At 39.8% G+C, this 72,089-nt stretch overlaps 1 long non-coding RNA gene across 1 annotated transcript; it reads right to left on the bottom strand.

Annotated features, from left to right (window-relative positions):
- Positions 1 to 11,469: 11,469 nt before the first annotated feature.
- Positions 11,470 to 15,051, bottom strand: LOC107813228 (uncharacterized). Its single transcript, XR_001654275.2, has 2 exons — positions 14,064 to 15,051; positions 11,470 to 12,722 (listed from the first exon to the last, which is right to left on the bottom strand). It is a non-coding gene; the product is annotated as an uncharacterized LOC107813228 (long non-coding RNA).
- Between the last annotated feature and the right edge of the window lie 57,038 nt (positions 15,052 to 72,089).

The raw sequence follows: 72,089 nt of genomic DNA on the forward strand, positions 1-72,089 counted from the left end.
TGCATGTCTCTACATGTATTTCTTCTATCATTCTAGTTGCTTAAGCGACATCTACATATCTTAACATATCCAAGTCTGGGTTCCTCCTATACAAGACTTCCCCGTTAAGGAAAAAGTGATTTGCTAGCCTTTTGAGTGCTCACTTCTGAACCTTGGTGACAGTCTCTGGATACCTTCTTATTTCAAGAAACCTTTTAATGTCGTGGTACCTCGGCTTACCGTCTAGCTCTCCATCTACATGGAAACCGTACGCATGTTGATCCCTGGTCTCAATTTCAATAGGGTCGATGTAATTCTTATCTGGATGCTGGATCATGGATGATAAGGTTGCGAGAGCATCGGCAAACTCGTTATGGATCCTGGGAATGTGCTTGAAATTGATTGTTGTGAACTTCTTGCACAACTCCTTTATGCAATGCAGGTATGGAAGGATCTTGATGTTCTTGGAAGTCCATTCTCCTTGAACTTGATGTATCAACATATAAGAATCTCCTATGACCAGATACTTCTTGATGCTTATGTCGACCGCACTCCTAATCCCGAGGAGGCATACTTTGTACTCGGCCATATTATTTGTTTAGGGGAACCTTATATTTTCTTACGCCGGATAATGCTATCCCAACACTGAAATTAAGACTGCCCCAATTCCTACTCCTTTTAAATTTGCTGCTCTATCGAAGAACATTCTCTATCCTGGGTATGACTCTGTAATGTTTTCTCCGGCGAATAACACTTCGTTTTCCGGAAAGTATGTAGTGAGCGGCTCAAAATCCTTGTGCACTTGATTCTCTGCAAGGTGGTCGGCTGAGGCTTGTCCTTTGATGGCTTTATGCATTAAGTACAGAATGTCAATTTCTCTTAAAAGAATCTGCCATTTGGCCAGTTTTCCCGTAGGCATCAGCTTCTAGGAGATATACTTAAGAAGGTCGAGCCGGTATATTAGATGTGTGGTGTATGTTAACATGTAGTGCCTCAACTTCAGGACTATCCAAGTCAAAGCACAACAAGCGTGCTCTATGAAAGTGTATTCGGCTTCGCATGGTGTACACTTCTTGCTTAAGTAGTAGATAGCTTGCTCTTTTCTTCCGGTCTCATCGTCGTTTTCCAACACTTATCCAAATGCATTGTTCAAAACTGACAGGTATAACAACAATGGCTTCCCGGGTTCAAGAGGAACCAACACTGGTGGATTTGACATGTACGCCTTTTACAGCAGGTTGAAGATAGGCTCACAAATTAACGGAGACTAGGCTATGAATCGGTTGATGTAATTTAGCCTACCAAGAAAACTCATCACATCCTTCTTGCTTTTAGGCGGAGGTAAGTCTTGAATGGCTTTGATCTTTGAAGGATCCAACTCTATCCCTTTCTTGCTTACAATGAAACCTAGCAATTTTCCAGCATGGACTCCAAATACACATTTTGCATGGTTCAACTTCAAACTATACCTCCGCAAGCGCTCGAAAAACTTCTTCAAGTCGTCCAAATGTTCTGAACTCTTTCAAGACTTGATTATGACCTCATCCACATATACCTCGATCTATTTGTAAATCATATCGTAAAAGAGGGTTGTCATGGCCCTCATGTAAGTAGAACCAGAATTCTTGAGGCCGAATGGCATTACTCTGTAGTAGTAAACACCCCAAGGCATACTGAACGCTATCTTCTCTACATCTTCTTCATGCATCAGGATCTAATGGCACCCGGCGAAACAATCCACGAATGACTGCAGCTCGTGCTTCGCACAATTGTCGATGAGGATATGAATGTTTGGTAAATGGAAATCGTCTTTCGGATTTGCCTTGTTAAGATCTCGATAATCCACACATATCCTGATCTTCCTATATTTCTTTGGTACCGATACGATATTTGCCAACCATGTGGGATAATTGGTGACTCTTACCATGTTTACCTCTATCTGCATGGTTACTTCTTCTTTTAACCTCAAAATCAAGTCCGGATTGAACTTTCTAGGCTTTTATTTGGCTGGCGGTCTGGCAGGATCGGTAGGCAATCGATATGAAATTATGTCGGTGCTCAATCCAGGCATGTCATCATACAACCATGTGAATACGTCGTTGTATTGTTGAAAGAGCTCAACAAATTCTTCTTTCAGCTCTGCTTCTAAATGGATGCTGATTCAAGTTTCTTTGACGTCTTCTTCGCTTCCCAAGTTGAATACTTCTGTCTCCTCAAGGTTAGACGTTTTATGGCTTTCCAGTTGCTCAAGCTCTTGCGGGAGATTATCTGGCATCATGCTTTCATCGTATTCCTCATAATCTTGATCGCTTTGCTCGAGGGTTTTATTACATGTCATAATCGTGGAATACGGGTTTTTTTCATTTTGATTACAAGACTCCCGGCGAAACAAAGATGGGATGGCAGTCTAATTCTCCATGTCCTCTCCTGGTTTGACATTCTGAATGGTCGGTGTCTTGGTATCAACTTTGTCACAGCATTCTTCGATCATGGTCACGCACAACATACCCATTCCATCGACGATGTCGTCCTCTGGTTTTGAGCTCTGAACCGGACCCGAAACACGCTCTGGCATAAAAGCTTTCTTCACAAAGACACATATATAAGGCTTTCCAGTTGGAGGCTGATACCCTATGTCGCCTCTACCTTTCTGCCTACTTGGCTCAATTGGCTCTGTTATGCCATCTGATCGGGCTCCCAGGCCGGTCCCTAGTCTATATTTTTACTTCATCATTTCTCTCATAGCCATCTTTAATCTGAATGGTGACTGCATACCCATGTTTTGCTTAGTATCTTCTATCTCCGTCATCTATATGATTTCGACCACATGAAAAGCGGCCCCATCTAATCCTTCTATGAATGGAACTGCATGTTCTAGATAAGCTGACTGGCTCCATTCGCCATGAACTACAATATCTTGACAACACCACTCAAACTTCATGCACTAATGGACGGTAGACGGGACTGTCCATGCCATATGTATCCAGGGTCTTCCTAGCAACAACTTATATGAGGATGAAATGTCCATCACTTGTAGAGCCAACTTATATTAACCCCTGATATTCCATCAACAAATACTCAGGACACCATCTTATCTCTATATTTGACGGTGATGTGTAAAGTTATGTTGTGACCCATGCCTTCTATGGGAAGTTTGTCTCATCGAAAGTTAATCATGTTCGTCTCGACCATCTCCCCGATAGTTGCTGCTAGTGCCTCGCTGGTAGAGTTGCTTGGCATGCTCACTCCACTTAACACTTTTATCGGGACATCTTTGTGACTATCAGAGCTCACCAGTAGATCCATGATTGATATTTGCGCAGGGGTTTTCTTTAATTATTCTTCCACAGAGTATTCTTTAGTTGACATCTTCTTCCAGAATTCTGCAACCTCCGGTTCTATTATATTCCTTCTCTGAATTTATTCCCTTCCTGGATTCCCTCGGTTTACTTCCACTGGAGCATAACACCTCCTATGACCTGGTCATTGCATGAGCCGCTGCGAAATCTGTCATCTTGTCTTTCCCTTTCTTCTTATATGTCCATTGGACTATCTTGTATTCCTGATCCTCTTCATCCTTGATAGTGGCGGTGGACTATTGCTAATATGTCTGGACAATCACTGTATGTTTTAACTGTACAATGATCATTAGAGTCCTTCGAGGTGGAACCCTCATAACCTCAGTATTCCCGATTGTACAATGGTTCCTTTTAAGTCATACTCTTCATCCAGGGTGGTCATATTATCTCCTTGATTCCGATGGTTTGGAAATTGGTTACGGTTCACATTGGGCAGAGCTGGGTATACTTAATGGCTTCATGTTTGATCAATGACTCAATTTGATTTTTAAGTTTGAAGCAATCCTTGGTATCATGACCCAGTATGTTTGAATGGTAGAAGAACCATTTGGTTGCATCAAAGTATTTTGAAGGATTCTCAAGAATCCTCCCTTTTATCGGATGTATCATGCCAGCTCTCCTCAGTCTTTCAAACAATTGAGCCAAAGGTTCAGCAATCAGGGTGTAGTTTCTGGGACCTATTTCTTCAAAATTTGGGTGATGTCTGGGTGCATATATGGGTCAATTTTGATGAGTGGTAGTTTGAATTTTAGCATATGGTCATGGCAGATTTGGATTTATATGGGTGCGAGGTAGGTTATATTGAGGTTGGAGATTGTAGTATGGTTGTGTGTTGTATACTGGAGCATAAGTAGGTTGGTGTGGAGAATGGGTATTTGGAGAGTAAGAGTTGTTTCCATTGTGTGGATTGGACTGGTAATAGGGAATGATTGTTGATCCTTCTTCCTTTCTCTTCTTTCTGCTGCCTATTGAGCTGGATTGGATTGCTTTACTAGCTACTTGCAATGCGGCCATAGATTGTACCTTACCGGATGTTACGCCTTCCTATAGAAAGTCTCCCATTTAAACAAGTTCATGGATCTTCTGCCCCATCATGCCCATCATTTTCTCAAAGTAGATTCCTTCCCAAGCCCTGATGAAGTACTTAGTCAACTCAATGTCATCTTACGGGGATTGTTCTCTTGCGGCCTCCGACCTCCACCGACGTGCATACTCTTGAAATAATTTTTATGGCTTCTTCTGCAAGTTTACTAGGGCGAACCTATTAGGGGTAATTTCGGTATTGAATAGAAAATGGTTCATGAAATCTTCTGCCATATCCTTCTGTTCCTTCCAGTGTTTGGGATATTAGCGAGTGTACCAAGTAAGCGCCTCCCCTGTCAGACTCCTTATGAATAGCTTCATTCTCAACTTCTCATTTCTTCCTACTCCAACTAGCTTATCATAGTAGGCTCTCAAGTGTCCATGGGGATCACCTGTTCCATCAAAGATATCAAACTTCGGAGCCTTGTACCTTATCGGCATGTCCACATCAGGGTGTATACACAGATCCTCTTAATCAAGACTTTGTCTACCTTAAGCGACCTGAAGGTTCTTTATTTATTTCCTCAATGCCCATAACTGTTTGGATACCGACTCTTCCTCCTTATACTTAGCTTCCCTTTTCATTTCGGCATATAGGTCAAAATCATAAGGCAGCCTGACCGTGATGGGTGTTGTGAAGGTGGGTTCTGACACATCATATACAGGAGGAACATATCGCTCGTGTGCAGCGGTATGTGTCGCATGTATGTGCTTAGCTTTGTTAGTGGTGAAGGTGATGCCATCACGAGTAGGGCTATGAACTGCATTGGTAGCAACTAGTGGATTTTGAGGCATTTGAACATAATTTGGTACTTAAGGGGTGTTTATAGGACGGTTTGGTGGGTTCACAAGGGTTACAAGGGGTATAATCTAGGTTGTAGGGACTAAAGTCGGGGTATCATGTGCTTGGCTAGTAGTTAAAGGAAAGTGGTCGGGGATTGAATCTAGAGAAGGAAAACGGGGTAATTGTGGGAGCGTTGCCACGACCAAATGTGCCAATTCCCGAATATGTTGTACTGCCTCCCTTAACCATTCCATCTCTTGAGCCATCCTAGCAACATGTTCTTCATTTCGAGTATCATCCTTCTCTACAGTTCGCCCCGGGCTATCAGCTATTATTAGAGCGTGTTCGGTCAGGTAACCTATCGCGGACATCTTCCCTTTCAATCTCAAGTTGTATGATGGTTCCACCAGTTTTAGGTCAACACAAACCAACTTCCTTTTTTGTTGAATAATAATAATAAGTAATACAAGAAAAGGAAAGAAAAGAAATAGAAAAAGAATAGAAGTCAGTTTTAATGTTCGCATAAATATATGCACATAGAGCAGTTACTTCATATTTTCATGCAAGCGCGTTTCCTAGAGTTTGAAAGACCTCTCTTATAATGACCCGGCCGGTCGATTTGAGTGTTGTAGCCCCGTTCCCCTATTTACTGCTTATTTTATGCTCAATTGTTGTTATGTGACATGCTGAGGTAGTTGGGTTGGTTCCGGGGATGTTTCGGAATGAGTTAAGACACTTAGTCTCAAAGATGGAAGCTTAAGTTGAAAAGGTTGACCTGATATTGACTTATGTGTAAATGGCTCCAAAAGGGAGGTTTGATGGTTTCGATAGTTCCGCTGGGTGATTTTGGACATAGGAGTGTGTCTGAATAGTGATTTGGAGGTCCGTAGTTGATTTTGGCTTGAAACAGCGAAGGTTGAAAATTAGAAGTTTGGAAAGTTGAGGAGTTTGACCGAGGGTTGAATTTGTGGTTACCGGGCTCGGATTTTGGTTCTGAAAGTTGGAAAAGGACCGTTGTGTCATCTATGACTTGTGTGCAAAATTTGAGTTTAATCGCACTTGATTTTATAGGTTTCAGCATCGATTGTAGAAGTTGGAATTTCTTAGTTTTTATTAGGCTTGAATAGGGGTGCGATTCATGTTTTTGATGTTATTTGATGTGATTTGAGGCCTGGTTTAAGTTCGTATCATGTTTTCGGACTTGTTGGTATATTTGGTTGAGGTCCTGGGGGCCTCGGGTGGATTCTGGATGGTTAATGGACCAAAAGTTGAAGTTGAAGTTGAAGTTGAAGCAATTCTAGATTTTTGCCTTCTAGTGTGATCGTACCTGAGAGGGATTTAGCCACAGATGCAATGCCGTAGGTGCGACTGATGTAGTATAGAAGTGGAGCTGGGCTGGTATGGGGTTTGTCGTAGGTATGAGGGGTCTTCCGCATCTGTGAGCCCGCAGATGCGAGCAGGGCTCCGCAGATGCGGAGAATAGGAGAATGGGTTTTCTTCGCAGAAGCGGATGGGTCGTCGCAGAAGCGCATCCGTAGGTGCGAAACATGGAGCACAGTGCGGACCTTGTGGACTTAAGTTACTTCCATAGAAGTAGTATTTTTATCGCAAAAGTAATTCTACAGGTGCGGAAATACCTGGGCAGTGTTTAAATTCGAGGGTTCCGAGATTTTTATTATTTTGGACTTTGCAAGCTCGGATTAAGGCAATTTTTGTGAGGGGTTTTGCGTGATCTCTTGAGATAAGTGACTTTTGACCATTTTTATGCAATAACATTGATTACCCATTGAATTTTCCACCTAGTTTATGTGTTTTTGACGTGGATTTTTGGGAGTTTTGGGCTAGGGATTGGAGAGTTAAAATTGGGGATTTGAGTGATGATTTGGTGTCGAAATTCGGTAAATTTTGTATGGTTGGACTTGTGGTCGAATGGATGTTCGGATTTTGTGACTTTTGTTGGGTTCCGAGACGTGGGCTTGGGGTTTACTTTTGAGCTGGCTTTTCTACTTTTTATTATGAACTTAGCATTTTCATATGGAATTAATTTCTATAGCTCGTGTTTATTCTGTCAAATTGTTTGTAGCTAGATTCGAGACGTTCGGAGGCTGATTCACAAGGCAGGGGCTTATTGGAGTATAGATTTGCTTGGTTTGAGGTATGTTACACTTCTAAACTTGGTTCTGAGGGTACGAATCCCTGCATTATATGTTATGTGATTGGTGTTGAGGTGACGCACATGCTGGGTGATGGGCGTGTGGGCGTTCACCGTAGAAATTATGATTCGGTTGATTTTGTGGTACTGTGTAGTCATCAGACCTTTTAGCCATTCATGTGATATCTGTGTGTTAAAGTAATTGAGCTACCGATTCGTGTTAGAAATCATATTAAGGTATATGTTTATCCTATTAAGACCCACTGTGGTCATTTCTGTTGTTGAATTATTTGCTTAGATAGCAATTTTGTACTCAGTCATATCCATTATTTGCATATCATATCTGAGTCTCTATTACTATTATTGTTGTGTCATATATCATCTTTTGGGCTAATTTGCATGAGATTTGTGAGCCAGAAAGACTGAAGAGATTGATGACTGAGTTGGGGCCTGAGTGCCGTGCAGTGAGTGATATATATGTGGATCGGGTTGCACGCCGCAACAAGCCTTATGGATATATATGTGGATCGGGTTGCATGCTGCAACAAGCCTTATGGCTATATACGTGGATCAGGTTACACGCAACAAGCCTTATGGCTATATATGTGGATCGGGTTGCACGTTGCAACAAGCCTTATGGCTATATGTGGATAGGGTTGCGCGCAACAATAGGCCTTAGGGCTATATGTGGATTGGGTTGCACGCCACAACAGGTTCCGTACAGTGCTGAGTGACTGAGTGTGACGAGCGAGAATTGAGACAGTCAGATTAAGTGGTCAAAGAGTGTGAGTACTTGGGATTCTACTGTGTTGCATCACATACGGTATTTATATTGGTGTATAGATATAGAGATGTCATATTCCTCATATCAATCACACTTGGCATATTTTATCTGTGTTGAACTTAACTGTTAAACCTGGAAGCATGTCTACATTTTTTGTATTCTTAAACTACGTACTTTTTCTATACTGTTTGAGCTCGTCACTACTTTCAGACCAAAGTTTAGACTTTTTACTCACTGAGTTGGTTATACTCACGCTACAGCCTGCACTTCGTGTGCAGATCCAGGTGTTTCTTGGCACGGTGGTTGCTGATCTTGCAGTTTCAGCCTTTCGGAGATTATCGAGGTAGCTGCCTTGGCGTCTGTAGACCTTGACAAACTCTAGTTTTCATTAATAATATTTGGATTGTAACATGCGAGAGCAAATGTTACATTAATGTTTTCAACATTCATAAGTTTACATAGGCTCAACAAACTTGCCCGTCAGGAAATGGATAGGTTCGAGATATAAGATATAAGATGGGACAAGGAGTAAAATCAACCAGCTTCTAACAACCATCCTCAGAATCATTCCCATCTCTTCTTCTTCTTCCTATTCTTCTTCCGGGTCTTCTTCAAATTCTTCTTCATCATCATTGAATTCAGGCTCTTCCTTTAGGTCTTCTTCTAATTGTGTCTCAGATCAATTTGTATACACTCAACCATTCGGTCATTATCTTCGGGAGGTGGCAGCATATGATCAATTAACCCTGGGACCACTTGGCGGTGCATGGAGGTAGTCATGAGGTAGTGCGGAAAAATCTCATGATAGATTTGCAAGGCTGCCACTGCATCTTCCAGCCAGGATTTTCCTTCCCTGCTTGGTCGGGCTAGTTCATCTTCGTCATTGATCGAGACATAATACTCTGGAGTGCACCACGAATTCTGACCCATTGACATTGTGATTAGATCGATCCACTCCTCCTTAAGCCTCCTTATCCTTGGCATAGGGATCCATCCATTGTACTCGTCTTCATACAGTACCGTCCTCATCAAGAGATGTACATATTGAATCAACCCAGAGTGCTTGAGAACTTGTAGGGGTGCATATGGATTGATGCCCTCGAGTCCTATCAGCTCAATGAAATACTTTTAGGAGTCCTATCAGCCCAATGTTTCATTCCCTCACTATGACTACGAATCATGTTGCTAACACCTACGAAGTAATCAACTGTGGCCTCTTGTTAAAAGAAGTGCTTTATGGCCCATATTTGAACCAACAAGTTGTAGCCCTTGAAAGAATCATACCCCCGGGAACATGTAGACAATGCTCTGAGAATTTCTGCTAACACCGTAGGTATCAAGGTGGCTTGGAGGTTGCCCTTGAATGTTTCCAAGACCACAAAAAGCAAGTTGATATTAATCCATCCTCTTCTTTATTTGAAAACCAGCAGTCCTAACAGTGCCAAAGAGAAGGGTATGGGTCAGAGACTTTCTCGGATTGCATGATCACACTGAAATTCTCCCAAGTACCATTCATAGCTCTCACGATGTCCAAACCTATCAATCAATTGGTCCAGGCTAACCCATCCATCTTCGATGTTCCTTAAGCTCCGACCACCCACCAAACCTAAAGCATCGAGAAACGTATAGCCAGGCATGGTGACCGGTAGTATCGGCTTCCTCCCTATAAATGGTAGCTTTGAGAATCTGGTAACGTCTTCCAATGCTGGCACCAACTTACAATTAGCGAACTTGAAAACCACCTTGGTCGAATCCCAGAACTCTATCAGCAAGCAGGTGAGTACCCTATCGGCCTGAATGTTCAGTAAGGTAGTTAATGCTCCCAGGTGCGTCCTTATTTCGTCTCCATGCTCTCGGCGGATGTTTTTCCACCATTTCTTGAGCTTGTGCAGTGCCCCCATTACCATATTGATTTCGGGGATGTTCTGGTTGTTTTCCATTTCCGAAGAGGGTAGAGAAAAGGGGTTGATAAGGGTTTGCTTCGGATCATTAGTATCTCATCATGATTAGTTCATCTTTCCATAAAAGTCATGTCGTTGGGTTCATGACCCATTGGAATTAGAGTGGCTTTCCTAATTGTGTGTTGATGCTAAGGAACGACTCACTTAAGGTTTATGCAATATGACCTATGTTTGCTAGAGTAGAGTGTTCGCTAATTTTGAGTTGGACTGAATACTGCGAGAAGTTATGTCACTTGTCCTGAAAAAGCCATTCTCTGGAACTAAAGAATTTTAAAAGAAGGTTAGGAGGGTTGTAAAAGAAAACCCTCGCGTGCCATTATGTATGATAGTGTACGGCCAAGACTCGATAGAAAAGAGTGTGAAGAAAGTATATATAAAGCGGTAACAGATAGAGGGATGTTAATAATAACATTTAAAGTAAGCAGATAAGTACATAATGAGCAAGTAAGACAGGTAAGAACATAGTTGCAAATTAAACATAGTTAAAGTAGTATATAAATAGTCTTATATTCCAAGTATAGTCTAAGTCTGATAAGGTCAAAACCTATGTGTAGTTGCTAGCAGAGTCGCCATGTTGTTGCACACTATTTTGCGCGAGTCAAAATAACATTCAACTAGTGGTTTCCCTGTTGACGATAAAAGAGAGTTACCACCTAATATTTAAAGGTATACTAGGGTACCTATTTAATTATTAAGATCATTATCCTATTAATCTACTAACCGATGAGAATTGGGTAAGGGTTCTTGTTCTTTTAAGGGGAAGGTATTAGGCACCCCCTAATATCTACCTGAGGTAGCTCCATATGACTTAGACTAGGTTTAAGGAATTAGATCTCTATATTTTTCTTAGTTAAAGCTTAAAGTGTATGTCTTACCTATGTCATGTTTAAATACTTATCATTTTGAAAGGAAATAATATATGTACTGTATAAAGAGGAGATAGGTTTAATTTGTAAAAGCCTTTTAAAATATTTACATCTAAATGATTTTGCAAAGGTGTAAGATGTGGCTATGTTTGAACACTTTACAACATGGTTACTTGTAAAAAGGTCTAGTAGAATAAAGACTGTTAGAAATGGGCCTTAAATATACCTTTGGAAATTTGTTTCAATTTGACGCAACATGTTTCAAGAAAAAACATTGAAAGGTTTAATAGGTTTGATTCCAATCGAGTTGATTTTTATTTATAGAAAGAGCTGACTTTGAAATCTTCTTTTTCAATTCCGGCTTTAGAAGAAGAATTACATTTCTTTTCAAAATCTGTTTTGAACTTCAAAGAACTTCATTAAAATGGTTAGTATAATGAAAAGTGAAATCTTATGTAATGAAGAATAATGACCAAAGCGCCAAAATATTATAACTAATCGTAATGTAATAGTGATTTCTTTTATTACCTATAGATCTTGGCTTGTCTAGGTTCCTTGAAGGTTTGAGGAAAAATAAAACATTCAATCAATTTTGTTTGTATTATACTCATGTAAAGAAAAGATAACAGATTTAATTCTTCTAATGAGGAAGGAAAGGGAATTGGACTCAATAATTTGGGTCTGAAGAAGGTTAGGCCCAGCAAACAACATACAAGCAGCAACGGCTCCCATGACATCAAACTCAAAGGCTGGAACTTGGGCCTGAATTTTTGAAACCTCAGCAGGCCCAGTTCAGTTATATGTTCAAGAGAAAAAGGAAGAAATTAGTGACAAAAACCCAACAAAATGTTGAAAGGAAGATAAGATCAAACATAAGGTCCAAATGAGACTATAACAAATATTTGTTGTTAAAAATGTAAATAAGCTTGTGTATGATCGGGCAGAGTAAGGAAAGTTATAGTGAAGCCTTTTTCTTCATTAAACACTAACCCTAAAGAGATTAGTAACTGTCAATGATTAAGGGCTTAAGATGAGATTACATTTATATCCAAGACACTCTTTGAGCCCCTGACACTTCAAATTTCACAAGGGTCTCAATGACCCCGAGCAGTGCATGTGTCAAGGAGAGTATCTCAACTACAAACTAAATCTCACTCGTAAATACACCTATCCACTCACACTTACTCTTCCCTATAGGTTTAAAAGCCAATGAGGCATTCAATGCAAATTTTAGTACAACTGTAACAATCATACACATGCTTAGGCATCTGTACTTCCAAGAGAAACTATGTTGAATGTTATTTTGAAGATGTAATAACAGACAATACTAAAGAAATCACAACTTAAACACCAGTGTGTAGTTCATTGTTAAGAACCACCTATATACAGAAGAACATCCAAAGAAAATGATAACACGTATAATTAAGGGAAACGATTAGTGGCAGATCATTTCGAAAGGTCAGACTATTGAGTCAAACAACTTATGAAATAGAATAGGTACATAGTTCAAATTTACAGAGGGTCCTCATGCTTAACAGTTCCAGGCTTAAGTTGATCAGGGGTTTAAACACATGGAAGTCTTGGATTCTAATAGGTGTATGAATTAACAATTTTATATAGGATCTTTAGAGAGCATCAACATGATTATGTAAATTAGCAAATTGATTTCAACTCTAATAGGCGATCACTTTCTCCATAAATCATTCATGATATCACATTCTCGCCGGGTTCAGTAAGAGTCAAGGCATAACATCCTACTCAAGAAAAACAAATATGATCAGAAGATTATCTCAAATCCATAAATGAATTATAGTTGACTTATACAATCTTCATTATGTGATAGGGCAATGAAGTACATAGGCATGAGTATGAAAGATAAGCAGAGAGTGTTTGATAACAGAATTAGCATAGCAGTCCAAGTGCAGACAATCAAGCTCATACAAATATATCCCTAAGGAGTGTAAAACTACAACATGATGGAGCATAGGGTCAAGCCAACAAATTCAGTATAAGAGTTTAGAACAATGGAGATTTCACATGAAGTAAGCAAGGTACTAATAGTAAGATTACTAGTCCAGTTACACAGGTGAATGCATCAACCCAAACATGATAAAGTTTAACTTGGTATGGTCAGTTTAGGGAGTGATACACATGTAGGCAAGAAGGTCAATCTTAGTATGATACAAACATAGTAGTAGGATCACTAGTTCCTTAAATTCTTAATCAAAACATCCAGAATCATAACTAACCCTATACGAATAGAGGTAATCAATTAACATAGAATAATATTCATTTTAACTGGGGAAACATACATTAAGAATTTGTTAGAGCCTATGAGTTCAAACAGTAGCTTCTCTCCTCAAATTCTTCATTTTGTTAAGCTGTCAAAACTCGTAAGGTTCAACTTACTCTTCTATGAATAAATAAAAGTATAGTGGCTTAGACATTAATCCTTCAGATAAGAATGCTCATAAGTATAGCTAGGCATATACATAAATGCAAGACCTAACAAAAGAAACGCAAGCTCATTGTGCAGTGATGTTTTTCAAGACTCACAAGATGACATGACATAGTTGAAAAGCAGATAGCCTGACAACTAAACTAGTGAGTTCAGACTACAATAATAAACTCACATTGGATCCTTAAGTGTACATAATAAATATGGTTCAAGGTATACAGGTTAAGCATGGCATGGATCAATAATAGTATAACATAATTAAACCCTACAACTAGTGCAATACAGAATTAGCAAACATAAGTTCCTAGCAAAACATTATATGGGTCTGAGATCACGGTTTAGTCAAGTTAGCATGGTGGCAAGGTTAAAAGAACATCAGAAGTCTTTTAAAGTAGTAACAAAAGTTCAACAAAAAATTTTACAATTTCATTATAGCAGGTGTTATCCAATTAAGTCACATGTTAACTAGAAATACATGATTACCATGAGGATAACCATTTATGTTAATAAGAACGACAGAGAATATAATAGGCAATCCAAAAATTACCAAACATGTATTATGACCCAAGAGAATACATCAAAATCACTAAATAAAGAAACATAATTTAAGTGAAAGGGAGGGTCAGTGTACACCGACCTTTTGCAGAGCAGCAAATCAAGCAAAGCCTTTTATTTAGCCGTTAGGAAACAAAAACTCAAGTCCAGACAGTGTATGAACTCAGAACCGGAGAAAGAAAAGAAAATCAGTGAGAAGTTTAGGGCTTTTTAATTCTATTTTATTTTCTATGCTGTATTAGGTGGTAGGTCGTGTTAGGTGAGAGAATTGAAGGCTCTATTTATAGTGTCCATTGAAGCCTTAGAGTTCAAAAAAAAATTCAAATCGATAGTGGAGAGCGACAAAAAGATTGATGATGCGAGCAAAGTCAGTGAAAATCCAAAGATTAGAAGGGAAAATCATAGGAGTTTTACTTGAGTGGAAGACAACCATTGCAGGCAAGAAAGACCATCGGACAAAGTCCGGAAATCTAGAGGTAATTGCATTTGACCTCTGATTTCGAATAAACATAATGAGATGCCCATGCATTCTCTGATTTTGTTGGAGCACTAGAAGATCTTGAAGACTTGAAGTTTTATCTTTAAGTGTAAGTCAGAAAACTTGAGATTTCAAATTCATATGATAAAATAGGAAGATATTAGCAAGATTCTCAGAGTGACAGGGCACAAGGGATGATTTGGGGTCATTATTTACAACCTTTCATGATTTGGTGCAAGGTTTATGGGGTTGACGGGTCAGGGATTAGAGAGAATAGAGAGAGGAAAAGGAAAGGTGGCGGCTGGGTCAGCAAGGGAAATGAATTAGGGTTTGGTGTTGGAGTTAGTCATCTCTAGGGATTAAAACAAGAGATGGAACGGGAGCCATTGGATTATTTGATCAACGACTCTGATATTTTGAGAGTTAGGAGTTTTAAAATAATTTATGGGAAAAAATCGATGGCCGTTAGATTCTTGTGATCCAATGGCAGAGATAAAATGAGACGAGCTTTTAAAAATAAATGGAATAACACGATAATTCATGGTCTGTTGACGATATGAATCAACGAGCTAGATGGGCTGTGTTTGTTTTGTGAGTAAATTGGGACGGGTGACGTTGTGGAGTTTGATTGGCTTAGGGAGGGTGGCCTGGATTGCCAAGGTGTAGTAGACGGGGTTGTGTGGACTTGATCAGGTCCGTTTGGGCTAAAACAATTTAATAACAATTTTAAAAAAAATAGCCATTTGTGTTTAATTAGGTATTTGGAACTGTATTTTTGGTTTTTTAACCCTTTTATAATTAATTTAAATAAACTTAAATTATTTTAATAAAATGTAATAGAAATTATAATCAACAAGTACACTACTAATTATTTAATTATTTATAAAAATATTTTACTTTCCAAATTATGATATTAATTTTGAATTATTGAAATAGTAGGCTAATTAACTAAATATTAAGGAATCACTTATTAAATTTATTATAAAACCTATGTAATGTATATAAAGATTATTTTCATAGTCTCAAAATAGTAAGTATGATATATCTTATAATTATGTAATACCAAATTATTAATTTCAACATTATTAATTACTAATTATTTTTTACAAAAACAGGTATTATTGATTAGAAAATACTTTCAACACATTTATTGTAACCATTAAGTATAAATAAATTAATTTTAAAAGGAATGGTCAAAATTGATCGTCAACAAGTATCTTGCCTAAGCTTGGTTTGAGGGTAATTTCCTCATTATCTATGATATTTGTTATATGTTGGAGTGACGTATATATGAGGTAACGAGCGCATATGTGCGCACCATTGTTATTCATGATCCGGGTAGATATTAGGCTATTATATGCCTTGTTTTGCTACCATGTTTCTTTGATATCATGTTTTCTCCATTTGCATGACTACGTGAGTTATTATTTAAGCTAGGTATCATGTATAGGATATTTGCTTATGTGTTTGAGACATGATAGGGCTATTTTTGCTACGTTGAGCTATTTGCCTAGCCATTGTCATACTGTTCAGTCATGATATTATATACGCAAGTTATATCTCTATCTCTGTGGAATTTTTATATATTATCTCACATGTTGTTGATGTCCTAGTGCATGGCATGAGTTTGAGCTGAATTGTAGTATATTGGTTTATTCCGTGTGGTATATTGAATTATGTTTCTATGAGATGTTGGCATATGGAGACTTGAGCAGATTGATGATTGATGTGGGGCCATAGAGCCGATATGATAGTGATTTTTATGGTGACGTGTACGCCAGGCTCCAGATTGGGCTAAGCGGTATGGATAGTGAGGTGACGCATGTGTCATGCCCCATATTAGGTTAGATGATATTGATCGTTGATTTTGATCCGATTAGCGCTTTGACAAGGACCCGTCCTTCCATAGTCAGGTATTAAACTATGGGCGCAGCACAGGGACACATATATATGCTTGGTGAGAGACTTGTGTAAGGCACCCGTATAGTACGGATAGTGTATGTGTGTATATGTGTGTGAGAGAGGGTCAATGGGATTTGAACCAGACACCATGAGTATGCTTATAGTATGATTCTAGGGCATTGTGCCATGCATGAGGAATCTACTGAGATTATTCACACTTGATATATAAATTGTGATTCTTTGTTGATTTGACATGTATAACTGGCATAAAGCAATATTATCCCTCAAGCTAATTGGTAATTGATGACTCTACTTGATGTTTAGAGAATGATATTACAGTTTTATCTTGTTAAATACCTGTCTAAGTAGACTCCGTGGAAGTTGATGCCTTGACCGTTAGATATCTATTTCTCTTTCTGTTGTGTTAAGTTGAGCGTGTTATAATTTGAGTTGTTTTCCTTCATATTCTATTACTATACTATTATTGCTATTGTTGTCTATGGAAAATTAGCAGTGGACCTTGCCAAACTCATCACTGCTTTCAGTCTGAGGTTAAGTTTGCTACTTAATGACTACATGTGGTCGGTTGTACTCACACCACACTCTGTAATTCGTGTGCAGATCCAGGTTTGTTGATCATGGTAGTTGCCCGTGTGCTGGATCCAGATTAGCTGGGAGATTTTGACGTTGCGTTGTTGTGCATTCGCAGGCCTTGAAGTCCATTTTCTCTTAGTTTATGTTGTTGATGTTCTATCTCTCAGACAATATCATATTTCTAAATTAGACTCTATATTTTAATTATGTAACGATAATATACTTAGTTGTATTGTATCTATTAACTTTAGGTAATTAACCTTATTCCATTGTTAAGACTATTTAATACTGCTATTTACATTTATTTATGCTTATTGATTGATGGCTTGCTTAGCAAGCAGTGTTAGGAGCCGTCACGGCTACTGTGGGTGTTTGGGTAGTGAAAGTGGGTTAAAGCTTCAACTTATAATGCAGACACGAAGAGGGTGGTGGCAAACTTTGTTATTAATAATATCGTCTGTCGATTCAGGATTCCAGAGTCAATCGTAACAGACAACGCGACCAATCTTAATAGTGATCTTATGAGAGAGACTTGTGAAAAATTCAAAATCGTCTAACGAAACTCCACAACTTACAGACTACAGTTATATGGAGAAGTTTACGCAGCCAAAAAGAACATCAAAAGGATTTTGCGAAAGACAGTAAAAAGTTATAGAAATGGCATGAGAAGTTGTCGTACGCTTTATTTGAATATTGATATTCGACTTAAAGTATGTGTATATATATGCATGTCACCTTGTATTTTACTCGTATTTTGTGGAATTTGGATGTGTAATGTAATGATTTTTTCTAATTCGTGTCAATTTTATATATAAGAGTCAACCGGAGGAAATGTGGGACAAAAGTGCACAATTCTAAGCAAAAAGATAACAAAACGAACAAATGGGCCAGTGTAGCGTGCTGGGTAGCGTGGGGCGCTACCCGTGGCATAGTTTACAGATGCAAAAGATTTCACGCTACCCTGAGCGTTGGGTGACTGGAAGTCTCCTATTTCGCGGGATGAGGTAATTTTCGCCCTACATACCCTGTCACGACTCAAAATCCATTAAAGGCTGTGATGGCGCCGGACACCGCTGTCAGGCAAGCCAAAAATAAATACTTAATTTGGTTCTCATTTTAATATTTTTGAAATCATATTTTCTTCAATTAAATAGTAAAAGATGAAATTGACAGAGTAAATAATAATATTTTTAACAATTTCCATACAGGACTACCCATAATCACCCCAAAACCCGGTGTCACAAGTGCATGAGCATCAACTAGGAATGTCAAATAAAATACAGCATCTGTCCGGAATAGAAATTTGGACAGGAGAAACATAAATCCTCCGAAGGAGACTCTGCCGACTGCGGGTCGTAATATGGAATGCAGCTCACGTAAGTCTTCACAGGCATACACACCTATTCTCTCACAAGGCCACTAGTCATATGTGTACCTGCACAAAAAAATGTGCAGCAAGTGTAGTATGAGTACGTAATTAACGTGTACCCAACAAGTATCTAGTCTAACCCCGGAGAAGTAGTGATGAGGGGTCGACATCGACACTCACTAGGGGTACAATAACATCAGGTACAGTAAAGAGGTAAGTAAGTATGAGGCAGAGTAAATAAATGAGGTAAACAAGTATAAATCATGTGGTACAAATCCCCCGCTTTACGAGGAACTCAAGCTCTCTATTAGAAATTCCCTCCTTATTCGGAGCATATGTATAGATATAGTGGATCTCATCAGATAGATTGTCATAACTCAAATCGGGAAAACTCACAGATACACTGGCTTATTGCCAAATATTACGCACGATTCCATGAGGAATATGATATAGGAAATGCAGAGGCGTACGGCCCGATTCAATATAAATATTTAAACTGTGCACTGCCGAGGTTCGAACGGCATGAATCATAGATACATCTTTCAAACTATCGAGGCGAATGGCCCGCTCCCATGAGAGTGTGGTACATAAATCCTACCGAGGCGAATGGCCCGATCCCATTAGAAGAAGAGGCTTTGACATGTCCTTGACCCCACTCACGAAAGAACGTGTGAGTTGCAATTTCTTTAACAAAAACCTTTCAATGAAATATATATATATATATATATCGGAAACATGCCATAAGAGGAGTAAAGTTATTCGGTGACAAATCGTAAAATCATGATGTCTCTATAATAGCAAGTCTAGTCTCAAGTAGAAGTGAAAAATAAAGAATTAAACGAGCAAGGATAATTCCTATAGTACAAGTATAGCAGGGTGTGAACCTAAGTCTACCCGGGTAATTTCCCCCTCACAGAGTTAGACAGGAGACTTACCTCACTCTGACATTCCAAAACCGGCTCCAACTCTGCCCTAACACCTCATCCCGGTGACCGTCGATCCAAAACTAGTCAAATAAGATGCAATCCAATCAAGATATACTCTAATACTCATAATTAATTAATTTATAACCATTTCCAACTCCGCTCGAAAAATCGATAAAGCAACCCTCGGGGCCACGTGCCCGGATTCCGAAAACTTTCGAAGACAAATACTATTCATAGCACTACAAACTCAAATATATAATTTATTCTCAATTTCATGCCCAAATTCGTGATCAAAATCCAAGAATACCAATTTCTAGGTTTTTCTTCAACATCCCAATTTTTTACAAATTTTCATGCTTGAATCCATGTATAAATCTTGTATTTAACTCACAATATGCGGGAATCACTTACCTTGACATAGATGACGAAAATCCCTCCTTGAAGCTCTCCAACATCGCCCCAACCAAGTGAAAAATGAGAGAAGAAGAGCCAAATCTCGCTCTTTAAACGATTCTGCCCAGCGATTTTTTTCACACCTGCGGTGCCTTGGCCGCATCTGCGGTCCCGCACTTGCATCACAATCCTCGCAGGTGTGTATTTCCCTTACCTGGCCAAACTCCGCATCTGCGGACAAAAAGGACCGCTTCTGTGAGCCCATCCGCTCCTGCGACCACTACTCTCGCAGCTGCGGTCACGCAAGTGCACCAAAACATCCGCACCTGCAGTGGCTGGGCGGCCCTCACTTTTTCACTTCTGCAGCTCGTAGCTCGCACCTGCGGCTGGCCAAGCGCAAGTACGATTATGACATCAACTGGGAGCTTTAGTTGTTGCTCCCAATTTCCAACTTGGTCCGAGCGTCGTCCGATTTCCACTTTGTTCCTTCGGGGCCCCGCCCGAACATACCAATAAGTTTGGAATCATAAAACGGACTCGCTCGAACCCTCGGAATGCCCGAAACAACAATAAAACTAAGAATCGCACCCCAATTCAAGCTTAATGAACTTCAGAACTTCAAACTTCTACATTCGATTCCAAAACCTTTCAAATCACATTTGACTGACCTCAAATTGCGCACACAAGTCACATTCAACATTATGGACCTACTCCAACATCCAGAATCCGAATCCGACCCCAATATCACAAAGTTCACTCCCGATCAAACTTCTCAGAAACCTTCGAATTTCTAACTTTCGCCAATTGACCCCGAAATGACCTACGGACCTCCAAATCCACTCCCGGGCGCGCTCCCAATACCAGAATCATCGTACAGAGCTATTCTCAGACTCGGAATGCCAAACGGACATCGATAACATTGAAATACACCTTAATCCAATTTTTATAAACTTCTTCCAAAATGCCAACTTCCACAATAGGTGCCGAAACGCTCCCGGGCCATCCAAAATCCGATCCGGACATACGCTGAAGTCCAAAATTATCATACGAACCTGTTGGAACCTTCAAATCCTGATTTCGAGGTCGTTTAATCAAACATCACACCATAGTAAATTCTTCCAACTTAAAGCTTTCGAAATGAGAATTTTCTTTCTAAATTAACTCCGGATTTCCCGAAATTCAAGTCTGATCACACGTACAAGTCATAATACCTGAAGTGAAGCTACACAAGGCCTCAAACTACTGAACAGTGTGCTAGGGCTCATGACTATTGTTATTCGAATATTGATTTTAATTTATTGATTTATCGTATTGGTTTATTTATTTAATCCTACGCTTAATTGTTTGATTGTTTGATCACCAATTAAATACTATCTACGAATCAAGTGTTGAACTCGAAAGTGGGAATTCTAGATTGCACATTGATTGAGTAGACCATGTTCTTGAACTCGGGCATCAGGGAATGGATTCGCGGTTAGGATAGATATATGCTAATTGCCTTGCTTGGTTATTTTACGGGAATTATGAATGCGTTCTTGTTGATTTTAACTCTATACACATATAGGTGTTGGGTTAGCTTGAATAGCCAAGTAAGAGATCGACAGATTCTTATGAGCAATATTAACCCTATCAACCAATAAACAAGATAAATTAATTAGTTAATTTAATTGAAGAATATAATAGGATTGTTTAATAGCCCGTGATCCTAAATCATTTTTATCACATTGATAACATAAAAATATACTCTTCTTTGTTCAAAGTTCACTATTTATTACTTTCTTAGTTTAATTAGTTTAGCATCACCACTTTTGAGTTTAATCCTTGTTTAGATAATTAGGATAGTCTAATTTTGTTGATAGTTGATAACAAGTCCTCATGGGTTCAACATCCGACTTTTAGTCACTTTATTACTTGACGACCTCATATACGTGCGTGTGCATTTGGCCGCAATAAGTTTTTGTATTAGAATTAGATATTTTTTGTATTAGATTTTTACTTTTTATTTATTCAAGTTATTTTTATTTTTTTGTAGTAATTTGTTACATGTCTTATCATGGCATGTTGTAATGAAAATTGGTCGAATAACGATTATTATTATTTTGATGATCCTTGTCCATATTGTGGATGACCTCACTGGTGGAAAAATTATCAAAATGTTCCCGAGAGTGAGTTGTGCGCACAATATCAATTCTTTGAGTAGAATATTTGTAATATGTGTGGTGGTCACGATAGTCATTGGGATGGTTCCTGATTCTTTTTATCCTACTCTGAGCCCTTATTATGATCTTTCTAACAGTATTTGTGAGTTTGATAGGAGCAATGAAGTGTAGGATATGGAATGTGATGCATATATTAGGGATATTTTGAGGCAAGTAGTAGAACAACGGGCTGAACTCAAAAATGATATGAAAAGGATGAGGGCAGCAATCACAAGAATGAAGGCCAATCTAAAAGAATTGAATGAATTGAATGAAGAGAACGAGTTCCAGCAAAAAACATTTTTTTGAAGAAGTGGAGATTTTGAGCCAAACATGGCTAGTGGAACAAGCTGAAAAATTAGAAATATATGAGGCTCAATGTGAGAAAATTACAGATATGATGAGATACTTAATAGAAGGAAGAGCCGAATTTGGAAAAAGAGATCGACAAATTTGGCACACCTATTCACGAATTGGAGGCTAAATTGAGTGTAAAGCTTGTTGCATCTAACGCCCAAATGAGTTATGTGAAGCTGAAAAAGAGCTTATATGCCAAATTGAGGAGCTAAAAGTGGAGAGTCAATCATTCGACCATATTTTTGTTGATGATGCCATGTTTATAAAGATACACTAGAGTCATGTGAGGAAGTAGATAATGTTGCACTTGAAGACTCTAGTGTGTGTGCATATAAGAATGTAAATAGCGACGCAATTCTAGAGCTTGGGCGTAATGGTCCTCATTCCATACATTTTTCAACATTGTGTTTGGATGATAACATGAAAATTGAGTCATCTTAGCCTTTGGAGAAGTCAAAGGGTGAGGGTGAGAGTGCCTATATTCTTGAATGTGTTGTGCCAAAAAACAAGAATTACATTCCTTATCTAGAGGCTGAAAAGTGCAAAGTGAAAAATTTATTATTTGGAATGGTTATCTTTGTAGCCCCACAACATGAGCATAGCCGCAGACTGGATGCGCTGTTAGGGATATAATTCATAAGTTCAGGGTGGAGGAAAAAGTCATTCACGCCGTGCTACGACGTTAAATTAGGTACTTGTTGGGAGGCAACCCAACTTTACTGCTTTCTTTTATTTTTGTTTATTTTTGGTTTATTTTAGTTTTTTATTTCATTCTAGTAGTATTTATTTTTTGTTTTGTAGGATTATGAGTATACAAAGAAAAGTCACTGGAAGTGTGCAAAAGTGAGCCAGATGGTTGGAACTAGCGTGAGGTACCCGCACAAAGGGCCATCCTTGGGAGAAGTCTGAGTACCCCGTGAGCTGCTATTACTTTGGCCTTTGGTCTTTCAGGGAATTTCTTGTCTATTAAGTATGGGGTGAAAGAATCTCTGTGGTGTTGTATTATAATATATTAGTATATTTTTAGTTTCTTATCTTTTTATTGTTAGATAGCTTCTTATTTTAATTGCATATGTAGTATAGTAGTAATAGTTTTAGTAAATTAATTTTAGAAAAAAATAAAAAAAAATGAAAATTGAAAAAATATTTAGAAAACATTGGACTTTTCCCGACGATGGAACTTCTAGGCAGTTTTCTTGAGGGATTAAAGTCTAACCAAAAATACAAAAACATGTCCTTTTATTTTTTAGGTAGGAATAATCCCCTAAGGATACCTAGGCACCTTTGACTTGTTTGATAATAGCATATTTAGGCTTTGACATATGTAGTATCTTTCCTATGTTTTGAAATTATTCATGATTCCGTATTTGATTGGATTGCATGTTTTTTGATGCCTATGTCTCATTTTATTGACTTATATTCACTTTGTGTTTTATGCTTAATAACTTATGGCTCCGTGAATACTTGCATTAGCTGAGAGTCGGAATGGGACAGTACTTAGTGAGTCATGTGCCATGTGTGGTGAGATTTTTTGTGTACTCCATATATTGTACTTGTGTCTAGAACTTGCCCAGTATGTGAGTTGAAGCAAAATTTTAGGTGATGCTCAGTTTGAAAAATGATTTTAGGCCTTCTTTGATCTATTTGAGCTTATTTTACCATAAATAAAATTTACCTCTAGTTAACCCTTTTGAGCCTATAGACTTTTATTGGGCACCCACATTACAATCCTATACCCTTTTCGTTCTTAATAGATATTTTTAATTCTTTTACCTCTTAAATCACTTTAATTGTGAAATGAGCACTAAAAGAAGTAAGAAGGAACTATGTGTGGGGTGGCTTTTGAGTGAAACCAATGAAAGGAAGAAAGATGCATTTCTTTTGTAAAAGAATACGCCACTAGTGGAAATTGTAAAAGAAAACAAATAGTTGAAAAAAAAGAAAAGAGAAAAACAAAAAGAAAAAAAATGCAGATGAATAAATATCTCGTTTTTGCTAGTGGAGTGTAAGTGATGATAGTGTTTAAATAAAAAGAAAATATTTTTTTTGGGTGATATTGTTTGTGAAGTTGAAGTTGGATTGAGGAAAAATGCGTTTAAAGATGATTATGTGATGTGTTAAAGTTCTTAGGAGGGTGAATCACTATTCCTAAATATATCCTACCCGTCCCTTAGCCCACGTTACATCCATCAAAAGTCTTAATTGATTTAGATGGAGCGAGCTTACATAGATTATGTTATTACTATGATATTGGGTGCTCAAGCCATGAGTACATTATGACATTGAGTCAGTTTTTGAGGCTAGGGTTGTTGTGAGCATGTTGTCTTTGTTTGAATATTTTTGAAGAATGGCACAAGCAAAGGGAAGTGTATGTGATTGCATTTGCTAGGGTTTAATTGTTGTTATCAACCACGGTCACTAGTGTAGAGTGCTCAAATATAGAGTAATTTGTTGGTTGACTCGAGGACGAGCAAAGTTTAAGTGTTGGGTGTTGATATTCGGCTTAAAGTGTGTATATTTATATGCATGTCGCATTGCATTTTACTCGTATTTTGTAGAATTTGGATGTATAATATAATGATTTATTCTAATTCGTGACATTTTAATGTGTAGGAGTCACCCAGAGGCAATGTGGGACGAAAGTGCATGATGTGAAGAAAAACGGGAACAAAACGAAAAAAATGGGCTAACTGCGGCACAGTTTACATATGCAAAAATTTTCCAGTGCCAGGGCTAGCGTCCCACGCTACCATGGGCGCTAGGTGACGGGAAGTCTACTATTTCGCGCAGGACAAGGTTATTTCGGCCCTACAACCCCAACTCGTATAAAAGGGGTCTTAAACCTATTTTGGACGTTTTTAGAGTAATTTTTTACCAAGAAAGAGAATAGAGCTATCGCGAAGGACGGAATTCATAATTCTTCTACCAAAACTTTGTAATTTTTATGTTTCTTTGCATGATTTATTGTTTAACTACCATGTCTATGTGGAGCTAAACTTCACGTTCTAGGGTTGTGGTTCTTTCGTGACTAATGTTATTTGAATATTGATTTTGATTTCTTGATTTGTCGTATTAGTATATTTATTCAATCCTGCGCTTAATTATTTGACTGTTTGATCACCAATTAAATACTATATACGAATCCAATGTTCACCTCGAAAGTGGGAATTCTAGATAGCAAATAGGATTGAGTAGAGCATGTTCTTGAACCCAGGCATCGGGAAATAGATTCGTGGTTAGAATAGACATATGCTAATTACCTTTCTTGGTTATTATACGGGAATTACGAATGCGTTCTTGTTAATTTTAACTCTATAGACATATAGTGTTGGGTTAGCTTGAATAGGCGAGTAAGAGATCGACATATTTTTATGAGTAATATTGACCCTATCAACCAATAAACCAGATAAATTAATTAGTTAATTTAATTGAAGAATACAATAGGATTGTTAGATAGCACATGACCCTAGATCATTTTCATCACATTGATAACATAAAAATATACTCTTCTTTTGTTCAAAGTTCACAATTTATTTACTTCTAAGTTTAATTAGTTTAGCATCACCACTTTTGAGTTTAATCCTTATTTAGATAATTTGGATAGTCTAATTTAATTAATAGTTTATAACAAGTCCTTGTGGGTTCGACATCCAACTTTTAGTCACTTTATTACTTGACGACCGCGTATACTTGCATGTGAATTCAGCCGCAACAACTATTGCACCACGGTAAGGACATCCAGTGGGGCAACACCGTATATGATGGTTTATTCTAGAGAATTTATGATACAAATAGAAGCCAAAATACCTTCCTTAAGGATTATTCAAAAGGTCGATCTGGATGACGCAAAATGGATACGTAGCGGATAGGAACAATTGATATTTATTGAAGAGAAAAGGATGAACGAAATTTGTCACACTCAACTGTGTTAGAACAAAATTATCAAGGCATTCAACAAGAAAGTGAGGCCTAGGCAATTCATCCTGGAGCAGTTGTTGTTGAATAGATTATTGTCTAATCAGGACGAAGCTAAAGGAAAATTCACACCACACTGGCAAGGTCCATATGTGGTCCACTAGGTACTTTCAGGAGGAGCATTGATTCTAATAGAGATGCATGGAAAAGTAAGTATAAAGCCCATCAATTCAGACACGATCAAGAAGTACTGCATCTGAAGACAATCAAGCTATGTCCCTTTTTTATCATACCTTTTTTTGGTAATAGAACGACGCTCTACCTGACTTTCCTTGGTGGGATATGTAGGCAACCAACGTAGGGTTTGGTATCATTTGTAATAGAAAAACCAAAATATCAATTCCATGTAACTGGAACTACGCAATGGCGTGATTTCCCTCAGTGGGATATATAGACAATCCATATCGTATTTCCCTTATTATACTTGAACTACGTTTTGACCTGATTGTACGATCGATACGTAGGAAGTCTAAGTCAGACTCGGTCATATTGGTTTATCTTTTTATTATACCTCCTCCTATTGTAATTGAACTACGTTTTGACCTGATTCCATTTGGATACATACGTAGCCTGAGTCATGCTCGGTCAATTCAGAATTTCTTCATTTTTCTTGCCCTCGAACTATGTTCAGACCTAATTCTTTTTGGGATACACAAAAAACCTGAAATGGTTCGGTCATATCCTAGTAAAACCGTTTCGTTTGTGATATTATTTTAGGTTCATGGAGTGATCTCGTTAGCAAAATGCCTTTATTTTGGGCAGATTTGAAGAAGGCATCGTCAGCAAGGCAAACAGAGCAAAGATCATTGATTGAGCACAGTCGTTGGAATGGAGGAGTTCAATGGGTTTCTAGAATATTCCAAAATCCAAAATTGTCACGACCCGAAATCCCCTCTGCGGAATCGTGATGACTCCTAACGTCCACTTGCTAGGCAAGAGAACATTAGTACACAATTAATCATTTTGAAACAAATTTGAAAGCAATTAATAAGAAATAAAGTTTTAGAAAATCAAAATAGATGTAACAACTCCAAACGCTGACTAATCAAATCCCGGAATCTGGTGTCACAAGTACACAAGCATACTAGAAGTGCTACAACAAAATGTCTGAATTAACAAACAACGGATTGAAACAAAATAGACAGTAGAACTAGATAAAGAAGGTGACTTCACAGCAGCGATCGCCGTGAAGCTATACCTCAAGTCTCCGTGATAGAAAACTAATCCGAGCGAACCTCCACTAGCTCCTGCTGGGACCAACATAAGAATCTGCACAAGAAGTGCAGAAGTGTAGCATGAGTACAACCGAACCCAACTAGTCTGTAAGTGCCTCACCTCACCTCGATTAAGTAGTGACGAGGCTATAACAAGTCACTCACTAAAAACTTGAATGGATGTAAAAGCAATAATAGCAATAATAGATAACGATAATTTAACATAAAATTGGAAATGAAAAAACATAACAAGGGCCCCTGAATAACACTTATGCTCAACTTATCAAAACAATATGAATACAGAAACAACAGCAAAAATACAATAAAATAAGTCTTCTACGTTATGGGGCGCAACCCGATCCACAAATATATACAAGTAACAATTCTTCTCGATTGCGGCGTGCAACCCGATCCATAAGTATATAAATAAATATTGGTGCGGTGTCCAATCCGATCCCAAACAGAAATACCAATAATTGTTGCGGTGTACACCTCGATCCCACACAATAATTCCAATCACCGCTGCGGTGCGCAACCTTATTCCATACAATATAAAATACATGTATAAGCTACAATAAACTACAACGTATCAAAAAATAAAATACAATAAGTGAATTTATGCAATTAAAGTCATAAAGTGTATAAAGGTAGCTATCTAACAACACACTAATTCACAAAGCAAGTAAAGTCAGTCAATAGATAAAGACACAGGTACATGGTAACATTTGGCAATTAAGGCATGTAACAGATAAAGGCAATAATTTAATAGGTAAAGGCAAGTAGAAATTAAAGCAGTTAACAAGTAATAACAAGGATTTAATGAAGGCATGAGATAATTGAAAATAATAAATAAATATCCCAGCCTGCATGCTTAACCCGTGACTACACATATACACTCGTCACCTTGTATATACGTCGTCCCCACACATAAATCAAGTAGCAAATAAATCAATCAAGTCATAATACCCTCAAGTCAAGATTAACAACGATACTTACCTCTTTCCGCAATCAAATCAACTCCCAACCACGATCTTTCTGTTAGAATTAGCCTCCAAACCAATCAAATCTAGCCAAATATAGTTCAAATAATGCAAAATAAGCTTTAGAAACTATCCGGGAGTGATAAAAATTCAATCTTTAATGAATTTGGAAAAAGCCAACAAAAGTCAACCCCGAACTCGCTTGATCAAAACCCGAGATTCGGGCGAAGACCCGATTACGCATTCACCCCAGAGCCCGGTTATATGATTTATTTTAAAATCCGACCTCAATTTGTGGTCTAAATCACAATTTTACAAAATCTCTAATTTCTATCCAAAACCCCTAATGTCTACCATGATATTCATTGATTAAAGGTTAAAAAAATGGGTGATTATGGAAATACATTAAAAGTAGTTAAAAATCACTAACCAATGAAGTCGGGATGAAAATCTCTTAAAATTCCTCTCAAGGCCGAGATCTATCATTCAAAAATGTTGAAAAGTGACAAAATCCCGACTTTCAGCCTTTAAAAAAGCTGGGCGTCAGGTGTTCTTCACATTCACGAAGTAAATGATGCGTTCGCGAAGGGTACTTGCCCAAAGGCCTACGTGTATGCGAGGTCCCTCTCGCGTTCGCGAAGGCATCCACAACTAGGCCTCCTCATTCGCGACCCATTGGATGTGTTCACGATGAAGGACCACCTGCCACTTCCCCCTGATCCTACATGACATCGCATTTGCAAAGGGTGAGTCGCGTTCGCGAAGAGTAATCCCCCCAGGGCTACACGTTCGCGACCATCCTATTGCGTTCGCGAAGAGTACCAGCCCCCAGCTCAAATCCTTCCCCTTCTCTATCGCGGGAGAAGATTCGCGATCACGAAGCACAAGACACTAGAAACAAAAATCAACATTTCCTACAAGTCCAAAAATGGTCCAAAGCAGATCTAAAACTTACCTGAGCCCCTCGGGCTCCAAACTAAACATGCATACAAGTGTAATAATATTATATAAACTTGCTCGCTACCTCAAATCATCAAACTAACATCAAATAACAATAATTGATCATCAAAACTCAAGATTTCAAATTGAAAATTTATTTTATAACAATTATTTACAAAATGCACTGAACTCGCTCGGTCACCCCGAACCCCAGCTAAACGTGCGTACAAGTCCAAAAATATCATACGAACCTAGCAGAATCGTTAAAATACTGATCCGAGTTCATTTACCAATAATATTGACCGTGGTCAACTCAAGTTTATTTTAAAGCCAAAAATCAAAAAGTTTTCGGAAAACAACACGGACCACGCACTCAAACCAAGTAATATCAAATGGAGCTAATTGAGGTCTCGGAACCAAAAAATAAGGGCTAGTACTCGAAACGACCTATTGGGTCATCACAAAAATAATAAAGTTTACCGTATAAATACAAAGTATATAGTTTTAAAACCATGCTTTCCAAAATATTTTTGCCACGAACCAAAACCACTAACCGGTCGTAATGACGACTGACTCACGTGCTAGGAAAGCCAAATATAATAAAAGCGGAACATAAATAAAGAATTAATGAAAATAGTGCAAGTCTAAACCTAATAACATAAGTAACTGCGTTGATACATAAAAATCTCCCAAAATAGGTAATATAAAGTCATGAGATCTACAATAGAAGTAAAAGTCTGAAAATACAAAATGAATACTGTCTGAAAGTAATAACAACAACAATTAAGATGGAAAGAGATGCCAAAGTCTGCAGTCGAAATGCAGCTCTACCTCGTCTCTCGGTAAACTCACAGTAAGAATCATTACAACGCATAACTTGGTCCAACACCTAGATCTACACAATTAAGTGCAGAGTGTAGTATAAGTACAACCAACCTCATGTACTTAGCAAGTATCATAACTAACCTCGGTGAGGTAATATAGGCAAGAATTATCAATGATATTCGCTAATAACCTACTCAGTGCATAAATTTCCATGAGTATACTGCAATAATATCATCAAATCATGAAAACATAGATAAAGTCACCTTGATACACAAGATATAATGTGCTAAACTTTGTATCAGTTAACAATCCAGCATATAGAGAAGATATGCGCAATAAACTAGTGTAAAACAAAGAAAAACTGCAAGTAGAAAAGAAATGCAATAACCAAATCAAACATTGATCAGTTGGTTTTTCTTGCCTGCATATCTCGCAATTGTGAGGTTCCTTCTCGCAAATGCGAGCATTGATTTTGCGAGTGATGGCTCGCAAGTGCAAAAAGGGGCTGGGACTAGGCACATCGTATTTGCGAAGTTTAGGTTGCTTTTGCACTAATGGGGATCATTGTATTTGCGACACGTGGTATTATAGAGCAGCTTCGCAAGGCTTGCATTTGCGATGGAGAGGACCATCAAAAATGCGAAGGTAATGTCGCATTTGTGATAACTGCATGGCTGAGACACTGATCGTATTTGCGATAAGTAGTTCACTTTTGTGATGTCGCAATTGCAAACAAGAGTTCGCAATTGCGACATATGCAGCTGGGTAAAAGTTTGAAAATTTGGGACTTAGCTAATTTTACACCATATTTGAACCCTAAACTTCATAGATGCAATTTTTGGAGAGAATTTTCTTCTCAGATTCATTGGTAAGCAACTTTAAATTATTTTCAATCAATCTCAATTACGTTTTCATGAATTTTATCATCAAATCTAGGAATTTCAAGGTAGAAATTAGGTGATTTTGGTATAATTTAGGAGTTTTGTAAAATTAATATTTAGACCTAGAATTGAGATCGAATTTCAAACAAATTACAAATCAGGGCTTAGGGGTGAATGGGTAATCAGAATTTGATCTTATTTTAGATTTTGAGCATTTATGGGTAGTTTCTAAAGCTTGTTATGAAATGTTCAATCGATATTTAGCTTGATTCGGTTTGTTTGGAGGTTTGTTCTAAAGAAAAAGTCGTGGTCGATTATTGATTTGTTCCGGAAGGAGGTAAATGTCTTGGTTAGCCTTGATTTTAGGGAAATAAGGTAGAATCGAGTCAATTTTCTATGTAAATTATGTGTTGGATATGGCGTATGTGCAAGGTGATAAGTGTATATGCATTGGCCATGGGACAAGTATGCGGGTGGAATTTGCCTTACTTGTACCATGTTATTTCATGTATTATGCCTTCCATGCCTTATATAGATTGTTAACTCATTGATTACTCTCTTTCAAGCTACTTCCTATTTTGAGATTATTGCGTTATTGGGTGTTGAAAATATCGAAATTGTTGATTGGTTACTGACACTAATCGTTGAAAGATTCTCATATGATGAGTTGTGAGCAAATACAACTATCGAAGTTGATTTGCTTCCCATCATGCTTGATACTGTGTTGCTGTGATTGCTTGGTATGGAAGAGTGAAAAGCAGGAAGGGTGTTGCCGAGCCTTATTTGCATATTGATATCATTGCTTGAGTGAGCGTGAGGATAAAGCAAGAAAGGTGATGCGGTGCATATGCTTTATTGTTATTATTATTATGTGAGGATGAGAGTAAAAGCACGAAGGATGATGTGGCACACTTTCTTTATATTATTTTGCATGTGAGGATAAGAGTAAAAGCACGAAGGATGATGTTGTGCACTTGCTTTTATATTATATGGTGAGTATGTGAATAAAAGCACGAAGGGTGATGTCGTGCATATTTGTTAATTTCATAGATTTTACTTATGTGAATTTAACTTGGTGGTTTCGTTGCTTACTTTGGAAAGAGATTTACTTGATGATTCTTTACTTATTGTTTTTGATTGTTGCCTTTATCATATGTCTCTATCTCGATGTTACTATTGATATATAGCTGCACATGTTTATAGTTGGTATTTTGTCATAGCCTCGTCATTACCTCGTCATGGTTAGGCTCAACACTTACAAAGTACATTGGGTCGGATATACTCATACTACACTTCTGCACGTCTTGTGTAGATCCTTGCATTGGTACCAACGGAGTCTCGTGAGGTACTTAGCAGATACCAGGCAATGATTCAAGGTAGAGCTGCATTCCATTCCCATGACTTAGAGTCACTTTCCTATTTTATTATACTGTTTCTATTTTATTTCGGACATTATTGTATGTCTTTCAGAAAATTGTATTTCTTTCAGAACATTGTATTTAATTTGGTGTAGAAGCTCATGTACTTGTGACTCCACATATTGGGATATTCGCATTAGATGTTGGTTTTTGACTTATTCTGATTATATAAGAAATTGCCTTTCCGTTATATTATTATTTTATTGTTAGACTTTTTGTGATGACCCGATAAGTCATTTTGAGTTCTAGCCCTTATTTTTGTGTTCCGAGACCTCGATTATCTCCGTTTAGTATTTTTCGATTTGCATGTACAGTCTGTGTCTTTTTTTCGGGAGTTTTTATGTGAATAATAGAAGAAAACCTGAATTTTAGCTTTAAAATTGATTTGAGTTGGCTATGGTCAACATTTTATGTAAACGATCCCAGATCGGTATTTGACGATCCCGGTGGATCCGTATCGTGATTTTGGACTTAGGCGATACCTGAAATTGAATTCGGAAGTCCCTAACTTGATTTGACGTGATTTGTTGAAAACTAGTAATTTGAAAGTTTAAAGATTTCTGAAGTTTGACCGTATGTTGACTTTATTGATACCTGGTTTGAATTTCGTTTCCAAGATGTGATATAGGTTCAATTTACTATTTAAAACTTGTCTAGAAAATTTGATGCGAAACAAAGTTGATTTGATAGGATTCGGATACTCGGTGTGAAATTTGATGTTCTTGAGTTTCTTTAAACATTTCATATATTTTAATTGTCTGATTCGTAGTTCTAGGTGTTATTTTTCTGTTTTGATCACTCGATTAAGTTCGTATTACCTTATCAACTTGTTTGCATGTTTGGCTTTTTGGATAGGCCACAAATCATTTTTGGACGTAGGATATAGCTCGTTTCAGCTGTATCTGGTGTCTGAGGCTTTGTGCTTTGCGATCGCGAAGGTACTCTCACGATCGCGAAGGGGAAACTAGGATAGGGGCGGAGTTCTTCTACGCGAACGCGGAGAATCGATCGCGAATGCGATTGGTTATGGGGGATTCTAGGGGAGGCAGGTGTTACTCTACGCGAACGCGAGCCTGGGCTCGCGAACGCGAAGGTCGGGTGGGTGAGGCCATCGCGAATGCGAATGGTTTCCTGCGAATGCGAAGGCCATTTAGGCTGCAATGCTTTGCTATTTCTTCAGGTGTCTCGCGAACGCGTTGAACACCTGACGTCCAATCTTTTAAACTTCTAAAAATCGGGATTTATCCCATTTCTCACCATTTTCAAGTTTGAGCTCGGCCTAGAGGCGATTTTGAAGAGATTTTTCATCCCAACTTCATAGGTTAGTAGATTTTTACTTGTCTGCTTACATTTCCACAAACACCCATTGATTTTAACCATTAATCTATGCTTTTTCATGTAGAATTTAGAGATTTAGGTAGAAATTGGGGATTTTGATAAATTGAGATTTAGACCTCAAATTGAGGTCGGATTTCAAAACTAATCACATAACCGGGCTCGGGGGTGAACAAGTAATTGGTTTTTGGTCCGAATCTCGGGTTTTTACCAAGCGAGCCTGGGGTTGACTCTTGTTGACTTTTTCCAAAAACATTAAAGATTGAATCTTTTTCATTCGTGGGTAGTTTCTAAAGTGTATTTTGAATTATTTGAACTATATTTGGTTAGATTTGACTGGTTTGGAGGGTAATTCTAGAGGAAAAGCCGCAGTCGAGCATTGATTTGATTCGAAGTGAGGTAATTATCGTGGTTAACTTTGACATAAGGGATTGGGACTTGTTGGTCTATTTGCTACATGTTTTATGGGTAGGTACAGTGTATAATTGAGGTGACGAGTACCTATGCATTTTCATTGGGCTAAAGCATGCGGGTGGAACTTGTTTCTTTGTATTATATTATTTCGTTAATTATGTTATACATGCTTAGGTTCGATTATTAGTTCTTTTAATTATTTTTTTTGTAATTATTGTTTATTTTAAAGATGTTGAATACTATGGAAGCTGAAGATTGATATAACGGCACCATATTTGAAGTGAAATTATTTCCCGCCTTGATTTTATTATTCGGATTTATATTGTTGCTTGGTGAGGAAGAGAGAAAAGCACGAAGGGTGTTGCCATGCCTAATTTGCATTCATTATCATATATTGTGAGGTTTGAGAGTAAAAGCATGAAGTGATGCCTTGCTATTACATTCATGATACTACATGGGTAGGACAAGAGTAAAAGTACGACGAGTGATGTCGTGCCATTATATTCATGTTATTACACGGTGAGGACGAGAGTAGAAGCTCGAAGGGTGATGCCGTGCCATTTTCATATCATTGTTTTATTGGATTTCCGATTTGGTAATTTACTTGGTTATATTGTTGCTTAATTTGGAAGATGTTATTTCGTGATTTTGTACTTGCCGCTTTTAAGATATTTTTCCCTTTCGCATGCCCCTCTCCCAGTTAGTATTTTATCATTCTTCTTGTTATTTTGCTGCTTTACATGTATACTGGTACATGTTTATTTACATATGTGTCTTATTATAGCCTCGTCACTACCTCATCGAGGTTAGGCTCGATACTTACGAAGTACATTGGGTTGGTTATACTCATACTATGCTTCTGCACATCTTGTGCAGATACTGGAATTAGTCCCAGCGGGGCTTGAGGTGTGTCAGCTCAGATGATTTCCATACGGAGACTTGAGGTAGATTTGCTGGCATTCGTAGACCTTGAAGTCCCCTTCCATTTCCTACTTTTACTATTTATCTCTTATGAACAGTGTATTTATTTCAGACTACGGTTGTAGACTTCTAGTTGCTCGTGTACTAGTGATATCGAATTTCTGGAAGTAGTTAGTATTAAGTGGGTTTTATTCGCACTCTATTAGATCTGACATTTATTTCTCATTGAATATTATTATTTTGTTTTCAACTTTTAAAATTGGTTAATTATCGGTTTCACGTCGGCTCGCCTAGCAAGTGGATTTTAAGTGCCATCACGGCCCCAAGGTTTGGATTTCGGGTCATGACAAGTTGGAATAAGAGCACTAGGTTGCTTAGGTCTCATGAGTCATGGGTAAGATTAGTAGAGTTTGGAGGATCAGTACGGAGACGTTTGTACTTATCTTCTAGAGGCTATGGAGATTTAGGAAAAACTGTACTTTTTTCTTTCCCTATCATGTGATTTTATTCTATCATTGATATTTGAATCATTCCAATCTTGTTCTATCGCAGATGATTAGAACATACACAACATCTACAGCCAGACAGGAGCCGGAGCCCCCTGTTGCAGCTGTTACCAGGGGTAGAGGCTGAGGCAGAGCTCAGCCTAGAGCTCGAGCAGAAACATTCATAGCGGTACCTCAGATTGATCAGGAGGAGGAGATCCGAGCTTAGACTGCACCAGTCGGACCCGCTCAGTTCCGAAAAAGATTCATAGCCGATTTCGTGCTTCAAGATGCTCTAGTCCATTTAGTGGGCCTGATGGAGAGTGTGGCCCAAACCGATGTATTTCCGGTGGCACCAGCCATCTCTCAGGCTGGGGGAGGAGCACAAACTCCCGCTACTCACACTCCAGAGTAGATGTCTCCCATATATCATACTTAAGAACTCCAGCCAGTCGGGGTAGTTCAGCCGGTTGTTGCCGCACTGCCCGGGGAGAGGCCCGCGATATCTTTTGAGGGATTGATGAGATTGGAAAGGTTCATAAAGGTCTTCCCTATTCACTTCAGTGGTGCACCTTAGGAGGACCCACAGGATTACTTAGACCATTTTCACGAGGTGTTGTGCAACATGGGTATTGTTGAGACTAATCGGGATGACTTTGCAGTGTTCCAGATGATCGGTTCTGCCAAGAGATAGTGGCAAGATTATGTGCTGGCCAGACCATCTAGTTCACCTTCACTTACCTGGGATCAGTTTTTGCATCTATTTCTGGAGAAGTTTATTCCTTTCGCTCTGAGATAGGAGTACCGTAGGCAGTTTGAGCGTCTTCAACAGACTGTTACCCAATATGAGACCCGATTTATGGACCTAGATCACCATGTCGTTATCTTACTCCCTACTGAGAGGGAGAGTGTAAGGAGATTCATTGATGGACTTACTTTCAGTATTAGGCTACAGATGGCCAATTAGACCCGAGATGATATTTCTTTTCATAAGGCCATAGAGATTGCTACACGGATCGAGATAGTTAGTGGTCAGGAGAGGGGGGCAGTATCTAATAAGTGGCATCGTCATTCTAGTAGTTTCAGTGGTGCCTCGCTTGGAGGTAGGGGTTCATTTGGTATAGGCCATCCTCCCAGGCCGTTTCAGTCAGCACTTCAGGCATCCTATGGTGCTTTGGGTAGTTGTGGTCCTTATGTGGCTCATCCTGAGCAACTAGCCTACAGTGAACCATAAACTCTTATTAGTGCATCTCCGATCCACAGTTACTAGGGTGGTTATTCAGGTAGACATGGTTAGTTCCAAGATTAGTAGTCATAGCAGCCGAGGGTTTGTTATATTTGTGGAGATCCGAGGCACATTGCTAGATTTTTCCCTAGGTCACAAGGCAGCATGCCACAGCAGAGTTCTTGTGCCATGGTTTTGGCACCGGTTGCTTCACCGCACTCTCAGCCGGCTATAGGCGGGGGTCAGGATGCAAGAGGTGGATGTCAGGCAGTTAGAGGTGGAGGTCCGGCCATTAGAGGTGGAAACCAGCTACCTAGAGTCCGTCCGAGAGGCGGAGGTCAGAGTGGTGGGGCCCAACCCCATTTTTATGCATTCTCAGCTAGACCTTAGGCCAAGTCATTTGACGCTATCATCCTAGGTATTGTTCCAATTTTCCATAGAGATGCTTAATTTCTATTTGATCCGGGCTCTACTAATTTCTGTGGGTCATCCTATTTTGCTTCATATCTGGTTATGCCTCATGATTCTTTGAGTGCTCCTGTGTATGTGTCCATGCCTGTGGGAGATTCTATTTTTGCAGATCGTATTTATCGCTCGTGCGTGATTTCTATCGGGAACCTTGAGACTAGCGTAGATCTCCTATTTCTTGATATGGTGTACTTTGATATCATTTTGGGCATGGATTAATTGTCACCTTATCATGCTATATTGGACTGTCACACCAAGACGGTGACCTTAGCCATGCCGGGGTTGCCTCGATAGGAGTGGAAATTCCTGGTCATTCTACTAGCAGGGTTATTTCTTATGTGAAGGCTCAGCGTATGGTTTAGAAGGGATTTCTAGCATATTTGGCCTATATTCATGATTCTAGTGCAAATGTTCCTTCCATGGATTTTGTACCAGTTGTGCCTGAGTTTACAGAATTGTTTCCTGCAGATTTGTCGGGGATGCCACCCGACAGAGATATCGAATTATGTATTGACTTGGCTCCGGGCACAACCCATTTCTATTCAACCACACCGTATGGCGCCGCCTGAGTTGAAGGAACTGAAGGAGTAGATGCAGGATTTGCTTGATAAAGGATTCATTATACTTAGTGTCTCGCCCTGCGGTGCACCAGTGTTGTTGGTGAAGAAAAAGGATGGTTCGATGAGGATGTGTATTAATTATCGATAGTTTAACAAAGTCACTATCAAGAACAAGTATCCTTTGCCAAGGATGGATGACTTATTTAATCAGCTTTAGGGTACCAAATGATTATCGGAGATTGATTTGAAATCTGGCTACCATCAGTTGAAGATTAGGGCATCAGATGTCTCTAAGATAACTTTTCGAACTCTATATGGGCATTATTTTCTCCTACTGATGTCATTTTGTTTGACAAACTCCCAGCGGCATTTACGAATTTGATGAATCATGTATTTAAGCCTTATTTGGATTCTTTTGTGATCGTCTTCATTGATAATATTTTGATTTACTCCCGCAGTCAAGTAGAGCATGAGCAACATCATTGGATCGTACTTCAAACTCTGAGAGATAGTCAGTTATATGCCAAATTTTCAAAGTGTGAGTTTTTGTTGGATTTGGTTACCTTTTTGGGACATTTTGTATATGTCGAGGGTATGAAAGTATATCCTAAGAAGATTGAAGTGGTTTAGAACTGGCCTAGACCTACTTGAGCTATAGAGATTCGGAGCTTCCTGGGTTGGGCGGTCTATTATCTCCTGTTCATGGAGGGGTTTTCATCCATTGCAACCCCATTGAGTAGATTGACATAGAAGGGTGCCCAGATTCAGGTGGTCCGTATGAACTGAGCTTAGAAAAGCTCAAGACTGCTTTGACTACAACCCCAGTGTTGGTGTTGCCCACAGGTTCAGGATCTTACACTGTCTATTGTGATGCATCACGTATTTGACTTAGTGCAGTATTGATGCAAGATAGCAGGGTGATTGCATACATGTCTCGGCAATCGAAGGTTCATGAGAAAAATTACCATGTTCATGACTTAGAGTTGGCAGCTATTGTTCATTCATTGAAGATTTTGAGGGATTACCTCCACGGCATGTCGTGTGAGGTATTCATAGATCATTTGAGTCTATGGTGTTTGTTTAAGTAAAAGGATCTCAACTTGAGGCAACAGAGGTAGTTAGAGCTATTGAAAGACTATGATCATACCATTTTTATCATCCTGGGAAGGCCAATATGGCAGCCGATGCCGTGAGTAGAAAGACTATGAATATGAGTAGCCTTGAATATCTTCCAGTTGGTGCGAGACCATTAGCATTAGATGTTCAGGGCTTGGCTAATCCGTTCGTGAGGTTAGATATTTCGGAGCCTAGGCGGGTTCTTGCTTGCACGGTCTCTCGATCTTCTTTGTATGAGCGCATCAGAGAGCATCAGTATGACGACCCTCATTTTCTTGTCCTTAAAGACACAGTGTAGCACGATGGTTCCAAGAATGTTTCTATTGGAGATGATGCGGTGTTGCGGATGCAGGGTCAGATTTTTGTGCCCAATATAGATGGGCTTCGTGAGTTGATTCTTGAGGAGGCCCGCAGTACGCGATATTCCATTCATTTGGGTGCCGCCAAGACGTATCAGGATTTGAGGCAGCATTATTGGTGGAGAAGAATAAAGAAAGATATAGTTGTGTATGTGGCTCGGTGTTTGAATTGCCGGTAGGTGAAGTACGAGCACTAGAGGCCTGGCAGTTTGCTTCAGAGACTTGAGATTCCTGAGTGGAAGTGGGAGTGTATTACCATGAATTTCGCTGTTCGGCTCCCATAGACTTTGAAGAACTTTGATGCAATATGGGTCATTGTGGATAGGTTGACCAAGTCGGCGCACTTTATTCCAGCGGCATCTACTAATTCTTCAGAATGGCTAGCTGAGATCTATATCTGCGAGATTGTTCGTTTTCACAGTGTGCCAGTGTCCATTATTTCTGATCAGGGCACGTAGTTCAGCTCGCATTTTTGGAGGGCCGTACAACGTGAGTTAGGCACACAAGTTGAATTGAGCACAACATTTTACCCCCAGACGGACGGGCAGTACGAGAGCACCATTCAGATATTAGAGGATAGCAGTTACGAAGTTCTTGTCGCTTGCGAAGTTTTCCTACAATAACAACTACCAATCGAATATTCAGATGGCTTCTTATGACGCCTTATATGGGAGGCGGTGTCGTTCTCCAGTTGGTTGGTTTGATACGGGAGAGGCTCGATTGTTGGGTACCGATTTGGTTTACGATGCCTTGGAAAAGGTCAAGATGATTCAGGATCGACTTCGTGCAACACAGTCTAGGCAGAAGGGTTATGCCAATCGGAGAGTATGTGATTTTGCATTCAAGGTTGGAGAGAGGGTTTTGCTCCGGGTTTCACCCATGAATGATGTGTTAAGGTTCGGTAAGAACGACAAGTTGAGCCTTAGGTATATCAGTCCCTTTGAGATCCTTGAGAGAGTTGGTCAGGTGTCCTTCAAGCTTGCATTACAACCTAGCTTATTAGCAGTTTACTCGGTATTCCATTTTTTTTATCCTTCGAAAGTATCACGGTGATCCCTCTCATGTATTAGATTTTAGGTCAGTCCAATTGGACAAGGACTTGACTTATGAGGAGGAGCCGGTGGCCATTCTAGCAAGGTAGGTTCGAAAGTTGAGGTCTAAGAGTTATCCTTCTATTAGAGTGCAGTGGAGAGGTTAGCGATCGCGGTAGCTATGTGGGAGTGCGAGTCTGATGTGCGGAGTAGATACCCATACCTTTTCACCACTCCAAGTACCTTTCTAGGTCAGTTCGAGGACGAACGTTTGTTTTAGAGGTGGAGAATGTGATGAACCGAATTTCGTGTTCCGAGATCTTGACTAGCTCCTTATAGTGTTTCTCGATTTGCATGCACAATCCATATCTTTTTTCGAGAAGTTTTTTATGTGAAAAATTAAAGAAAAACTAAATTTTAGCTTTAAAATGATTTTAGTTGACTATGGTCAACACTTTGTGTAAACGACCCTGGATCGGTATTTTCACAATCCCAGTGGGTCCGTATCGTGATTTTGGATTTAGGCGTTTGTCCGGAATTGAATTCGAAAGTCCCTAACTTGATTTGATGTGATTTGATGAAAACTAGTAATTTGAAGGTTTAAAGATTTTTGAAGTTTGGCCGTAATTTTACTATTTCAAACTTTTCTGCAAAATTTGGTGCAAAATGGAGTTGACTTGATAGGATTCAGACGGTCAAATGTGAATTTGGAAGTTCTTGAATTTATTTGAAAGTTTCATGCATTTTGATGTCCGATTCATAGTTCTATGTGTTATTTTGGTGTTTTGATCATGAGAGCGAGTTCGTATGATGTTATGACACTTAAGTGCATGTTTTGTTTGTAGCCCGAGAGGCTCGGGTGAGTTTCAGATAGGCTACGAATCATTTTTTGACTTAGGAGATAGCTGGTTTCAACTGTATCTGGGGTGTGAGGCTTTGTGCTTCGCGATCGCAAAGGTACTCTCCTGATTGCGATGGGGAAACTAGGACAGGGGCAGAATTATTCTATGAGAACGCAGAGAACTGATCACAAACACGAAGGAGTGGAGGGATTACCCTTCGTGAATGCGACCATTCACACGCAAATGCGATGGGTTAAGGGTGCATCAGGGGGAGGCAAATGTTACTCTACGCGAACGCGATCCTAGGCTCGCGAACGCGAATGCCAGGTGGCTAAGGCTATCGCCAACGCGAAGGCCATTTAGGCCGGAATGTTTTTTGATCGCGTCAGGTGTCTCGCAAACACGATGAACACCTGACGCCTAGTCTTTTAAACTTCTAAAAATCGGGATTAATCCCAATTCTCACCGTTTTCAAGTTTGATCTCAGCCTAGAGGCGATTTGGAAGAGTTTTTCATCCCAACTTCATAGGTTAGTAGATTTTAACTTGTTTCTTTACATTTCCATAAACATCCATTGATTTTAACCTTTAATCTATGCCTTTTCATGGTAGAAATTAGGGATTTAGGTAAAAATTACGGATTTTGAGAAATTGAGATTTAGACCTCAAATTGAGGTCGGATTTCGAAACTAATCACATAACCGGGCTCGGGGTGAATGGGTAATTTGGTTTTGGTCCAAATTTCGAGTTTTGGCGAAGCAAGCCCGGGTTTAACTTTTGTTGACTTTTGCCAAAAATATTAAATATTGAAATGTTTTTACTCGTGGGTAGTTTCTAAAACATAATTTGAATTATTTGAACTATATTTGGTTATATTTGATTGGTTTGGAGGCTAATCCTAGAGGAAAAGCCATGATTGAGCATTGATTTGATTGCGGAGTGAGGTAAGTGTCGTGGTTAACCTTGACTTGAGGGATTAGGACTTGTTGGTCAATTTGCTACGTGTTTTATGTATGGGGACAACATATATATGAGGTGACAATGTAACGACCCGGCCGGTCGTTTTGAGTGTTATAGCCCCATTCCCCCATTTACTGCTTATTCTGTGTTCAATTGTTGTTATGTGACTTGTCGGAGTAGTTGGTTTAGTTCCGTGGATGTTTCGGAATGAATTGGGACACTTAGTCCCAAGGTTGGAAGCTTAAGTTGAAAGAGTTGAACGGATGTTGAATTATGAGTAAATGGCTCCGGAATGGAGTTTTGACGATTTTGATAGCTCTGTTAGGTGATTTTGGGCTTATGAGTGTGTTAGGATATTGATTCGTAGGTCCGTAGGTCACTTTGGCTTGAAATGGCAGAAGTTGGAAAATTAGAAGTTTGGAGAGTTGAGAACTTTGACCGAGAGTTGACTTTGTGGATACTGGGCTTGGATTCTGGTTTCGAAATTTGGAATAGGTCTGTTGTGTTATTTATGAATTTTGTGAAAAATTTTAGGTCAATCAGAGTTGATTTGTTAAGTGTCGGCATCAAATGTAGAAGTTAGAAGTTCATAAGTTCATTAGGCTTGAACCGATGCGCGATTCATGGTTTTACTGTTGTATGATGTGATTTGAGGCTTAGATCAAATTTGTATGATATTTTAGGACTTGTAGGTATGTTTGGTTGAGGTCCTAGGGGCCTCGTGTGTGATTCGGATCATGCTCGGTGCATTTTGAATCTTGGAGGAACTGCTGAATTTTGCTACTGGTTTCGTTTTACGCGATCGCGAGTGGGATGTCGCGATCGCGAAGGGTTGTTTATCTCTGATGGAATATTATTCTATGTGATTGTGAGGTAAGGTATGCGATCGTGTAGCTTTGGCAGTTAATGTATCGCAAACGTGTAGGCTTAGTTGCGTCCGCGAAGAAGAAAAGAGAAGGTTGGGTTTCACGCGCATTTGTTCATCGTGATCGCGTGAACTTGTTCGCGATTGCTTAGGTCTAGGAAGTCTGTGTACCGCATTTGCGCATGGCATTCCGCATTTGCGCATGGCATTCCGCATTCGCGGAGAGTAAATTGGGCAGCCTGTGAATTCGTGCTTCGCGATCGCCAAGCATTTTCGGCGATCGTGAAGAAGGGACATCTGGGCAGAATATAAGTTTCAAAAACGAGGGTTTGAGTAATATTTCACATTTTGATTTTGGGAGCTCGAATTGAGGCGATTGTTAGAGAGATTTTCAAGGGAGTGATTGGAGTAAGTGATTCTAACTTGGATTTGGTTAAATTACATGAATATATCATTGTTTTCATCATCGGATTTGAGTAACTTTGGTATGGTTGTACTCGTGGTTGAATGGGTGTTCGGATTTTGTTAATTTTGTCAGATTCCAAGACGTGGTACTAGGGTTGACTTTTTGAGTTGACTTTTTGACTTTTATTAAAGAACTTAGCTTTTTCATATGGAATTGATTCCTCTAGCTAGAGTTGATTGTATCGCGTTGTTTGTGTCTAGATTCGAGGCGTATGGAGGCTGATTTATGAGGCAAGGGCTTATTAGAGTAGATATTTGCATGGATTGAGGTAAGTAACACTTCTAAATTTTGTTCTGAGGGTATGAATCCCTGAATTACATGTTATGTGGTTGGTGTTGAGGTGACACACATGCTAGGTGACGGCCGTATGGGCATGCACCATAGAAATTGTGATCCAGTCGACTACGTGGTACTGTGTAGTCATCAAACCCTACAGCCATTCATGTGATCTCGATGTGTTATAGTAATTGAGCTGCAGATTCATGTTAAGAATCATGTTAGGCTATATGTTTATCCTGTTGAGACCCACTGTGGTCGTTTTTGCTCTTGAATTATTTGCTTAGATGGAAATATTGTACTCAGTCATATTCATCATTTGTATATCATATCTCAGTCTCTATTGTCATCTATTGTTACATCATGTTATCTTTATTTGGGCTGATTGGCACGAGATTTGTGAGCCCGAGAGACTGGAGAGATTGATGACTGAGTTAGGGCCTGAGAGTCGTGTTGCAAGTGAGATATATGGATCGGGTTGCATGCAGCAATAGGCCTTATGGCTTATATTTGGATCGGACTGCATGCCGCAATAGGCCTTTTAGGGTTTATCATTATGGGATCAGGCTGCACGTCGCAGCAGGCCAGATTGGCTTATTATTAGTGCTTGTGCAGGATCCGCCCCTCCAGAGTTTAACACACCAACAATGAGCGTGGGTACCGTACAGTGCTGAGTGACTGAGTGTGATGAGCGAGAATTGAGATAGTCAGATTGAGTACTATGAGAGTGTAAGTACGTGAGGTTTTCATTATGTTGTATCACATATGATATGCACATTGGCATGTAGATATAGAGATGTAATATTCCTCATTTCAGTAATACTTGGCATATTTTATCTATATTTAGCTTAACTGTTAAACTTGGAAGCATGTTTACATTCCTATACTGTGTACCAACAGATTATGAGTTTCTCTAAGATATTATTGTCATATTTCATGTCATATCCGTACTACTAAACTCTGTATTTGGACTCTGATGGTTGAGCTCGTCATTGCTTTCAGCCCAAAGTTTAGTTTTGTTATTTATTGAGTTGGTTGTACTCATACTACACTTTGCACTTTGTGTGTAGATCCAAGTATTTCCAGGCATGGTGGTTGCTGATTTCTGGAGCTTTATCAGTTTGGAAATTATCGAGGTAGCTGCCCTGGTGTCCGCAGACCTTGACTCTCCTCATTTATCTTTTTGTTTTGCTTATATTGTTCTACCTTTAAGTTTTCAGGTCGTGTTATTGTATAGATGCTCATGTACTTTGTGACACCCGGATTTTGGGAAATTTTGTATAGTTGCGGTGTTTTCACCTAGTATCACGATAGGCACCATCACGACACATGTTATTTTGGGTCGTGACAAGTAGGTATTAGAGCCTATGTTACATAGGTTTCATGAGTCATGAGCAGGTTTAGTAGAGTCTTGCGGATCTGTATGGAGACATTTGTACTTATCTTCGAGAGGTTGTCGAACCCTTAGGAAAAATATCACTTTCTTGTGCTCTTGTCATACGAATTTGTTGATTCTAGGAATTAAACTTCTATTATTCTATTCTCTCACAGATGGTGAAGACACTTGCTACGTGACCGGGCGGACAACCACTTGTACCACCGGCTAGGGCCACGAGAAGTCGGGGTCACGATAGAGGTCGAGGTGCAGCTCGTATAACAGCTAGAGCATCACCTGTAGACCCACTAGTTGCTCTAGCTCAGGAGCAAATTCTAGATGTGGTTGAGTCGGTGGGGCCAGCTCAGGCACCAGCTGTGCCCATTGTGATTCCAGGCCTTCAGGAGGCCTTAGCCTAGATATTGACTGTTTTCACTATCCTTGCTCAGACAGTTTCAGTTCAGGACGGGGAGGTGCTCAGACTCCAGCCGCCCTGTTATACCCCATGTTTCCGTATGTGAAAGTACGACATAAGTAAAATGATGGAAGCTTAGAAATGAGATGTTACATCCCGCATTTTCATATGTTAAGGTTTCGTCGTAAGTTCGGGAATGAGGTTATTTTGAAATTATAAGCATTATGATATTTCAAACAAGTGATGAGTAAATTCATGAAGGTGAGAGAGCAAGCAAATCGAAGAAAATGAATTTAGTCAAAGTTTGATATTTTTAGATAAAATACGGTCCAAGCTACAATACCCTGTATTTTGGACTAGTGCCATACAAGGTACCACATGACCATGATAGCAAGACATATAAAGTGTGTTAAAGATGAGTAGTATTTTAAGTAATTTGAGATAATTCTTAATTATGTGGATAATTGGGTAATTATAGATTTTTAGTGGGAGATTAACTAATTAAGTAATTAAGTTATTGAATAAGCTTAATAAGCCAAAAACATGGCATCAATTAAATCACTCTTACTTCATGAAGCAAGATGGCACATTAAGAAAGTCTTGGGGATTAGTCATCACCTAAGTTGGGCCCACACCCACTAAGGTAAAAGATATCTCAAAAGTTTACAAAGAGAGACATGTCCAATCTCCATAGCAATGTGAATTGCTCCAGCAAAATCATACAAAATGATAGTAACGTGGGTTACTTCAAAAAATTCACACGAGATTGTATCTTAGCAAGAATATACAATTGATGGTGCAATCTTTCTCAAGAATATTATACGGATATTTTCCTACTTCGATCTGCCATTATGTGTTGTCGAAAGTGACGTGTGTTAGAGGGATTTTCAAAAGAATCAGCTCAGGTATGTTAAGGCTATCCCTTCTTTCCTTTTGGCATGATCCATATGATACAAACGAAATGAGTAAATGCACAACTTCCATAAATGACTCTATTCATAGAAATACTAGAGGTTCCTATGTTCTTGATTCCACATATGTCTTATTATTCTATCGTCTGTTCATGAATCTCAGAAAATACGTAAGTTGATAAAGTTTATTTCATGATATTAATCAAAGGCATAATGGTCTTATGACGTTCCGAGAGATTTTATTGACGTACTTCTCATGCATTGCATTCATTTATACATGTACATTGACCCATGACCAGATGACATTATATACGCGTGTATATATGTACATTATATGTATATGGAATATGGAAAAAGGTTGCAGCGTTATATATGCACCACCACCTGATCAGATGGTATACGTTGATGATTTTCCCACAGTGGCCGAAATGATATGATGGGATGCCCTCAGAGGCTTGATGATGTTATGAACGCATATACATAAGCATGGTATGACATTTATACGCATATGCATGACATTGTAAATATTAATGATTCACAGAGTTATTCAGACATACATGTCGAGTCTTTTACTCCATGTTTCTCTCATGTCTATTGTTTACTGATTTTCATTTCTTGCATACTCGATAAATTATTTGTACTGACATCCCTTTACCGGGGGACGCTGTGTTTCATGCCCGCAGGTTCCGATAGACAGGCTGAGAGTCCTCCAAGTAGGCTATCAGCTCAGCGAAAGGTGTTGGTGCGCTCCATTTGCTCCGGAGTTGCTTATGTGGTCAGTATGATTATTACATGTATTGATTAGTATGGGGCCTTGTCTCGACCTTTATGACATTTATGTACTCTTAGAGGCTTGTAGACATACGTCGTGTACGTGAAAGATTGTATGGCCTTGTCGGCCTATGTTCAGTGTAATTTTGGTCTTATAGGCCAGTATGTCATATGTATAAGTTTGTATTCCCTCATGCTTCACTCCGGTTCATTTACCTATGATAGAATGATACGAAAGATACGTTACGTTGGTACTTAGTTGAGTAAGGTACCGGGTGCTCGTCGCGGCATATTAGTTTGGGCCGTGACACGCCCGTACTACGTAGCAGGTGGTGTAGGGACTTCAGACACCAGGGGTACTACCAGTCCAGCTGGTTGCAGTTGGATAGGCCCATGTAGGCCCCGTTATGAGTGATGAGGAGCATAAAAGATTAGTGAGACTTGGGAGGCTCAAGCCTCCATCATTCAGTGGGTTTGAGTTAGAGGATGCCTAAGACTTCTTGGATAGGTACCAACGGATTATTCGCACTGTGGGTATTCTGGAGACTAGTGGGGTCTTATTTACTACTTTTCAACTCACGGGGGCAGCATTCAAATGGTGGGAGACATATGATCGGAGCAGGCCAGCTGATGCTGCACCACTTTCATGGCACGAGTTCTCCGTTCTCTTCTTGGAGAAGTTTGTGCCACCGACCTGCAGGGAGGAGTTGCCTAGGCAGTTTGAGCAACTATGCCAGGAGGGCATGTCTATGACCGAATATGAGATGATATTTTCATAGTTGGCTCATCACACGGTCTAGCTATTTCTCACAGAAAGGGAAAGGATTAGGACATTCGTTGAAGGCCTGAACTATGGACTGCGCTTTGTTATGACTCGAGAGAATGTATCATGTGTTAGGTTCGACGAGGTGGTTGATATTGCTCGGCGACTAGAGTTGGTCCGGAGCTGGTCTGTAGTAAGAAGCGTGAGGAGAGGGAGGCGAAGAGGCCTCATGGATCGGGTGGTTTCAGTGGTGTTTCTTCTGGGGGTTCAGTCCCACCACAGCAGGGGACATCCTTATAGGACCGCTTAGATGGATCTTCCAGTTCATCGTGGTGCATCAGCTAGCCATGGTTCATAGAGCGCTCATCTGAGTCAGTCATCTCTCGGTGTCATCCCATCTTAGAGTTTATCTCGTGCTCCATCAATTTAGGGTTCATCTGTGCCAAGTTCTTCTAGTAGTTATTCTAGTTCTCAAGGTTCGATTTAGTCTCCACCACCATCTGCGATCGGAGTTGCTTCGACTGCGTGTAGTTTGGACATGTGTGGAGATATTGTCCCCATCTTTTGGGAGGTCCAGTTTAGCAAAGAGGTCAAACTATCACTTCTGCACCAGTTACTTCACCACCTGCGCAACCAGCTTGGGGAGGGACTCAGGTAGCTAGAGGTTGCCCTAGAGGGAGAGGCCAATCAGGTGGCGGCCAGGCTCGATTCTATGCTATTCCTGCCAGCCTAGAGGTCGTTGCTTCAGACATAGTGATCACATGTATTGTCTTAGTATGCCACAGGGTTGCCTCTATATTATTTGACCTTGGTTCTACTTATTCGTATGTATCATCATATTTTTCTCATTATTTGGATAGGCCTCGTGAGTCCTTAGTTTTACCTGTTCATGTATCTGCGCTAGTGGATGATACTATTGTTGTGGACCGTGTGTATTGGTCGTGTGTAGCGACTATTGGGGGATTTGAGACTACAATTGATCACTTATTGCTTAGTATGGTTGATTTTAACGTGATTTTGGGTATTGATTGGTTGTCTCCATGTCATGCTATTCTGGATTGTCACTCTAAGACCGTGATGTTGGTGATGCCGGGGTTGCGAAGGATCGAGTGAAGAGGTTCTCTAGATTATATTCCTAGCAGGGTGATTTCTTATTTGAATGCCCAACGGATGGTTGGGAAGGGGTGTTTGTTGTATTTGGACTTTGTGAGGGACGTTGGTATTGATACTCCTACTATTGATTCTGTTCTGGTAGTGCGAGTCTTTCCAGAGGTGTTTCCTACAGACCTGCGGGGCATGCCACTCGACAAGGATATTGATTTTGGTATTAACTTGGTGCCAGACACCCAACCCATTTCTATTCCTCTGTATCGTATGGCACCAGCAGAGTTGAATGAATTAAAGGAGCAATTTTAGGAGCTCGTTAATTAGGGGTTTATTCGGCCTAGTGTGTCTCCTTGTGGTGCAGCGGTTCTGTTTTGTGAAGAAGAAGGATGGTACTATGCGGTTGTGCATCGACTATAGGCAATTGAACAAAGTTACAATCAAGAACAACTATCCTTTGCCACGCATTGATGATTTATTTGACCAGCTTCAAGGAGCTAGAGTGTTCTCTAAGATTGATTTGAGGTCTTGGTATCACCAGTTGAAGATTCGAAACTTGGATATTTTGAAGATGGCATTCAGGACCCGCTACGGTCACTATGAGTTCCTTGTGATGTCTTTTGGGCTGTCTAACGCCCCAGCAACATTCATGCATCTGATGAATAGTGTATTTCAGCCATATCTTGATTCACTTGTCATAGTTTTCATTCATGATATCTTGGTGTACTCATGTAGCCAGGAGGAGCATGCCCAATATTTGAGAATTATACTACAGAGGTTGAGGGAGGACAAGCTTTATGCCAACTTCTCCATGTGTGATTTTTGGCTTAGTTCGGTGGTGTTCTTGGGGCATGTGGTGTCCAGTGAGGAGATTAAGTTGGATCCAAAGAAGATAGAGGCAGTTCAGAATTGGCCCAGACCGTCTTCAGCTACTGAGATTTGGAGTTTTCTCTGCTTGGCCAAGTATTATCGTCGCTTCGTGGAGGGATTCTCATCCATTGCATCGCTTTTGACCAGGTTAACCCAGAAGGGTGCTCCATTCAGGTGGTCAGATGAGTGTGAGGAGAGCTTTCAGAAGCTCAAGACTGCCTTGACCACAACTCCAGTTCTAGTTTTACCTTCGGCGCTAATTTCTTTTTCTGTGTGTTGCGATACTTCTCGAATTGGTATTGGGTGTGTCTTGATGTAGGAGGGTAGAGTGATTGCTCATGATTCACGTCAGTTGAAGCCCCATGAGAAGAACTACCTTGTTCATGATTTGGAGTGGGTAGCCATTATTCATGCATTGATGATTTGGAGGCATTTATCGCTACGGTGTGTCTTGTGAGGTATTTACGGATCATCGAAGTCTACAGCACTTGTTGAAATAAAAGGTTCTGAATTTGAGGCAGCGGAGATGGTTGGAGCTACTAAAGGACTATGGTGGTCGATACCTTAAGTAGAAAGGCAGTGAGTATGGGTAGCCTTGTATTTACTCATGTTGGTGAGAGATCGCTTGCATCAGATGTCCAGGCCTTGGCCAATCATCTCGTGAGATTAGATATTTTGGATCCCAGTCAGGTTCTAGCTTGTGTGGTTTCTCGGTCTTCCTTATATGATAGCATCAGAGAGCGTTAGTATGATGATCCCCATTTGTTTGTCCTTAAGGACACGGTTCAGCACGGTGATGCCAATGAGGTTACTATTGGGGATGATGGGGTGTTGTGGATGCAGGGTCGGATTTGTGTGCCCAATGTGGATGGGCTATGTGACTTGATTCTTGAGGAGGCCCATAATTCGCGGTATTCCATTCATCCGGGTGCAACAAAGATGTATCAAGACTTGAGGCAACACTATTGGTGGAGAAGGATGAAGAAAGATATAGTGCGGTTTGTAGATCGGTGCCTAAATTGTCAGCAGGTGAAGTACGAGCATCAGAGATCGGGCGGATTACTTCAGAGGCTTGAGATTCCGGAGTGGAAATGGGAGCGTATCACCATGAATTTTGTTGTTGGGCTCCCACGGACTTCGATGAAGATTGATGCTATTTGGGTGATCGTGGATCGGTTGACCAAGTTTGCATATTTCATTGCTATTGAGACTACTTATTCTTTAGAGCGGTTGGCTGCGATCTACATCCGTGAGATTGTTCGCCTTCACGGTGTGCCAGTGTCTATCATTTCAGATCGCTACACGAAGTTTACATCGCAGTGTTGAGAGAGTTAGGCACGCGGGTTTAGTTGAGTACAACATTCTACCCTCAGATGGACGAACAGTCCGAGCTCACTATTCAGATATTGGAGGATCTTCTACGTGCTTGTGTCATATAGATTTCGGGGGTTCTTGGGATTAGTTTCTGCCGCTTGTAGAGTTTGCCTACAACATTAGCTACCAATCGAGCATTCTGATAGCTCTGTATGAGTCTTTGTATGGGAGACGGTGTCGGTCTTTGGTGGGTTGTTTTGAGCCGGTTAAGGCTAGGCTATTGGGTACTGACTTGGTTCAGGATGCTTTGGACAAAGTTAAGTTGATTCAGGATCGGCTTCGCACGGCGCAGTCTAGACAGAAAAGTTACACCGATCGAAAGTTTCACGATGTTGCTTACATGATGGGAGAGAAGGTATTACTCATAATTTCACCCATGAAGGGTGTTATTAGGTTCGGTAAGAAGGGCAAGTTGAGCCCTCGGTACATTGGCTCGTTTGAGGTGCTTGAGAGGATTGGAGAGGTGGCTTATATGCTTGTATTACCGCCTAGTCTATCGAGTGTTCATCAAGTGTTTTCATGTTTCCATGCTCCGGAAGCATGTCTTTGATCCGTCTCATGTTTTGGATTTCAGCACGGTTCAATTACATGGTTATTTGACGTATGATGTGGAGCTGGAGGCCATTTTGGATCGGCACATTGGAAAATAGAGGTCAAAGAACATAGCTTCAGTGAAGGTGCAGTAGAGAGGTCAACTAGTCGATGAGACCACTCGGGAGACCGAATAGGAGACATGGAGTAGATATCCATGCATATTTGAGAATTTAGGTATGATTCTAGACCCTTTCAAGAAAGAATGTTTGTTTAAGAGGGGGAGGATGTAATGACCCGACCGATCGTTTTGAGTGTTGTAGCCCGTTCCCTTATTTACTGTTGATTATATGCTCAATTATTGTTATGTGACTTGCTGGGGTGGTTGGTTTAGTTCCGGGAATGTTTCAGAATGAATTGGGAAACTTAGTCCTAAGGTTGGAAGCTTAAGTTGAAAGAGTTGACCGGATATTGACTTATGAGTAAATGGCTCCGGAATGGAGTTTTGATAGTTCCGATAGCTCTGTAGGATGATTTTGGGCTTAGGAGTGTGTCATGATATTGATTCGGAGGTCTGTAGATGATTTTGGCTTGAAATGGAAAAAGTTGGAAAATTAGAAGTTTGGCAGAGAGTTGACTTTGTGGATACCAGGCTCAGATTCTAGTTTCGGAAGTTGGAATAGGTATGTTGTGTCATTCATGACTTGTGTTCAAAATTAGAGGTCAATGAAGTTGATTTGATAGGTTTCGGCATAGAATGTAGAAGTTAGAAATTCATAAGTTTATTATGCTTGAATCAATGCGCGATTAGTGGTTTTAGTGTTGTTTGATGTGATTTAACGCTTCGAGCGAGTTTGTATGATGTTTTAGGACATGTTCGTATGTTTGGTTGAGGTCTCGGGGGCCTCGGGTGTGATTCAGAACATGTTTGGCCCATTATGAACCTTGGAGGAACTGTTGATTTCTGCTACTGGTTTCCTTATATGTGATCGCATATGGGATGTCACGGTTCGAAGGGTTGTTTTTCACTGATAGAATATTGTTCTATGCGATCGCTATGTAAGGTATGAGATCACGTAGCTTTGGCAGTTAATGTATCGCAAACGCCTAGGCTTAGTCGCATCCGCGAAGAAGAAAATAGAAGGTTGGGGTGCACGCGCATTTGTTCATCGCAATCGCGTGAAGTCTTTTGCGATCGCGTAGGTCTGGAAAATATGTGTATCGCATTCGCGCGTGGCATTCTGCGTTCACGGAGAGTAAATTGGGCAGCCTGTGAATTTGAGCTTCGCAATCACGAAGCATTTCACGCGATTGCAAAGAAGGGACATCTGGGCAGAATATAAGTTTCAAAAATGAGGGTTTGAGTTATATTACACAATTTGATTTTTGGATCTCGGATTGAGGCGATTTTTGGAGAGATTTTCAAGAGAGTGATTGGGGTAAGTGATTCTAACTCGGATTCGGTTAATACATGAATATTTCCTTGTTTTTATCATTTAATTAGTGTTCTGGGTTGAAAAAATGGGGAAAATTGTAGAAAGTTTCTTGCTTAAATTTGAGGATTTGAAGGTCGAGTTGTGATCGCATTTGAGTAATTTTGGTATGGTTGGACTCGTGGTTGAATGGGTGTTCGAATTTTGTTAATTTTGTTGGATTCTAAGACGTGGGCTCATAGTTGATGTTTTGAGTTAACTTTTTGACTTTTGTTAAAGATCTTAGCTTTTTCATATGGAATTGATTCCTATAGCTTGAGTTGATTGTATCGAGTTGTTCGTGGCTAGATTCGAGGCGTTCAGAGGCCGATTCATGAGGCAAAGGCTTATTGGAGTAGATATTTACACGGCTTGAGATAAGTAATACTTCTAAACTTAGTTATGCGGGTGTGAATCCCTGAATTACGTGTTATGTGGTTGGTGTTGAGGTGACGTACATGCTAGGTAACGGGCATGTTGGCGTGCACTGTAGAAATATTGATCCGGTTGAACCCGTGGTACTGTGTAGTCATCAAACCTTGTAGCCCTTCATGTGATCTCGATGTGTTAGAGTAATTGAGCTGCAGATTCATGTTAGAAATCATGTTAGGCAATATGCTTATCCTGTTGAGACCCACTGTGGTAAATTCTGTTGTTGAATTATTTTCTTACATGGCAATTTTGTACTCAGTCACATTTATCATTTGCATGTCATATCTCAGTCTATGTTACTATTTATTGTTGTGCTATATATCATTGTTTAGGCTAATTTTCATGAGATTTGTGAGCCCGAGAGACTGGAGAGATTGATGACCGAGTTGGGGCCTGAGAGACGTGTTGTGAGTGAGATTTGCGGATCGAGCTGCACGTCGCAGCAGGCCGTATGGCTTATATGTGGATCGGGCTACACGTCGCAGCATGCCTTTTACGCTTTATCATTATGGGATCGGGCAGCACAGCGCAGCAGGACATATTGGCTTATTATTAGCGCTTGGGCAGGATCCGCCCCTCCGGAGTCTGACATACCAACAGTGAGTGCAGGTACCGTACAGTGCTGAGTGACTGAGTGTGATGAGCGAATTGAGACAATCAGATTGAGTATTTTGAGAGTGTGAGTACGTGAGGTTTTCATTGTGTTGCATCACGTATGATATGCACAATGGAATGTAGATATAGAGATGTAATATTCCTCATATCAGTCAAACTTGGCATATTTTATTTGTATTGAGCTTAACTGTTAAGCTTGGAAGAATGTCTACATTCATATACTGTGTACCAACAGATTATGAGTTTCTATAAGATATTATTGTCTTATTTATTGTCATATCCATACTGTTAAACTTTGTATTTGGACTCTATTGGTTGAGCTCGTCATTGCTTTCAGCCCAAAGGTTAGTTTTGTCATCGTGTGTAGATCCAGGTATTTTCGGGAATGGTGGTTGCTGATTTATGATGTTTCATCAGTTCGGAGATTATCGAGGTAGGTGCCTTGGCGTCCCCAGACCTTGACTCTCCTCCTTTATCTTTTAGTTTTGTTTCAAGTGTTCTATCTTGTTAGATAGTGTTTCAGTTGTCAGACCGTGTTATTGTATAGATACTCATGTACTAGGTGACACTTCTATTTTGGAAAGTTCTATTTTTTAGTTGCGGTGTTTTCACCCAGTTATTATGAGATTTTATTTACTTAAACCTATTCCACTATGTTTTGAATTAAAGATGCCTGTATTTGTGAGTTGTTGACTTGCCTAGTATCGCTATAGGTGCCATCACGGCACATGTGATTTTGGGTAGGGACAGACAAGTACCTATGCATTGTCATTGGGTTAAAGCATGCGGGTGAAACTTGTTTCTTTGTATTATATTGTTTCGTTAATTATGTTGTCCATGCTTAGGTTAGATTATTACTTCTTTTAATTATTCATTTCGTAATTATTGTTTATTTTAAAGATGTTGAATATTATGGAAGTTGAAGTTTGATATAATACCATCATAGTTGATGTGAAATTATTCCCTCCTTAATTTTATTTATTCAGATTCATATTGTGTCTTGGTGAGGAAGAAAGAAAAATACGAAGGGTGTTGCCGTGCCTCATTTGCATTCATTATCATATATTATGAGCTTTGAGAGTAAAAGCATGAAGGGTGATACCGTGCCATTTTCATATCATTATTTTATTGGATTTTCGGTTTTGGTAATTTACTTAGTTATATTGTTGCTTAATTTGGAAGATGTTATTTCGTGATTTCGTACTCGCCGCTTTTATGATATTTTTCCCTTTCGCATGTCCCCTCCCAGTTAGTATTTTATCATTCTTGTTGTTATTTTGCTTCTATATATATATACTGGTACATGTTACATAGGTGTCTTGTCATAACCTTGTCACTACCTCATCGAGGCTAGGCTCGACACTTACGGAGATATTGGGTCGGTTGTACTCATACTATACTTCTGCACTTCTTGTGGATACTGGTATGAGTCCCAGTGGTGCTTGAGGTGTGTCGGCTCGGATCATTTTTATATGTAGACTTGAGGTAGATCTGCTAGCGTTCGTAGACCTTGAAGTCCCCTTTCATTTTCTACTTTTATTGTTTATCTCTTTCGAACGGTGTATTTAGTTCGGACTATGTTTGTAGACTTCTAGTTGCTTGTATACTTGTGACTCCTAATTTCTGGGAGTAGTTAGTATTACGTGGTTTATATTTGCACTTTATTAGATTTGGAATTTATTTGTCGTTGAATATTATTATTATTTTATTTTCAACTGTTAAAATTTATTTTATCTATTTCACGCTGGCTTGCTTAGCAAGTGGATATTAGGTGCCATCACGACTCCAATGTTGGAATTCCGAGTCGTGACACGTTTAATGGAGGTTCTTCCTACTTATCTATTGTGTATTTTCTTGCCTAGAAAATATTATTAGGTGCCATCATAACCCCGACTTCCTGGGATTTCGGATCGTGACAGTCACCAAACCTATCACTAAAGCTATATGACAAGCTTGTATGAAATTGGTTGACTCATGTCATTTGATTTCTTGTCGATTTTCCCCTGGTCCTCGAATTTGATTTGGTAAGCTACATCACTTATACACGTGGCATGATTTGGATGGTTCTTGCATTGACTTGGCATTTTATATTATTTGACACATAGCATGAACTTTGGGCTAGTGGAGCGGACTCATCATTTGAAACCCAACAATATGAACAAGCCCAATTATATTTGGACTTTAATTTATTCCACATGTATTGGATTTTAAACATGTTCAATTATACTAAGCCATAATATTTTCTTAGGCTAATATGTCCTTGAATTTGAAGTATAGTCTAAATAGTTAATAGGTTTAAATTAAGTAAAATTTAATCTTCTACAATTATCTTTGAATATTTCATGCTAAAACCTCATTTTTTGTGATTTTACTTCATGAAAACATTTTTATTCCTTGTATACACCCCCCTCCCCCAACATTCTCATTGGTTCCGTACCATAAACCAGTTCAACTCAATCGCACAAATTGAAATGCCAAATTGTAATAAACCTATTGTTACCACCAATTGTTGTGGTGTTGCGGTGGAATGAACATGATCTTGCATATTTAACTAGAGATTTTGTGTTTGGGTAATGTGAATGAAAAAATTTCTGGTAGGGAGTGCTATCCCCTTCATTGAGCCTTATGAAGCCTAAATCCGGATTAATCGGAGCCCGAAGGGAACACCAGGTAGTAAATAAAAAAGATTTAAAATAAAAATTAATAAATTGACGAAAAATTCTTACCTGCATTTGGTACTTATACCATATCATAAATGAATAATATGTCATTGCACATAACATTTATTGCTGAACTATGGTTAACTAATATGTATATTTTTCAGCTTATTTAATTATTTAATCATGATAAGTTAATACGATTTGGTAAAATATCCGACTGTGAATAAATATTTTCCTATATTTACTTACTAACTCATGTCCAAAGCAGTTTTAGTGAAATGCTCATAAAAGTTGCAACTCTAATACCCACGGAGGATCAAGTTTACATGTGTAATTACTGGAGTACTATAAGGACACGTTTGTTTTTTTTAAGATTAAGTTGTCTGAATTTGAATACAAATCTGAATATCTAGATGTGTATGAAGATTAAGCAATTGAATCTGAATACACATCTGAATATTAAAATATGCTTTAAGATCTGAATACTAAATAATTAAGACTGTTTATAGAATTATCTTTCTTTAAAAATTAATAAACATAAATTTAAATATAATACTAATTAATCTAATATTCTATCAATAAATTCAAATATAACACTAAGTAATCTAATATTCTATCAATAATATCGTAGGTGGTGGTGGAGATGGCTAACGGAGGTGCTTGTAAGTGCCGAATAGAGGCAATGGTTAGTGGTGATTTTGGTTGATGGTGATGGTTCTGGGTGGTTGTTAGTAGTGATTGGTAGCGATAGCGATTGTTGAGGATGGTGTTGGTGGGTGGTGATAGTAAATATTGGTGGGTGGTGGTGGTAGTTGTAGTTGTGATTGAGAAAGGTGATGGTGGGTGGTGGTAGTTTATAATGGTGGGCGGTGCCGGCTATAGTTATTGATGGTGATGTGATTGTTGGTGGTGGTAGTTGAGGTGTGTGAGTATGTAGTTATGGTTGAGGATGATGGTGGTGGGGGTGGTGGTAGTGGTGGTAGCTATGGTTAAGGATGGTGGTTGTGGTGGTGGTGGTGGTGGTGGTGGTGGTGGTGGTTGATAATGGTAGGCGGTGGCTGCAGTTAATAATGAATGTGGATGATAGCATCTTAATAAAATTAAATCTCTGTTATTGATCTTAATCATACTGACATATTCAGACTCATTAAGTGGTTGTGAAGTAAAAAAAAAAAGGCTTAATGACTAAGATCTGAATGATTAACATTTAGACTTAAAAAATAATCGTATTTAATGTCTGAGATCTAAATGATTAAGATTCGTACATCCATTAAGTACAAAAAATAAGGTCTAAATGATATCAGTAGAAAAATCGTTTTTACTCTTTTTTTGCCGCTTCAGGAAGCTAGCTTGTGCATAATATTTTAAACTGTTAAGTGCTAATGATCGGATTGCTATGCTCTTATAATCTATTAGATTACTTGCCATTATTTTACCAATCGTATCATTAAATGTATAATATTGCTTAACGAATGGCTTAATGATTATGAAATCTATCTCTAGAACTTATGTTATCAACAACGTATTCGTAGCTTTTGGAGATACGAAAAGGTCAATGTCCTGTTAGAAAAAAGCAATGGCAACTCAATCTCAATTCGCATGCCCAACCAAGAGCCAAGTTACATGTTATCGGGTTTCATGTTCGAAAAGCAGAAGTCCCAAATGGCATGTGATGAGCACATTCGCTTTAATCATTTATGTGTGGAAAACAAGTATTATGAAATGTAAAAGTGCGGGGTCGTTTCAAAATCTCCTACCTCTTTTTCCGCCATATGTTAGTTCGTTCGAAGCTACATTCTATTGACTTTTCAATCAACCAGAGGGCACCACGAAAAAAAAAAAACGAATTCTCTTGCTTTATTACGCGTTTCAGAATTAAAGGGAACCACTACTTTCGCTTGTTTAGTTTAATTTTCGAGACTTTGAATTTGATTAAAGTTGGCGCGTTTTATTTTGTCAAAAAGTGAAACTGCACAACACCAAAAAATATACAACCAAGAAATTCTGCCCTTAGAAGTTTTGTCGTGTAAGATAACTAAATCAATCTTAGTCGAAAAAGTTTTGATGAAACAACGTTGATAATAGGGAAAGGATAGTGAGGGAAAGAGGGAGCAATGTATATATAGTCATCACATGAAATTATATGGTTTGACTATCATAGAGAGGAAGATTACATAAATACTCTCGGAGTAATTTCAAAGAGAATATACAATATATCTAATTATATCTGTATAGAAGTTAAATGAGGAATTTGTCGCCTTCCTAGATTCTACTGTTTACCCGTAAAATAGTACAATTAAATTTATAGCGTGATTTATAGACAAGCGAACCGACTTGATCGCAAAATGATAAATAAATTAAATAAAATGCAAGACTTAGTATTAAAACCGAGATAGAATAACAGACAACTTGGTTCTGGGAGCAAGGCTTCCGAAGGCAGTAGTAAGAATATGGTTAGGAAGAAAATAAAGTATTATTTAGCTTGGAATAATATGTATCATAAGTTTGTCAGAATTTTCGTATCTTACAATGATTGTTGAAGCCACTACTAATAGCTATACCAAGGGAAAAAGGTCCTAGGATCAAACCCCTCTTAAATGACAATAATGAGGGCTATTAATGAATATTTAACGGCAGGTGATGAATGTCAAAAATTTCTGTAGCAGATGTGTATTTAATACCTAGGAATATTCTTCATAGAATGTCATCTAGAGGCAAGTATCTGTTTGCTCTCGTTGATGTTGTTCCATTCGGGGACAACCCGTTGTCAACCGAAGATGTTGTCCTCGGTTTTGATTTTCACTTGCTTCGTCTTCTGTCTATCACCGGTTTCACGTTTTTGTAGTGACCCGATCGGTAATTCTGTGTAATTGTCCCCGTTTCCCCTTTTCATGCTTCACACATGTGTGTTTATGATTTTATGATTTGCGGGGTTGGTTAGATTCGTTCCGAAAAGCTTTCGAGTTGATTTGGACCCTTTGATTATTGACTTAGAAGTTTAAATTAGAAAATATTGACCAAACTTTAAGATAAGAGTGGGTTGCTCTAGTGGTAAGCACCCTCCACTTCCAACCAAGAGGCTGTGAGTTCGAGTCGCCCCAAGAGCAAGGTGGGGAGTTCTTGGAGGAAGGAAGCCGAGGGTCTATAGGAAACAGCCTCTCTACCCCAGGGTAGGGGTAAGGTCTGCGTACACACTACTCTCCCCAGACCCCACTAGTCGAATTATACTGGGTTGTTGTTATTGTTGACCAAACTTTGACTTTTGTGAAAAGGACCTCAGAACCGTATTTTGATGGCTTCGATAGCTTTGTATCGTGATTTCGGACTTAGGCGTATGCCCGAAATTGATTTTGGAAGTCTGTAGGTTGATTTATGTTGGTTTGCCAAAATTTGGCAATTCAAAGTTGAAAGGTTTGACCGTAGGATGACTTTTAGCTATCGAGCTTGGAATTTGATTTTGGGACTTGGAATAGGTCCGTTATGGTATTTAGAACGTGTATCGTTTGGAGTTGATTTGATAGGATTCACATATTCGTAGTTTTAGATGTTACTTTTGAGTTTTGATTGCATGAGCAAGCTTGTATGATTTTTAAGACTTGTGTGGACGTTTGGTTTAGAGCTCCGAGGTCTCGGATGAGTTTCAGACATGTTTCAGAATGGCTTGAATTGAAATTGGACAGCTAGTGTTGCTGGTGCTCAGGTATCGCAATTGCGAGTACCAACATCGCAATTGTGAAGGTGACAATGGGGGGTTCTAATGTTGCAATTGCAACTCCCCCTTCACAATTGCGAAGACTACCTGATTTTACCTTAGTTCGCAATTGTGAACAATTGTTCGCTTTTGCGATGCCCTCCAGTTTGCAATTGTGAAGCCTCCATCGCAATTGCGATGAATGCTGAGGCTTTTAGGGTTTTCAAATGCGAGCCCTGGTCCACAATTGAGATAGTTCGCAAATACGAATCCTGTGTCACAAGTGCAATATGTGCAGCTGGTGAAAAGGATGGGAGACGGGAGTTTTGAACTCATTCTCTCATATTTGAACCCTAGACTCCGTAGGATGCGATTTGGAGAGGGGATTTTCACCTACAAACCTTGGGTAAGTGATTCTAATCTATTTCTAACCATATTCCATCAACATATCTTGGACTTTAACATAAAAATCATGTGAATCAAAGTAAAAATTTGTGAAACTTTGTCAAGTTTTTGAAAAATAGGAAATTGAGTTTTGAGAGTTGATTTGGACTCGGATTTTTAAACTAATCACATATATGAACTTGTGGGGTCATGGATAGTCAGAATCTACCATTGGACCCGGGTTTTGACTGGGCAAGCCTCGGGTTGACTTTTATTGACTTTTTGGAAAAAATGTAAACATCTTAGCTTTATCTATTGCAATTAATTTTTCTAGTATTGTTTGATGATATAAAGTCGATTTTGGTTAGATTTGAGCCGTGTGGAGGCGAATTTTAAGGGAAAAGCTATTTTCGAGTGTTGAACTGGCCTAGTTGAGGTAAGTGTCTTGCCTAACTTTGTGTGGGGGAACTACCCCTTAGGATTGGTGTTGTTTAATTCATTTGTGCTATGTGAAAGCTGTGTACGCAAGCTGACGAGTGAGTACACGAGTTATACTTGGAATTTTGACCGGTTTAGGCTACTTAGACAATTTTCATGCATTAAGTGAATTGTAGTATCATGTTCTAAATTCTCATACTCAATCTATTCCTACTTGTATTAGTCTATACTTATATTCCTTAAATAATTTCGTTAACATTTGTTTTCATCCTAATTGATAAATTGCTCTCATGGTTTAGTTGAACTTGTGGCCTCTATTATTGTTACATGTTATCCCTTCGATTGTTGATTATCATTATTTGAAGTTATTGTTCATGTTATCTCTCTTATTGTTGATTATCATTATTTGAAGTTATTGTTCATGTTATCCCTTCTCCTGTTGATTTCTATCATTTGAAGACATTGTTATATGTTACCCTTCCATTGTGAGTTATTCTTATTAAATTACGTGGTTATGCATTATCTCTCATTGTTGAGTTATTGGTGTTGAAGTTGTGAAAGCTATTATCACGTTGAGGCAAAATTGTTATTGTTGAGACATCTTCCTTGTTGAGTATTTTACATTCAATGTTATTGTTGATATTCTTGTACCCGTTGTGGTAGAGCCGTGGACTATTGTTGTGGAAGCATTGATATTGTTGATTGTTGGCAAATAGTGATATATGGGCACCTATGGTACGAGTTGATATGTCTAATGTGATAGTGACGCACATGCAGTAGTATAAGGCTTGGGGTTAATGCGCATGCGGCGGTACAATGTAGGATTTATGTATGTGTTGCTCGTATGGGAACTACGCGAAGCCAGGCAGCATCATAAGGTGGACTAAAGTGAGTGTAGCTATTTCGGGAAAACTGTTTCCAAAACCTATTTCAAATGTAAGGTTCACGCGGCGGCATAAAGAAAGATTGTGATTGAAGTTGAGAAACGTGAATACGAGGCAGTACCTTGATTATGATTTCATTGTACACGAGGCGGTACCTCGTTGTGATTCTTGCTGTTTATTTCATGTTGCAAAGAGTTTTGGTGGGAATATTTCTTGTTGTTTCATGCTTTATTGTTCTAGCACTTGTTGTCCGTATATGATCATTGTGGTTCTCTCTAGTTTCTTCTCTTATGATATTCCCAAGTTTAATTCTCAGTATTAGATTATGCTATTATCTTGGTTCGTATCAACTATTTCTCCGCTTTCCATTATCTATCCATAATACATTTTTATAAAGTTTATTTATATCCTAGTAGGTGTCTTGACCTGGCCTCGTCACTACTTTACCGATGTTAGGCTTGATACTTATTGGGTACCGTTGTAGTGTACTCCTACTATGCTTCTGCACAATTTTTATGCTTATCCAGGTACATCTACTCGTGCCAGACGCGAGAGTTGATTCGAGTTGCTGCTTGGAGACTTCAAGGTATACCTGCTCCACGTACACAGGCCTCGGAGTCACCTTCTCTTGTTCTTATTTACTATTGTATTTCCTTTCAGACAATGAAGTACTGGAGCAGGTATCCATAATACATTTTTATAAAGTTTATTTATATCCTAGTAGGTGTCTTGACCTGGCCTCGTCACTACTTTACCGATGTTAGGCTTGATACTTATTGGGTACCGTTGTAGTGTACTCCTACTATGCTTCTGCACAATTTTTATGCTTATCCAGGTACGTCTACTCGTGCCAGACGCGAGAGTTGATTCGAGTTGCTGCTTGGAGACTTCAAGGTATACCTGCTCCACGTACACAGGCCTCGGAGTCACCTTCTCTTGTTCTTATTTACTATTGTATTTCCTTTCAGACAATGAAGTACTAGACACTTTAGCTTACACTGTAGAACTTATGACTCAGTTCCACCATTTTTGGGAAAGTATTTGTTGAGATTCTATTTTAGGAGTTTATATCAGTTATTCAGCCTTGTTTTAGTATTTTGTTAATTATTTCTGTCAAGTTGTTATTAACGGTTAGGCTTACCTAGTCATAGAGACTAGGCGCCATCACGACATACTTCGGAGGAAAATTGGGGTCGTGACAAGTTGGTATCAAAGCTCTAGGTTCATAGGTGTTATGAGTCATAATCATGTTTAGTAGAGTCTTACGGATCGGTACGGAGACATCTACACTTATCTTCGAGAGACTATGGAACTGCTAGGAAAACATCAATTCTTCGATTCATTATCATGCGAATTGGTTGACTTCGAAAACTGAATCTTGACTTTCTATTCTCTCACAGATGGTGAGGACACGCACTGCTGTATCCGATGATCAGGCATCCACACCCGCTGCTAGAGCCATGAGAGGCTGGGGCCAGAGAAGAGACCAAGGAGGGGCATGTGGTGCAGCCAGAGCACCTGCCCGAGCTGTGACAAAGGTGCCAATTATTACCCCAGCACTTCAGGAGACCCTCGCATAGTTCTTGAGCATGTTCGGTACCTTAGATCAAGCAAGGTTCATCCCACTTGCACTAGCCACATCTCAGCCTGGGATAGGAGCTCAGACTGCAGCAGCCCATAACCCATAGAAGAGGGTCCAGGTTAATCAGGTCCCAGAGATTATAACGGTACAACCTGTTGCTCCGATTTAGCCCGTGGTTAGGGCAGCAAAATCTGAGGAGGAGCAGCTTAGGCTTGAGAGGTTCAAAAGGTACCACCCTCCTACTTTCAGTGGTTTAGCTTCAGAGGTTACATATGGTTTTCTTGGGGATGCTTTTACTACTTTCCAGCATTCCGGAGCGGCATATCAATGGTGGCGAGTGTACGAGAAACGTAGCCGAGATGATACAACTTCACTTACCTGGACTCGGTTTTCAGAGTTGTTCTTGAGAGAGTTTGTTCATCAGACCCTTAGGGATGCATGGTGGGTGGAGTTTGAGTAGCTGCGCCGGGGTACTATGATAGTGTTGAAGTATGCCATCTCATTCATTGATTTGTCAGAACATGCACTTGCCTTAGTTTCTATAGTCAGAGAGCGAGTCCATCAATTTATCGAGGGGCTCAACTATGGTATTAGGTTCAACATGGCTTGAGAGTTGGAGACAAATACCCCATACCAACAGGTGATAGAGATTGCACGGAGGTTAGAGGGTGTGTGGGAACATAAGAGAGATGATAGGGAGGCCAAGAGGCCTCGAGGTACTAGCGAATTTTGTGGTGGCCACGCTGCAGCCACAACCCATCATGGTATGGGCTATGTGAGTCGCCCAGTTCACTCAGCACTTCTAGCCTCTAGTGGTGCTCCGATTATTCTGGGGTCTCAGGTTGCACACTTTGCTCAACTACTTTCCAGTGCACCTCATGCGCCCCGCCTTCAACGGTCAGTCCAGATGACCAAGCCCGAGCCATTCTCAGCAGCCACGCCCACCGAGAGCTTGCTTTGAGTGTGGGATACCCGCCACATTGTTAGAGACTGCCCCATACTCATGATGGGTGCACCTCCCAGACTACTCAGGCTCCACGGATTCAGTCTGGTCCACAGACTTCTCAGGCCATGATTTCTGCCCCAATTACTGCATCACCGGCATAGCCAGCTAGGGGTGGGGGACGGGCGGGTAGAGGTAGCCCTAGAGGGGTAGGCCAGGACAATTTCAATGCCTTTCAAGGTAGGACGGAGGCAATTTCTTTAGACTTAGTTTTTATAGGTATGGTTCTTGTTTTCCATAGAGATCCATCAATCTTATTTGATTTGGGATCCACTTATCCATATGTGTCATCTTACATTGCTCCAAATTTTGATATATCTTGTGATTCTTTGAATTCTCTTGTTTATGTGTGCACGCCTGTGAGAGATTCTATTTTTGTGGACCGTGTGTATCAGTCATGTTTAGTTTTTATTGGTGGTTTTGAGTCCAGAGTTGATCTATTGTTACTTAGTATGGTAAACTTTGATGTTATCTTGGGCATGGACTGGTTGTCGCCCTATCATGCTATTCAAGATTTTCATGCTAAGACGGTGACACTGGCTATGCCATTTTTACCACGGTTAGAGTGGATGGGTGCATTAGATTATGTTCCTAGCATTGATATATCATTTCTAAAGGCTCACCAGATGGTTGAGAAGGGGTGTGATGCCTATCTAGCCTTTGCAAGAGATGTTAGTGCTGATACTCCTACCGTTGAGTCAGTTCTGGTAGTGAGAGACTTTCCGAATGTATTTCCAACGGATCTTTCGGGTATGCCGCCCGATAGGGATATCGATTTTGGTATTGACTTGTTGCTGGGAACTCAGCCTATTTCTATTCCACCATATCGTATGGCCCTAGTGGTGCTGAAGGAGTTAAAGGAGAAGTTTCAAGGGTTGCTTGATAAGGGTTTCATTTGGCCTAGTGTGTCGCCTTGGGGTGCTCCGGTCTTGTTTGTGAAGAAAAAAGATGGTTCAATGTGCATGTGTATTCATTATCGACAGTTGAACAAGGTCACGGTGAAGAACATGTATCCATTGCCACGCATTGATGACTTATCTGATCAGCTACATGGTGCCAGAGTCTTCTGAAAGCTTGATTTGCGGTCAAGTTATCATCAATTGAAGATTTCGGATCCATATATTGCAAAGACTGCCTTCAAGAGTCGGTATGGTCCCTACGAGTTCCTTGTGATGTCATTTGGGCTGACCAACGTCCCAGCAACATTTATGCACTTACTGAACAATGTATTCCAGCCCTATCTTGTTCATTCGTCATTGTGTTTATTGACGATAACTTGGTGTACTCCCGCAACCGAGAAGATCATGAGCAACACTTGAGGATCGTGCTCCAAACCTTGAGAGAGAAGAAGTTGTATGTAAAATTCTCAAGTTTGATTTCTGGCTTTATTGGGTGGTATTTTTGGGTCATGTGGTGTCGAGTGAGGGGATCAAGGTAGATCCGAAGAAGATTGAAGTAGTGCAGAGTTGGCCCAGATTGTCTTCAGCTACTGAGATTCGGAGTTTTCGTCGTATGGCTGGGTATTATCGTCGTTTCGTAAAGTGTTTCTCATCTATTGCTGCACCTATTACCAGATTGACCTAGAAGGTGCTCCTTTTAGATGGTTCGAGGAGCGTGAGGCCCTTTTAATAGCTCAAAACTACTTTGACTACAACCCTCATTTTGGTGTTGGCTACGGGTTCGGGGTCTTATACTACGTATTGTGATGTATCACGTGTTGGCCTTGGTGCGGTGCTGATGCAAGACTGTAGGGTGATTGCCTACGCATCTCAACAGCTGAAGACCCATGAGAAGAATTATCCAGTCCACGACTTGGAGTTGGCAGCCATTGTTCATGCATTGAAGATCTAGCGACATTATTTGTAAGGTGTTCCTGTTGAGGTATTTACTGACAACTGGAGTCTACAACATTTGTTCAAATAGAATCCAATATTTCAATTTGCTCTCTTTACATTCGAACACTGGGGAGAATGATATGAGAATACAATAACTTGATTGCCACACAAATCGGGACTACGAAATTCGGGAAGAAAAATATCACATCGGGACGGGGGACAGCACAACCATCCTTGCACCTTTGCTGATTCCACTAGTAAATGGTTCGATAATCTTTGGTCCGATAGCAAGCTTCGTTTCCCGTTAGGAACTTTTCTATCGATCCAAAGAATATCTAACCACCCCAGTGGCTTGTAGAGAAAACACTTGTAAATGGCTGAATAACCTTTGGTCCGGTGGCAAGTTTTGCTTCCCATTAGGAATTTTCCACCGAGCCAAAGACTATTTAACCATCTCGCAGTGGTGTGTCGTTTTTCCTTGTCGTTTAAAGGTCTTATTTCTACTGATGGCATTTCCTTCATAGTATGTTTGTTTTTGCTGTCTCGTTAAAAACCTTGCCAGAAAAACTCAATTAGGATAAATACTGGGCGAAAGGAAAAATAATACAGCACATATTTTCAGTATAAGCGATGCTCATCAGCAATAATACCTTTTTAGGTGAGTCACGTTCCAGTTGCTCAGCAATTTGACTCCTTCTTGGTTTTCCAGTTCATATTATCCTTTCCCGATGACAAATGAAACCCGGTAGGGGCCTTCCCACGTCTGACCCATTTTTCCTGCATTGAGATCCCGGTTCTCTTGAGTTAATTTTCTTCAAACCAAGTCTCCCACTTTTAAATAACAGATATTGGCTCTTCGATTATAGTATCTTTACATTCTTTGTTTCTAGGCCACTATCTTTATGTGCGCGAAGTCCCTGCGTTCATCAAGAAGATCCAATTTGACTAGCAGTGCTTCGTTGTTTGTTTCTTTGTCCGCCCGGAAGTACCTTAAGGTCGGTTCTATTACTTCCACCGGGATCAAGGCATCTGCTCTGTATACGAGAGAGAAAGGTATTTTTACCGTGCTTGAGTTGGCCATTGTCCGGTGCCCACTACACCCCCGGTAACTCTTTCGGTCACTTGCCTTTGGCTACTTCCAATCTCTTTTTGAGGTTTTGAATAATCATCTTATTTTTTTATTCCACTTGCCCATTTGCACTCGGATGATATAGCGAAGATATGATTCTTTTGATTTTCAAGTCTTTAAGGAATTTTGTGACCCTTGAGCTTATGAACTGTGTCCCGTTGTCGCATGCAATCTCCTTCAGTATACTGAATAGGCAAATTATGTTCTCCCATAGGAAATCGACCATTTCACACAAGTCAATTTTCTGGTAAGGACCTGCTTCAACCCACTTTATAAAATAATCAATTAAAATTAAAAGACTTCTTACCTTCCCGGGAGCGAGTGGCAGCGGCCCAACTATATCCATCCCTTATTTCATGAATGGCCATGGGGATAATACCGAGTGCAGTAGTTTTGCCGGTTGGTGCACTAACGATGCTTGGCGTTGACACTTGTCGCATTTCTTAACGAACGCTTTAGCGTCTTGTTCCATCCGGGCCCAATAGTATCCTGCCCTAACTAATTTTAACACTAATGAATCTGCACCTGAAAGATTTCCACAAATTCCTTTGTGAACATCTCTCATGACATAATTAGCATCGGAAGCTCCTAAGCATCGAGCTATCGGGCCCTGGAATGACCTTCTGTATAACTATCCTCCCCAGAAACTGTAACAAGCTGCTTTGGTGCGGAGCTCCCGGGATGCCTTCGAGTCTTCGGGCAGCTTGTCGTGCTCAAGGCAGTCGATGGTCGCATTCCTCAAGTCCTATACCAGGTTGGTTGGATTTACTTCATAATAGCCATTCACATCCAGTCGCGAGTGCATGAGCTGTACGACCGTACTGGAATCTAATCCCTTCATTTTCGCAGATGAGCCCAAATTGGCCAATGCATTCGCTTCTGCATTTTCTTCTCTTGGGATGTGAGTAATTGACCATTCCCTAAATTGTGCGAGTAGAGTTTCAACTTACACCACATACTTCTGCATGCATTCCTCCTTGGTGTCGAAGATTCCATATACTTGATTTACCACCAGTTGGGAATCACATTTGATTTCAATGACCTCGGAGTTTAGTCTCCAGGACAGTTCAAGTCCTCCAATCAAAGCCTCATACTCGGCTTAATTGTTAGTCAAAGGAATAGTTTTTATGGCCTGCCTCAGGACTTCTCCTGAGGGTGTGATTAAGACCACACCGAGCCCAGAACCTTTCACGTTGGAAGTTCCATATGTGAACAGGGTCCAAACTCCTGATGTCGTTTCCGACACCATCACTGCCACCATCACTGCTTCCTTTGTGGCAAAAGGTAGAATCCCGGGACGGAAATCGGCCACGAAGTCGGCCAAAATTTGTGATTTGATCGTAGTCCTAGGTTTATATTTGATATCAAATTCACTAATTCTCGACTGCCCATTTGGCTGACAACTCAAGTTTGTGAAGGAAATTCCGCAGGGGAAAGGTTATCACCACGGCTATCGGGTGGCATTGAAAATAAGGCCTAAGCTTTCGAGCTGCGACTACGAGATCTAAAGCCAGTTTTTCAAGGTGCGGGTAGCGAGTTTCCATTCCCGATAAATGTTTACTAACGTAATAGATAGATGATTGTGTAGCTTCGTCTTTCCAGACTAAAACAACACTTATCGCTACCTCCTAGACCGCTAAGTAGATTAACAATTGTTCGCCTTCCTCCTGTTTTGATAGTAACAGAGGGCTTGATACATACCGTTTCAGTTCTTTTAGAGCCTGTTGGAATTCTGGATTGTAAGGCCCTGTAAAATCTTTCCTAAAAACCCGGATTCCGTGATGCCAAAGTAGGCGTAGAGGTTAATAATAGTAGAAATTCTTCGCGGCAAGCTTGCTTGCCGCGGTTTGGACTTTTTGGATTGAACAGTACGCTGGGGAGTTAAAGGAAAATGTTGGGCAGAAGTAGGCATTTCTGCTGCCCATTTTGCAGCCACAGAACCACTCTGCGGACCGCAGACTGGTCGCAGAGTGGGGTAAATTTCTGGGGGATTTTTTATGTCAAATTCATGGCCATTATGCGACCGCATAACTTCGCGGACCGCACTCTTGTCTCATATCCCGCCTTAGGATTTGTTGGAGGGAGGTTCTGCGGTGCACTATGCGATCGCTGAACCATTCTACGGTGCATTATGTGATCACATAATAGGTTTGTGGGTCGCATAGTGACCGCATACTCGATCAGTTATTTTCCAATTTTGGCACCCCAATTTTGCGGTCATTTCGAGGACCGCATAATCATTATGCGGTCGCATATGCGACCATAAAACCTGTTTCATAGCTTCATTTTGGGGGTTTTTAAACGGTTTTTAAAAGAACTTGAATCATAAAATACGGCAAAGCGCCAGTAATAACTTTATAATTGGGGTCACTCGTGCCATTGTATTGTAAAGAGGGGAAAGAAATATGAATTGAGATGAATAATTCAAAAGGGGTGATGTCTCAAATGAGATGGCCTAGCCGATCGAGCCGAGATCGGACTCCGTGTAAGAACACGGTGGTATTGTATATGAAATTGTGAATATGATTGATGTATCAAATGAGATAGCCTAGCCGATCGTGCCGAGATCGGTCTTTGTGTAAGAACACAGTGGTATTGTGGATAAAGATGTGAAAATGGTTGATGTCTTAAAACCATCCTACCTAATAACGTGGAAATTGACTTGAAAACTTATGTGATATTTAACTTGATGTTTTAATATTATTTGTAGCTCTTATTGAATTCTTGACTATTCCTCTTGTATTATTATTCCTTTTATTGAGATGGTGTTTAGCTATACATACTAGTGCTATTCGACGATAATAACGTCTCTTTTGTTGGGGGCTCTGCATCTCTAAATGGATGCAGGTGGTTACATAGCAGACAGTGTTGATCACAGATAGTGGTGCATCATATTCCCAGCGGACTCGGTGAGCCCCATTTCATTTTGGGGTCATGTATTGTACCTTTTGTTTATATTGTGGTCACTTTTTGAGTTATAGTCCTTGTTGCCGACACCATCTTTACCCTCTTTTGTATCTTTAGAGGCTTCTTAGACACTATGTGGGTTTTATATGGGTATTGGGAATGTTAAACTAGTTATGTTGTGTTTGATCACTTTTTCCACTCGAACTATAAGAAATGTGTATTTTGAGATTCAAAGGCGCCATGGCTAATGAAACGATTTAGTATTGCATGAATGAGCTCCTTACTGTATAATTAATGAAATAACATCTTTTCTTGATCATGGGTGAGTTGGGTAGATGGTATTTGACAGGCTTGCTCTGTCGGGTTCACTCGGTTGAGCACCGGTCGCGCTTCTCGAGGTTGGGGCGTGACAAACTTGGTGTCAGAGTCTAAGGTTTTAAAGTGTCATAGCATGTCTCAGAGCCGTGTCTGGTAGAGTCCTTCTTATCGGTGTGTTGTCGACCACATATATAAGTTGGAGGCTACTTGGACATTTAGGAACAATACCCTTCTTTGATATTCTGGATCGTGCGATGACTCTAAATGTGCAACTGTTCCTCCTCTAACTCGTGCATTCCTTTAACTTTCAGTATATGGCACCTAAGAAGAGAGAAAGAACTGGCCAAGGAGCCAACGCTGCCTTAGGAGTGGCAGTTGATCATTTATTTGATGATGCAGGTGAACACCTGAAGGGTGAGGATAATCCCCCGACTGCTACACTACCTGATTCCACTACACCGGACCAGGCCACACCAGTTCCTACACCTACTGAGGGTGTGACGGTTCCTCTACCTGATATTCTGATTCCACCTCCAGCCCCAGCTTCTGGCTCTGGTATTTTTGATAGGGATCTTAGGGGAGTTATTCAGATGCCGACTCTGATAGTGACTTCTCAGGCACTAAGGTTAAATGTTTCACCCATATCTTCTAGCCCACATAGGGATTCTACTAGTTCTAGGGTGAATAGGCTTCTGCAGTTGGATCCTCCGGTGTTCACGGGTGCTAATCCCGAGAAGAACCCACAAGACTTCATTGATGAGATGCATAAGACTCTCCGGGTTATGCGCGCTACTGAGATGGAGCGAGTGGAATTGGCCACCTACCGCCTGAAAGGGATGGCCTATTCTTGGTTTGAGCTGTGGGAGGTCTCTC

The sequence above is a fragment of the Nicotiana tabacum genome, chromosome 9 (assembly GCF_000715075.1).
Source record: "Nicotiana tabacum cultivar K326 chromosome 9, ASM71507v2, whole genome shotgun sequence".
NCBI lineage: Eukaryota > Viridiplantae > Streptophyta > Magnoliopsida > Solanales > Solanaceae > Nicotiana > Nicotiana tabacum.